Raw genomic sequence first — 72,089 nt, forward strand, 5'->3', positions numbered from 1 at the left:
AGCATATTTGCCATTGACAACTTGGACAAGGGTTTGAACTTCAAAATATATAAAGAATCACGTGACTCCACACCAGGAAGATAAGCAACCCAATTAAAAAATGGGCAAATGACCTAAACAAACTCTTCTCCAAGGAGGACATATAGAAGGCACAGAGACATACAAAAAGATGCTTAGTATCACTAGCCATCAGGAGATGTAAATTAAAACCATAATGCAATACCACTTCATACCAGTCACAATGGCCATCATAAACAAATCAACAAACAACAAGTGCTGGCGAGGTTGTAGAGAAAAGGGAATCTTAGTGTACTCCTGGAAGGAATGCAGACTGGGGCAGCCACTGTGAAAAACAATATGGAATGTCCTCAAAAAGCTAAAAATGGAAGTGCCTTTTGACCCAGTGATCCCACTGCTGGGAGTGTACCCTAAGAAGCCTGAATCACCAATTCAAAAGAACCTGTACATCCCAATGTTCATAGCAGCACAATTTACAATAGTCAAGTTCTGGAAACAGCCTACATCCCCATCAGAAAATGAGTGGATCAAAAAACTGTGGTGCATTTACACCATGGAATACTATGTAGCAGAAAGAAAGAAGGAACTCTTACCCTTTGTGACTGCATGGATGGAATGGGAGAGCATTATGTTAAGTGAAATAAGCTAGGCAGTGAAAGGCAAATACCATATAATCTCACCTATAAGTGGAACCTGATCAACAAAACAAACAAATGAACAAAATAGAACCAGATATTTGGAAATAAAGAACAACTTGACAGTGACCAGAGGAGAGGGGGAAGGAGGATAATGAGGGGAAAAAGAGAAAGGGGTAAGCAAAGGAACATGAATAGAGGACTCATAGGCACAGACAATGAGGGGAGGATTGACTGTGGGAGTGGGGGGTGGGATAGGGGTAAGCAATGGGGAAAAAGGCAGGACAGCTGTAACTGAAAAACAGTAATTTTTAGATATCCAACTTAATATAATTTTTTATCAATTATAATTCCCTCAATGTCAGAGTACACTTGGCCATGACCCATTAAACTAAAACTTTATTTATCTGGATCAATTTTAAATGCTATCATATGGACCTAACCAAAATTTTACAAAGAGACTACAAAATAACTTTATATCTATTGAACACTCAGTACCCAATTCATTCATAATTTCTCTCATTTAAGCACAAAAAGAATGATTTGAGGAAAAGTTTCTTATGCACCCATTCAATTAAAAAATCAAAGTTTTGAAGAAATCAACAGAGACAAGAGGGAAGGGGGGGCAGGGAAAGGGAAGGGAAGGGGAAAGTCAAGGAACATATAGCAAGGACTCATGGACAAAACCAAAGGGGAAGAGCTGAGGGAGGGAAGGTGGGAGGGGGCAAGGGAAAGAGGTGGGGGGGAGGCAGAGACAAATGTATTTAAAAAGTAAATAAAAAAAAAGGAATAGAGATCAATAAACCATAAAAAAAAAATCAAAGTTTTCACTATAGAACAGAAAATATAAATAAAAAATGGCAAGAAGTTGGAAAGAAAACGTAGATGTAAATAAGAAGTAATACATGTGGTATGCAGCATAATGGCTCTCTAAATATGTCTGTGTTCTAAACTCTGGGACCAGTGGATATGTTACCCTATATAGCAATAGGGACTTTGTAGTATGATTAAATTAAAGAATTTGTGTTGGGAAGATTATCATCAATTGGCTGGATTTTTTTTTCTCTAAACCAGGTGGTGTTAAATAGGGTGACTAGCACTGAAGAGTCCACTTCGCAGTGTGCTTTTTGATCTATATGTTTGGCACTAGTGTCGCGATGGAAGGAATCAATGCTGAGAGTTCAAACGTAGGCTGTTGAAAAGAGTGCATGCATGAGGTTTTTCTATGTCTGGAGTTTCTCAAAGCATTTGTGACTGATTCCTAAAGGTAAGGAAGCCATAGACAAGCATTTCTAAAACAAATGCAGAAGAGGCTAGTCTCTTATGGACTTAGGCTATACACAAGTCCAATATCATTCTGTTATACTCACTTTTTCCAGTAAGATGCAGAACCTGCCCAGAATCAAAGGAATGAGACATATAGACCCAAACTCTAAATGGAAGCCATGTCAAAAATCCGTGGCTATCTTCCACCTTTAATCTGTCACTGGTAAAATTTACTAAAGCTGAACATATATACATATTTTTACTCAACAAGCTTTTGCTCCCAGTATATTCTGTTTAATATACACTTAACACACAGCACGTGTATGTGTTCCCAAAATACATGTACTGGAAGATTCATAATAACACTGCTTTAATTTTTAAAAAAGGAGGAAATTATTAAAATGCCCATTAATAGTAGAGTTGATAAAGAAAGTTTAGTATATTACCAAAGATATAATATATAGAATGAACACTTTCTAATCTACAACTACACGTATAAATATGGACAAATATTACAAGAATTGATTAAAAGACCAAAAGAAAAAATATATATATACTGTTTCATTCCATTAGTATAAAAAAATAAAGAAGCTAACTAAATCTATTCGGTTAACATTGATTTAATGTGAGTGAGGGGTTGAAGTTCTGGGTTGTTGACATGTTCACTTTCTTGGTCCTCTTTCTGGTTGAGAGTTATGTTCAGTTTGATAATATGTATGTATTTCTTTTTGTGTATTCTACTATAGTAATAAGTTAACAAAAATAATGAAAACTTATTATTTGAAGCTGTCAGTTTCTTATCACTGTTTTAACAAATTACCAAAAATTTAGGAGATTGGAACAACACACATTTATTATCTTAGAATTATGAAGGCCAGAAGTGTGAAATAAGTCTCTCTAGGCTAAAATCAGAGTGTTGGCAAGGCTTCATTCCTTCTGGAAGCTTGAGGGGAAAATTCATGGTTTTACCTTATTTAGCTTCTAAGGGAACCTGCATTCCTTGGTTGGTGGCCTCTTCCTCCATCTTCAAAGAGAGAAGGATAATATCTTCAAATTTCCCTCTAAGATCTGCCTTGTGATTACCTGGGTTGGGTTCACCCAGATGATGTAGAACAATCTTCCCACTAAAAATTCTTTAATTTAATTTAATTTAATTATATTTACAAAGTCCCTATTGCTATATAGGGTAACACATTCACCAGTTCAAGAGATTAAAACACAGACACATTTGCAGAGCCATCATTCTGCCTTGGATAGATACTGTTATCTCTAATTTACATCTACAGTTTTTGCCTTACATTTTACCTCTCCCTATTTGTATTTTTTCTTCTATAGTGAAAACTTTGATTATGTTTATCACATGGCCCCATAAGAGAATTTTTTTCAAGTCATTCTTTGTGTGTTTAAATGAGAAAAATTATGAACAAATTGGGTACTCAGTGTTCAATAAATATATTGTTATTTTGTGGTTTTTCAAATATTATGCACTGTGACAAAATGGTCCCTCGATCACCTCATATTCAGTGCAGGGTATAAACCAAAAATAAATAAACAAATAAATAAATACAGTTTATAATTTCATGCATAAAAGGAGGTGCTTACATAAATATTTCAAGCAAAATATGGGCAGGTCCTTGGTAAAAATCTCATTAATTCATTTCCATAAAATAGACAATGAATCAACACAAGTTACTACTGTCTCTGGGTGGAATAGAGCTAAGTTGAACAGACAGTGAAATTTTATGCTGCCTCATCCTTCTCATAGCCTTTTTGCCAATAGCAACTGCCAAGAAACACAAGAAGAGAGTATATTTTTCACTTTTGCCTCCCACATTTACACAGGATCATGTAAATGGCAAAGTTCCTGAAAGTGAGTCTAGGAAATGTGCTTTTAGTTTCTCACTTTCCAATAATAAGGGGAGTAGAATGGATTTTGCCTGCAGAATATACTTCGGAGAACCATATTCCAAAAGAGTTTTAATAAAGGTGTTTCCTAGATTTTCTACCATCTAATATATCCTCTAAATTTCTGCTACCACCCTCAGGATACAGTTTCAATGTTCAGCATTCTGAGTCACCTTTGCTGGATTGCACTTTTATTATAAACAGCCCGCCATCTCAGTGATTTAATCACAGCTAAGTTTTTCTTCTTGCTCCAGTGCATGTCAGCAAGAGCCTGTCGTGCGGCTGCTCCATCCACTGTGACCCGTTATGACTCTGTTTTGTTCTGCTTGGCTCTGACCCATGAATCTCCTTCATTCTAGTTTCCAGACTAACACAGCAACAACCTTGGAACGTGATGTTCTCTTTAGCATGCTGTTCAAAACATGACTCAAATTCTCTGCTTAGAACGGGCTTGCATGACTTTTTTTGTTTATTTATTTCAGACAATGTAAATAATTTAAAGTTTAATAGGCCTTTTGTTCAATATTTTCTATCCTAAATTTGGAGAGCTGCTTAAATAAGACAAGCATTGGAAGAGATTCTTCTTATGGAACTTAGATATATTTATCTAAGGGCTGAAGTCTACATAGTTTTTGTTGAATATCTTTGTTTTCATGGTTACCTGATATTATTTAATTCAATTTATTAAAGTGGTATTGGTTAATAAAATTATACAGGTTTCAAGTGTGCAACTCTATAATACATCATTTGTATATTGCATCATGCATTCAACCCGCAAAGTCAAGTCTCCTTTGTCACTATTTATCCCCCCTTTGCCCTTTTTTACTTCTTCTCACCCCGCTTTCCCTCTAGTAATCACTATAATGTTGTCTGTGTTGGTTTATTTATTTATTTAATTTCATTGTTTGCTTAATCCCTTCATTTTTTTACCCCGATCCCTCAAAATCTCTTCCCCTCTGACAGCTGTCAAAGGTGAAATAAGCCAGTCAGAAAAGAGAAATACCATATGATCTTTTGTGTGGAATCGAGAGAACAAAGTAAATTAACAAACAAAATAAAAACAGACTCATAGATGCTTAGTTTACTCTTGCTCATATCCCATTGGTTAAGTAAGTCATATGGACCAGCCACAGGTCTATCGGGTAAGAAATTACACTTCTGCAGAATTGTGGCTTCTACAACTAACACTGGCCACAGTGAAGTCCAAAGTTTTTTAAATTCTGCTTTTGATTTCTGTTGAAATTCTGCTTATTCTCCCTTATAATAAGTTCCCTCAACTTAAGTTAGCTTAAATAAGCATTTGTTTTTTACAAAGAAATGTAAATTAAATATAAATTTAAAAATATTTGAGTTCATAAATATATGATTCATTATTTATACCCATTAAGTAGTGTTTGGTACCTAGTAAGTGCTCAATAAAATTTATATATCACTAGTTGCCAAAGGAAAATAATAACATTTTTATAACAAAAATATATTGAGGGGGTACTTTTATTATGCTAATTTCAAATAAGTGGAAATTGAGGTTTAAGTTTTAAATAAATGAGCCCAAGATCTCACAGCCAAAAGCAGAGCTAGGATTTGAATCGAGGCAATCTGACTCAGAAATGATGTATGTAACTATGATGCATCTAACAAAGAAACATTGTGTTCAGTACAATGTGCTGAACTTCAATATATATATTAGTTCCATCTATAGGTTATACTTTTAATAAATACAGTTATGGTTATTTAAAGTTAAATGTTCAAGAAATTGTTAGTCTATTTACATATGTTAGTTTTTAACTGAATACTTTCTTGCAGTTGCTCTTAATGTAAGATCATAGGAGTATAAAATTTTTGCAATTATGGAGACAATGAAGACTCCTGTACCAATGTTCACACCTCTTTGTAATTAATTTTGATTCTCTTCCTATCAAGAGTAGGTGCCTGTTTTTACCTTGAACTTGGGCTTACAATTTCAATTGGGAAATAGGTTAATAAATAGAAGCGCTATATCAACATCTCTAAATGTGATGTCATTAGCTCTGCATAAAAGGAAAAGCTTGTAAAAGAAAGAAAGTCACATTTACACATTGCTATTTTTAAGGTTCAGATAATTAAAGGTGCTACGCAGCAAACTGAGAATATTTTCAAAGAAAGCAGTGGTTAAATGGCAATAAAAGGTGTTAAAATATGTAACATTCTAAACTTAAATATTATTGCAAAAATTTTTAATCTAGTCAAAGTGTTTACATATCTTTATTCATGTAATAAATTCTGTTTATAGATTTAGTTTAAGTTTCCTTATAGATGACAGTTCAGCTTTGTTTAATATTTCCCCAACTTAAAGGGATAATAATAAATAATAATAATAAAATTAAAAATCAGGAATAAGTTAATAGATCTTTTTCCCAGTCAACTTAAATAATGGATAATTTAAAAAACTTAATAAAAGTCTTAAAACTTAATAAAAATAGAAGTAACCTCACAATGGATCTGTTAAAAATGACATGACTAGATATATTTCTGTGATGACAAATACTACCGAACAATAAAACCTAGTAGTACAAAGGAAATAAATTAAGTTTTATGTGGTAGATATCTTTAAAATTATACTCTTTTACTAAATACTCTTTTATTATAAGGCATATTTCTGTGATGTATGCAAAGAGTTAATACTACTGGTATAAATATTTGACTTTTATATTTAAAATGTATTTAACAAATAAGTAATACAAACTACTTTCTCAAATATCCAAGTGTACATGAATTTACATTTTTATCTAATAATTCTGTTTAAAGAACTTATGCCAAATATACACTGTCAAAAACATAAAAAGAGGTGAACATGGGCTATTTATTGTGGCTCTAATTATAATAGAAAAAGCTGGAAAAAATCTCAAATATTCACAGGTAGGCAACTGATTTAAATAGGAAAGTCTGTACAATAAAAGTACTATGTAACATCAAAAAAAGAATGAAAAACTTATCTATATTTTATAAAAAATGGGTAACTGGGTTTTATTGCTAATTTAAAAATGGAAAAGAGAAAGTGAGGTACATATAGTATATATGCTTTTTTTGAGGTCCGGAAAAATTGGAAGTGCTAACTAAAGAAGCTCACATATACATAAATATCTGTTTTATAATTTAAAAAACATGGAAAGATAACCATATTTGAAAATATTTGCTTACAGGTAAGGAGAGAATAGATTAGGGAGGGTAAAATGGAAAATTACCCTCTTATGAATGTTCATTATACTTTTAATATGACTTAGGAAACAATTATTTTGCATAATTATAAAACAAAATTAAATCCCAGAGAAGCAATTCCTAAAAATTGAAACTGAAACAAAAGCAACTATGAATAGTTATACACATCTGTGATATAACCACACATAGTGGACCTGTTTCAAGTGACATTAAAGCATAGTAATTTGATTATGCATCTTGGTGGAAATGCCCTAAGGATTAAAAATTTAAAAAATTAAAATAATCTTTAAATTAATATAATTCTTGTTTTTTCACAATTAATTGAATGTGATCAGTCACAGCACCTTCTCCATATTCTGCACAAACCTTATTATTTTTTTGCATTTCAGTTGTTTTTTGGCTTTTCTTGAAACAATAAAGTATGATATGTTGCATATATTCTTCCATCTACCATATTAAAAAGGCTATACAAAAATTCACCAATTTTGATATTTTTAAAAAATTTATGCTGATATGAGAGCTGTCACAATACAATCTAACAAAATTGTCTCAAATGAAGTTAAAGAAAACTACATGCTATTATAGACACCTTATTAAAAAAAAACAAACTTTTTAGCCAACCCAATATTAATGTGATTATATAACATTCAATAATAATTTGGTTTAGTTATAATAAAATTGATATATTTATGCTAGTTGCTATAGGAAGGCCTAGAAAAGGCAGCCAGTATTCATAGTGAGCTACAAATTATTTCTCTAAAAAAGTGAATTTAAGTCATGACCTGTAAGTGAAAAGTAGTAGGTATACCATTAGTTTCAATGTTAGCTTAAGAAAGAATTCACATAGGGGAAGACATTTACTTATCAATGTTTCAGAATTATTTTTAAGGCTACACTATGGAGAATAAAACAAAAGGATCTAAGAATATAAACATTATTTCCAGTTGGCAGACCATTTACAGTGTTATAGGAGATTGATGGTGTCTTGAATTAGTTAGCATAGTTTATAAAGAGAAATAAAAAAAATAGATAAATTATAGAAACATGTAAGTGGTGGTACAGTTTGTGAGACTGGTGATTGAAGGACTATGGGGAGTTGGGAAAAAATAGAGTCACAGACTAAGGTTTTCAGAAGTTCCAAAAATAAAGGAAATTATGGGAAGGATGGAAGGACAGGGACAAGAGAATAAAAGTAATTGGTTTTAAAGTGATAGAGAATCCAAATATGGATGTCCAGAGTTTAATGCTTTGAAAGTACTGAACATTTATTTGATAGTTGAGTATTGAGGATTAGAGCAAACGGGTAATTAAAAGACAGAGATACATCAGAAAAGTTCAGAGCTTATGTATCATAAAAGTCAAGAGACAAGACTTTTGTAAGAGAGACATACATTAATTTTGTTCTGTAATACAAATAACACCTGTGTATAATCATATCTGTACATATGAGCTCTGTCCAGAAAAAGTCCAGCAATTTTGAATATAATGAGAATTGTTTGTGTTACATTGCTGTAACCTGGCAGCCAAGGAGAGTGGACTGAAATGCACAGCATGAACAATGACAACTTCACTGTACTAGTCAGTGGGGACAGTAGATGCCCTTGAGTGAGTGACTGTACTGTGTGACCATTACTTTCAAAATGACTGAGTGAATAGAGCAACAATCCTGCATCAAACTTTGCGTTAAGCTTGAACATTACTTGGCAGAAACTATCAGGATGATTCAGAGGGCCGCTGCTCTGAGCAACTGGTGATTGGCAGCTTCATCACGATAACACACCTGCTTATACACCACGTCTCATGCAGAGTCATCAAATCATCCAGGTGACACAATCCCCCTTACAGCCCAATTTCTGGCTTTGAATCGCCTTTGAAAGGGAAGAGATTTCAGACTGTCAATGAGATCAGGAAAATACGATGGGGCAGCTGATGGCAATTGGGGGAACTGTGTGAGGTCCAACTTTGAAGGGGACTGAGGCATCATTTTCCTAGGTACAATATTTCTTGGATCGTCTATCTTCTTCAACAAAAGTCTCTTATTTTTCATATTAGGTGGCAGGATACTTTCTAGACAGGCCTCATACATCTGAACGAACTTGTGTGCAAACAGGTTGATATAACTTTTTAAAAACACACACACACAATTTTTACAATTAAAATTCACATTTTAACATGAAAAAAATTCCAGTTTATAAAAACTTATTTTCTGTCTTCACCATAGTAATAATGTCTAAATTTTGTTTCAGCTGGAGGGTCTGTAAACACAGGCTTAGCCAGCCCAGTTCACAGGAAGATAAATACTGATTCTTGAAATGGTCCCACCATAGATCCTCTCTGGTGATCGAATCTAAGATGGCTCTTTACCTGGCTTTATCTTTACTATATTGTGCAGCCACTTCAACAAAGAGGCCTTGAAGTTTTTAAGATCAACAAAGGCCTATTACGATGACATAAAAGGGAGAGATGAGATATGTGTAGTTAATACATATAAACTATAATGCGACTATATCATTTTCAACATTTTCGAACCTTGAGAATGTTTAAATACTGATTAGCCTGAGTTTGGTTAATGTGAATTTATCATTATATCAACAAGCCTAGCTTTGTGATCTTTGTGATTTTTTCCAGCAGCTTTCAGGGGTCTGCATGAAGGCCAAAGGAAAAAAAAAAACCTTAATAAAAACTGCATGTGTGTGTGTGTGTGTGTGTGTGTGTGTGTGTGTGTGTGTCTCCAGAAGTTGTGACAGAAAGAGAGGGCAAGACAACTGGGAAAATTGTCAAAAGAGTCATGGAAATTTTTTGTTATGAAATAAAGTCAGCTCCATTATACAGCTATTTTGGTTACATCAGAATTAAATCAGAGAATAAATTAATTAAATGTGATTTCATACATCATAACCTTCCTTCCATCCCAACCAGAAAAGCACGTAGAACAATATGGGGATTGCTCTAGGAAAGAAATCACTGCTGCTACCATTCTGCAATGGATAGCTCATCAAATACATCATAGCTTTTACAACAAATCAAATGAATGGGTAGCAAATATCCTGACTCTGGGTTCCTCCCAATGCTTCTGCAAGAAAAGATGAGGGGGGGAGGGGGCAGGGGGAAATGGTGGGGGAAAGGCAGAGACAAATGTATTGGGAAAAATAAATTAATTAATTAAAATTTAAATAAATAAATAAAGAAAGAAAGAAAAGAAAAGATGAAATCTGTGCACCTCTGTTTTCTTAATTTTGAAGTGCAGACCCGTGTATCTCTGCTCTTATGACTGGAAAGACAGGTCTTAACTTGTACATTGATAGATGTGAATCATAGCATGAGAAATTTTCAAGCAAAAGAAAGTAGTTCAGAAGATGTTTCATGATCACCACTGAAAATTTTCTATTCTACATGTCTATACCTATGTAATTCTCTGAATTTACCCTTATTTCTTCCCACAGATTAATAGAAAGCATTGCTTTCCAAATGATGTATTCATACATTTTATTCTTCCCAGGATTTGCCACACTGGTCTTTGCAAACACCAATGTCTGAAAGACATACTTTGGGTCTCTTCTTAGTAGAAAGATGCACAGATGCCTCTATGTTGACTCAGCTGTTTAAATACACATTTTCAAACAAAATATTTGAAGCACTAATGCCAAATTCCTCCTGACATTCACAATAATATTGAATTTGACTCAACCAAACAAGTGCAATGATATCTGGAACAAAAGTTTCATCTGAGCTGTATCTGGCTGGAGTGTTTAATACTCTTTTTTTTAGTTTTCTATTTGGAAAAGAATATGAGGAAAGTATTTGTGATTAAGCTTGTGCACCCATTATATTCAAAAGGCATGCCACTACTATTTAAAGCATCTTCTAGCTTAATGTTAAATTGTCCTTAAAATAGTTCTGGCTGAAGCTTGCAAAAAACTTTACAATATGCTCAGTCTCTATAGAATATTTTTTTCCTCAAAGATTGAAATTAAATTATGATGACAATATCTTCAATATTATTTAAATAAAAACTTTGAAATTTCAGAAGATGCATGGCAAGTAAATCTTGAATCTTTTTTTAAAAATCACATTTAAAAATAGAAGTGGAGTTTTTTTGTTTGTTTGTTTTGTTTTTTTTAAGGCAGACTCAGTTCAAAGTAATTGAGGTAAGCACACACAAAAATATATAGTTAGAAAAAATAATGAAATGCTAATAAAACTTAGATTTCCCTATTTTGTATACTCATATACTTCCATCACAGCATTTAAAGAATGTAGCACAGTCTGATTTTTATACTTTTTATAAGTGTAAAAGGAAGAGAAGTTCAGTGGAAGAATGCAAGCCAGTGATCTGGGAACAAAGACATGTAGTAATTAATATTTTCTCCTAACCATCATACAGAGAATTAAGATGCTAGTCAGGCCATAGTAAACAGCAATATCACTCTTTTAACATTACTGGAATAAAAAAAAAAGTGTTGCTTCAAAAGAAATAAGCTTGTGACACATATTACCATATTTATACATCCAAACTGAAGCTGAGACTTGATAAGTATGTAAATGCACACTGATTTTAGGGGACAGGCTATAATCATTGGCTGAATTTATAGCCTAAAGAATGTGATTAGAGTGATGGGAAAGTAAAAAATATATGAAAAAATGGCATTTAAGAATAGTGATAAGGAATAAAAAGTAGAACATGATAATGGTTCTCCGTGTGAAGTGGAGGGAATGTAGTTGAAAATACTTTCTCTCAAAGGGTAGTTGTGCTACTTTCTGGTTTTGTGACCTTAAGTATGTTCCTTAATCTTTTTGAAAGTTTTATTTCTCCTATATAAAAGTAGTCATTAAAGCAACTTCCAGATGATTCTGAAAACTACTTTGAAAATCAACCAACCAGCTGCTAGATAACATTTGTTGCATTAATTTATAATTTTAAGGTATTTTGCTTTATAATTTATGTCATTCAAGCCATTAGACCTAATGATCCTTCTGGCCTTAGGGTGTGACGCTACAGGGAAAAAAAAAGATGTTTACACTTCAAACAGATATGTCTTTGTGAAAATTAGGGCAAAAGTAATGGAATTCTTCCATGTATTCTTTAGTTTAATAAATACTTATCTATCACCTACTATGCTCAGTTTTATTTTTTTTGTTAACTAGGATATATCAGTTAAAAAGCAGCAAAGACATCTGCCCTATTGAGCTTTTAATACAGAGATAAAAGAAAAACATTAGCAGTAAATATACTAAAATAAATTATATTTTTAAAATTGAGAAAGAAGCAGGATAAAGGAGATTTAAAGTGGTCTGGTGTAAGAAAAACGTGTATTACCACTAAGTAGGGTAGGCAGAAGTAGACCTAACTGGGAAGAGAAAATTTGAGCCATATTTCAACGAAGTCATGGGATTAGCCAAGTGAACACCTGGGTATTGAGTGAGCGACTCAGAGGAAATAACCAGAAAAACTGGGGAAGGGTAGTAAGAAGCGAGGAGGCATCCTGGGAAAGTGGAATGAGGAAATTGAGACAAGGAAATTAAACAAGACCAAACAGTGTGAGAAACACAGCCAGCTGGTGAATTGAAGAATTTATTTCCCCTACCCAAGGACACTTGAGAGTGAATGGCTTATATCTCTCCTCCCTAACCAGAGAATACATAGCTTAAATATTCTTGTTCTGGGAAATAGAAAATAGAGACCCAATTAATGTCATTTGTACCAGCAAAACCCAAGGATAGATGAAGTCAAGGGAGCAACTAATGAAAACACTATTAAAAGCCAGGCAGACCTGAGATAAAAGTTAAACCAAAGATTTTTCCCAATCCCCCATGCACTCATTTTGACATATTAGTATTTAAAAAATGTACCTAGAAGGTTGATAAATACTGTGTTGAAACCCTGCTGGAAATCTTCAGGAAACCTGTCTTTTGTTCTAAGGGCTTCATCTCATTAGATGAGGTCCACTCCCATCGTGAAAGATAATCTGCACTGCTCAAAGTCTACTTACTTAAATGTTAATCACAGATAAAAAAATTATTTCATAGCAACATCTAGATGATATTTGACTAAACAACTGGACATCATAGTCTAGCTAAGCTGACATGTAAAATCCATGATCACAGTTAGGATATTGAACTAGATGACATTCAAAGTTATATCCGATTTATTATTCAACATATTACTTATTATAAAATATCATGCATAGGGTGATGTTGTAAAGACTAATTATTGCACCCTAAAATGTAGAATTACAAAATGCCATCACCCTAATTGAATGCACTAAAGTCCAAAGTTAACTAAAAAAACAGAAGTCAGGAAGTCAGAAATTAATAACTCATATTTACCATATTTTGCCATGTATAATGAAAACTTTATTGCCCAAATTGTTGAGGGAAAAATAAAGATGTGCATTATACATGGGTAGTACCTGAAGTACCTTGTATCTGTTCTTCTGTTTTGTAATTATTTGTTACATAAAATTTCTTATGCCATAATATGTTCAAAAATAAATGCTTAAGTTCCTTTATAATGCAAAAAAACACGTGTCAGAATATAAATAAATAATTAAATAATTAAAAAAGTTAAAAGATTTTTTTTCTGAAAGTTTGGGCCAAAAACCTGGGTGCTCATTATACATGGAAGGTCCAGTAAGGCTGCCTTCTAATTCAAATATCTAATCAATGACTGTTGTGCCTTTCTTATTTATTTATTTATTTTTAATTTAACCTTTTTGTATTTTTTCCATTACCTTTAGGTCCCCTTATACCCTTTTCCCCCCAGAAATCACTGCATGGTAGTCCATATCCATGAGTAGTTTTCACCTTTTTGCTCAATCCCTCCACTCCCTAACTCACCCCAGTAGCTGTCATTTGTTCTCCATCTAAGAGTTTGCCTCTGTTTTGCTTGTTAGTTCAGTTTGTTCATTAGAATCCACATACGGCTTATTTCACCTAGCATAATATTCTCCAGGTCCTTCCATACTGCAGCAAAGGGTAAAATTTTCTTCTTTTTTACCACCAAATAGTATTCCATTGAGCAAATGCCCTGTAGTTGTTTTATCCACTCATCTACTGATGGATGCTTGGGCTGCTTCCTTGCCTTGGTGATTATAAATAACTCTGCAGTAAACAAAGGGGTGTTTATATTCTTTCGAATTACGGTTTTCTGTTCCTTCAGGTATATTCCCAGAAGTGAAATTGCTGGGTTAAAAAGCAGATCAATTTTTAACTTTCTGAGGTACCTCTGTACAGTTTTCCATAATGGCTGCCCCGTCTGCATTTCCACCAACATTGCAAAAGTGTTCCCCTTTCTCCACAGCCTCACCAGCACTTTGTTGTTTGTTGATTTATTGATGATGACCATTCTGTCAGGTGTGAGGTGATATCTCATTGTGATTTTAATTTGCATTTCTCTGGTGATTAGTGATGTTGAGAATCTTGATATGTCTATTGACCATCTGTATGTTTTGGAGAAGTGTCCACTCAGGCCCTTTGCCCATTTTTGAATTGGGTTTTATTGTTTGTTTGTTTGTTTTTTGGTGTTGAGTTTTGTACGTGCTTTGTAAATTTTGGATATTAACCCCTTATCAGATGCATTAGCTAATATGCTCTCCCATTCTGTAAGTTGTCTTCTATTTTGTTGATGATTTCCTCTGCTGTGCAAAATCCTTCTGGTTTAATGTAGTATCATTTGTTTACTTTTCCTCTTGTTTCCCTTGCCTGGGGAGATATATCTGATAAAAAAATTTCTATGAGCAATATCCAAGATTTTACTGCCTATATTTTCTCTTAGGATTTTTATGGTTTTGGGTCTAACATTTAAGTCTTTGGTCCATTTTGAATTTATTCTTGTGTGTGGTGTAACAAGGTGGTCTAGTTTCATTTTTCTGCATGTATCTGTCCAATTTTCCCAACATCATTTATTAAATAAACTATCTTTAGCTTATTGTTTGTGCTTGCTTCCTCTGTCAATATTAATTGATTCTAAAGTTGTGGATTTATCTGGGCTCTCTATTCTGTTCCATTGATCTATGTGTCTGCTTATATGCCATACCAGGCTGTTTTGATTATTGTGGCCTTGTAGTATAGTTTGATATTAGGTAGCGTGATTCCTTTAACTTTGTTCTTTCTCAGGATCACTGTTGCTATGCAGAGTCTTTTGTGGTTCCATATAAATTTTTGAAATATTTATTCTAATTTTGTGAAATATATCATTGGAATCTTGGGAAGAATTACATTGAATCTATAGATTTCTTTGAGTTTTAAGGACATATTAATGATGATAATTCTTCTTATCCATAAACATGGTGTTTGTTTCCACTTATTTGTATCTTCTTTAATTTATTTCTTCAGTGTCTTATAATTGTCCATGTACAGGTCTTTTGAATTCTTTGTTAGGTTTATTCCTAGGTATTATATTCGTTTTGAAGCATTTGTTAATGGGATTGTTTTCTTAATTCTCCTTTCTGATAGTTCATTATTGGCATATAAAAATGCAACTCATTTCTGGATATTAATTTTTACCCTGCTTCTTTGCTGAATTCATTTATCAGTTCTATCAGTTTTTTGGTGGAATCTTTGGGGTTCTCTATGTACAGTATCATGTCATCTGCAAATAGAGACAGTTTTACTTCTTCCTTTCCTTTAATTCTTCCTCTTGTCTGATTGCTGTGGCTAGGACTTCCATTTCTATATGTAACAAGAGAGGTGAAAGTAGATATACACATCTTGTTCCCGATCTTAAGGGGAATGTTTATAGCTTTTGCCTGTTGATTATAATGCCAGCAGTGTGTTTGTCATATATAGCCATTATTATGTTTATGTGTGTGCCTTCTGTTCCCACTTTGTTGAGAGTTTTGATCATAAATAGCTGCTGGATTTTATCAAAAGTTTTTTCTGCATCTATTGAGATGATCATGTGCTTTTTAGCCTTTATTTTGTTTATGTGGTGAATCACATTTTTTAATTTGCAAATATTGTACCAACCTTGCATTCCAGGGATAAATACCACTAGATCACAGTGCATGATCATTTTGATTCATTTCTGTATTTAGTTTTCTAATATTTTGTTGATGATTTTAGCATCTATATTCATCAAGGATATTGGCCTATGTATATCTTTTTTCTTTGTAGTGTCTTTATCTGATTTTGGAATTAGGATAATGTTGGCTTTGTAAAATTAGTTTGGGAGCCTTTCATCCCCTTGAATTTTATGAAATAGAGAAGAAGAGGTATTAGTTCTTCTCAGAATGTTTGGTAAAATTCACCTGTAAAGCCATCTGGTCCACAGTATTTGTTTGTTGGGAGTTTTTTGATTACTGCTTCAATTTCATTAGGTGTAATCTGTCTATTCAGATTTTCTGATTTTTCCTGATTTATTTTTGGAAGATTGTATGTTTTTAGGGATTTGTCCACTTCATCCAGGTTTTCCAGTTTGTTGGCATTTAATAATTCATAATATTTTCTTACAATCCTTTGTATTTCTTTGGCATCAGTTTTTATTTCTCCTCTTTCATTTCTGATTTTATTTGTTTGGGTCCTTTCTCTTTTTTTTCTTGCTGAGTGTGGTTAAAGGTTTGTCAATCTTGTTTTTCTTTTCTGAGAATAAATTCTTGGATTAATTGATCTTTTGTGTCTTTTTTACACTCTATTTCATTGATTTCTTCTCTGATCTGTATTATGTCCTTCATTCTACTCACTTTAGGCATTGTTTGTTATTCTTTTTCAAGTTCCTTTAAGTGTAAAGTTAGATTGATTATTTTAGTTTTTCCTTGTTTTTTGTTTTTTTTTAAGATAGGCCTGTACTGCTATGAATTTCCCTCTTAGGACTGCTTTCCCAGTGTCCCACAGATTTTGGATTGTTGTGTCCTCATTTTCATTTGTTTCGAGGTATCTTTTGATTTCTTCTTTGATCTTGTTGACACTTTCATTGTTTAATAACATGTTATTTAGTTTCCATGTCTTTGCATGTTTGAGAAGCCTTCTTGATTTCTAGTTTCATAGCATTGTGGTCAGAGGAGATGCTTGATATGGTTTCAATCTTCATAAATTTATTGAGACTTGTTTTGTGTACTGACATGTGGTGTTATCTTAGAAAATATTCTATGTGTGCTTGAAAATATGTATATTCTGCTGCTTTGGGGTGAAATGCTCTGAAGATACCAATTAAACCCATTTGATCTACTGTGTCATTTAAAGCTGCTATCTCCTTGTTGATTTTATTTCTGGAAGATCTCTACCCATTAAAGTCAATGGGGTATTAAAATCCCCAATTATGACTGTATTTCTGTTGATCTCTCCTTTTATGTCCATCAAGATTTCCTCTACATATTTAGGTGCTCCAATGTTGGGTGTATAAATGTTTACTAAGGTTATATTCTCTTGTTGGATTGTTCCTTTTATCATTATGTATGTCCTCCTTTGTCTTAGCCTTGGTTTTAAAGTCTATTTTGTTGCACATAAGCACTGCTACCCCAGCTTTTTTTTCTTTTCCATTTGGATGAAATACCTTTTTCCAACCCTTTACTTTTAGTCTGTATCTATCTTTCCATCTGAGATGAGTCTCTTGGAAGCAGCATATGCATGGGTCTTGTTTTCTTATCCATTCAGCTATCCTATGTCATTTGGTAGGATCATTTAAGCCATTTAAATTTACATTTAAGGTGATTATTGATAAATACATACATAGTGTCATTTCATTGTTAGACTGTTTTCCTTTGTTTTTTTTTTTTTTTCTCTTTTCCTTTGTCTTCTTCCTAAAGCAAGCCCTTTAACATTTGTTGCAGTACTCATTTGGTGTTAACAAACTCTGTTACCTTTTCCTTGTCTAGGAAGCCCCTTATTTCTCCTTCAATTTTAAATGAGAGACTCACTGGGTAAAGTAGCCTTGTTGTAGGTCCTTGCTTTTCATCACCTTAAATATTTCACATCACTCCCTTCTGGCCTGAAGTGCTTTTGTTGAGCAATCAAATAGCAGTCTAATTGCTGCTCCCTTGTAGGTAATTACCTGCTTTTCTCTAGTGACTTAGAATTCTCTCCACATCTTTAAGATTTGTCATTTTAATTTTGATGTGTCTTGGTATAGTCCTCTTTGGATCTAACTTGTTTGGGGCTCTCTGAGCTTCCTGGACTTGTCTGACTTTTTCCTTCACCAGAATAAGGAAGTTTTCAGTCATTACTTCTTTAAATAGGTTCTCGATCACTTGCTTACTCTCTTCTCCTTCTTGTGTTCCCATGATGTGTTTGTTGTTATGTTTCATGTTGTCCAAGATGTTTCTTAAGCTCTCCTCACTTTTTAAAATTCTTTTTCCTCTTTGCTGCTCTACCTACCTGATTGATTTTTCTACCTTGCTTTCTAAAACACTGATTCGATCCTCTGCTTCATCTAATCTATTGTTTATTCCTTCCATTGTATTATTTGTCTCCGATATTGTATTCTTTATTTCTGACTAGTCTGTTTTATGGTTTCTATGTCTTTTTTCATGCTGTTGAGTATCTTTATAATCATTGATATAAACTCTCTATCAAATAAAAGGCTTACCTCCATTTCATCTTGTTCTTCTGTAGAATTCTCTCATTCTTTCATTTGGAGTCTGTTTCTTTTTATTCCCATTTTGGCTGCTGCTTTGCATTTTTCACCTTAGATGTTAAACTAATCGGCCATCAAAAAGATCAGTCATTAATCTAATCAAGCTGCAATCAGCAGTGCAGCTTAAGCACCACAGGATGGGGCTGAGTAATTCCTGCATGCAGAGCTATTGGTTCCCCTCAGGCTGATGCCACTTGGATAGGAGTGCTTTGCCTGAGAAAGATGGCTCCTGAAGTATGGAAAATACTCAGCATATGGATCTTGGTAGCTTTCCCTTCAGTTCTTGCTCCAGAGCCCTCAGGTATCTCTAGTTCACTCTGCTCTCCCTCTACTGGAGCCCAGGATAAGTAGCTGCAAATGAAATTTTTGTGCATTGGTCTTTTAGGTGGCTCTCTGCCTTTCTAGCCATCTCTCCCCTGTAGACAGAAACCCTGATGCTTTTCACAGCTGGATGTTATCTTAGTTTCCTTCTGACTCTGGTGTTGTAGGCTGAGGAGCCCAGCTTGGGGTTTAGAGCCTACATGTCTCTGGGAGAATCCCCAGTTGCTGAAATATAACTTTGGAACTTCAGCTGCAACCTATGGTAGCCCAGCCAGCCCCCTAACGCCTCCTCTGCACTTTGTACCAGTCACGATATGGTGAAATGGTTTCTCTTCAGAGAGAAACCACTTCAGTGGTTCTGTCTATGGTTCTAAGGGTTCTTTCCAGCTAGTGTTCAGTTGGTTATTCTGGATGATTTCTCTACAATTTAGTTGTAACTCCAGATTGGTCCTTGGGGGAAGTTAGTGTAGCTTCCACTTACTCTTCTGCCATCTTGGATCAACCTCAGCTTTCTTCTTTATGGTTATTAAATCATCTTTATTCTCTCAAACCCACTGACCTCTTAAGTAACTTGGGAATTACTATCATTTTCAGGAATAATGGAGAAAACATTTGACTTCCTCTATCTCCCTTAGATCTAATGCAATGTCCTTATCAATATTTTCTTAACACTAAGGCAAGAATGTTATAAAATAAAAATGTGATCATGTCTTACCCGTTCAAAAAGTTAATGAAATCCCATCACTCTTATGAAAAGATGCCAAATCCCAGTGCTTATTGACGCTCTGGATGTAGATTTTGTCACATTTCCATTAGCACTCAATATATTTCCCTATGTGGAATCATTGGCAGTTCCTAATATGTTATGCTTTTTCTTAACTCTAGGTGCTTGTGAAGAATATTTCTACTGGACTACTTATGTGTTTCTTTCCCCAGGCCACTTTGTCTTTGCCTGAAAAACTCTGATGGGGTAAACTCAAGAAGATGCTGAAAGCTGAGATGCATCATAATTTAGTAGTTGATATGGTTTCCGCTACTGTCCTCTACCAGTCTGATTTATTATTTGGTCAGTAACAGAAAAATAGCATTTGATTTGCCAAAAGATGTGCTGAGTTCAGGGGAAAAATATCCACCAATATCAAGTCATTAATCAGAAGTATATATCTGTGATGAGGTTCAGTTGAAGACATTTTCTCCTCTGTTTTTAAACAGATGTATCCTCTTTGAAAGAAAAATGAACTGAAACCCAAATCTTGATTAGGAAATTATTGGTTGAATATACTAAAGTTGTTTTGACTTATTCTATGTCACTTTATATAAAAATTATTAGAGAAAAACATTGAAAATAAAGCTTTCCTTTGGATGTAGAAACAGGATTTCAATGACAATGTTTTTGGTGAATTTGAATTTAATGTAAACATATTCATTAATTCTGATCGCCATTACTTAAATTGTCTAACATCATTTTCCTGTAGCAGAATCAAATGGGTAATTTCAAACTGAAAATGGCATACAACACTGAGCTGAGGCTAGAAATATGGCTCAATCAATTTCTTCCTATGCTTTCAAAAGTCAGTGAGCACTACCATCTTAATACAATTCTTTAAATCAGATAAGAAGAATGCATTTTTTCTTCTAATGCATGGATCAAATGAGGAAATAAAGATTGTGTCATAGATTTTTCTGTACTGATACCAATTTATGAATTAATGGACAACACTTTCAAATGAGTCTAAGCATTTGCAGTTTCAGCAAGTTGCTCCATAGTAATAAAAAATTATAAATGTTTTGTCATCATCTTTTATTCTGTAGTAAGATATATTTGAGAGATTTATCTTTGAATACTCCTTATGTAAGAATGTACACCAGTAATTGGTCTATTTCCCCTTAGATGTTTTCCTAACACTTTCTATCCTTGCTTCACATAGTATTGTAGAAACACAGCTGTCCAAGTGCCCTTGTCCTCTGGCCAATGGTAGGAATCAGAAGGTAATGGGTTAAGTGCAGGAAAGCAGAAAGACTGTTACCATGCTCTCTTTGTCTGCTTCCAGTGGCATCACTAGCATCACTTTTCCTTCCCATTATTCTCTCTCCTACAAATTAGCTCTTCACTCTGTGCCTCAATTCCTGCTGATGTTTAGCTCTTTCTATAGAGTAACAGCCTCAGGGCTCTCATAACATCGCTCTTTCATGTGTCCCTCTTGTTTTAGGACTGGTAGTGCTTCCTGTTGTTTCTAATCTCTGCTTACTTTCTCCTACATTGTGTTCCTTTGGTCTTCAATCACCCATGTAACCAATTCCCTATATTAATTTTTCTCTGATTGAAATGCTTAGGTTGTTTTAAATGTCCCTGCATACAAATAGATTGTTGTTTCTTTTTCATGTATAAAGGGAGAAAGACTAGGAAAACTCAAGGTGATTCTTTTTTTCTTATTAAGAAATCTACAAAGAAAATCTCATTATGAATCTCTGAATGACACTTGACTATTTTTTCCCTTTAGGTGTTTGAAGTAAATTAATGCCATCAACTTGTAAATTTCTAGCATCTTTCATGTATTTCATAAGCACCATTCTATATACTCAGAATCCAAAGATATATAATATGCAATCTATTTTCTCAAAGGTGTAATGGGATAGAAAGTCACATGGACAGAAAATTGGAAACACAGAACAGTGAAAGAATGGAGATATGCATATATATGGTAATATAAAAACATATAAGACAAGAATAAAACTGAGCCATAAGAGGCTTGTGGAAGGCTTCATAAAAGAGCTGAGTATAATTTTAAATATTAGGTATTCAATATCTATAACATAAATGTTTATTTGTTAATTCCCTGGATACATTCCTTATATATTGCATATATTTCCATGGGACACTATAATGATTCATAGATCTGTTTACCTTAGTAACAACAATATACACAACTGAGACCTTCATTAGCACACTATGCTGTATAGCCAATCATCTGATAGAAATTCCTACACTTTCCTCTTCCAAAATGCCTTTCTTATCAACAAATTTTTCCATATATTCAATTTTTTATATGTTCCTGCTATCTTTTCCTCTTACTGAACTTCACTGCTGGCTTTCTCCTAATGACTGATTTCCTTAAAGTCCTTTCATGCTGGAGCTGTATTTTCTTTTCTCTTGCACTTCTATATCTCAGGGCTTTGGTTTTAGGTTGATTGTGTGCATACGTGTGTGTGTGTGTGTGTGTGTGAGAGAGAGAGAGAGAGAGAAAGAGAGAGAGAGAAAGAGAGCGAGAGAGAGACACTGGTGTTTCTAAATAATTTTTTCTATTGCCTCAATGGCAATTTTCTGCTATTTCTCCCTGAAATTTCACTTAGACTTTTTCTTTTTAATCTTGTCCTTTATTTCTAGCTTTCTAAAACCAATTATTAGTTATCTTTACATATTTTTTTAATTTTTTTAATTTTTTTTAATTTATTTACTTTTTAAATACATTTGTCACTGCCTCCCCCCACCTCTTTCCCTTGCCCCCTCCCTCCTTCCCTCCCTCAGCTCTTCCCCTTTGGTTTTGTCCATGAGTCCTTGCTATATGTTCCTTGACTTTCCCCTTTCCTTCCCTTTCTCTGCCCACCCTTCCCTCTTGTCTCTGTTGATTTCTTTTCCTTTCAGTGTTGCTGGTCATATTTTCCTTGCTTCTTTGCATTGTTGGTTAGGTTCCGCTTATAGGTGAGGTCATATGGTATTTGTCTTTCGCCCCCTGGCTTATTTCGCTTAGCATGATGCCCTCCAGTTCCATCCATGCTGTCGCGAAGTTTAGTAGTTCTTTTTTTCTTTCTGCTGCGTAGTATTCCATTGTGTATATGTACCATAATTTTTTGATCCAGTCATCTACTGATGGGCATTTAGGTTGCTTCCAACACTTTGCTATTGTAAATTGTGCTGCTATGAACATTGGGGTGCATAGGTTCTTTTGTATTGGCGTTTTGGTGTTCTCAGGGTATAGTCCCAGCAGGGGAATCGCTGGATCAAAAGGCAGTTCCATTTTTACATATTTTTTAAGCATAGACAGAGTTGAGAAAAGTGATAGCTAACTTTCTCATTTTGGGGCCTTCTTTTGTCTATATTCCCAGTGTTTTTTACTTTATTGACAGCTGCTTTCCTTTTCCTTATGTTAGAATCTCTGTCTCTTCTGACTTACAACTTTGGCTGCACCATGGTTTCCCTCTCTTTGTTGTGTTTACATGCTTTGTAGCAAGCACACAAGAAGGCTATGATTTAAAAATAACTATAATCTTTAAGTCTATTATAAATCTTCAACACTAGTTGAATTTTCTACAAAACTCTAGATATACATACTCAAATGCCCACTTTGATGTTTAGCATACATCTCAAACTTCACATGGGCTCCAAGGCTTGTTGATATTTCACAAAGTCTTCTTCTCTCAGTCTGAGAATCTCTCCCGATTAGAAAACTCTACCATGAGCCTACAATTTCTCAAGCCATAAAGGTATGTTTGCTTTTGGATAATTATTTCTTCTAATCTCCTATAAATCTTTTAGTGATCAATTTTATCTGTAATTACAAACATATCTGGAATTTATAGATTCCTATACTCTAGTACCATTGCCAAGCAAACCAAAATCCTGTCTCACCTAGCTTATATATGTCATGTTTCTGGTTTTGATCCTCTACAAAACACTCTTTGAAATAAGCTGAAGTGATCTTTTACAAACAACTATGATCATGGGACTTAATAATTAAACCACATATGTGACTAAATGGATAAAAAGCAAGGCCCAAATATATGCTTCCTACAAGAGACTCACTTCAGGTTCAAGGTCACAAAGAGGTACAAACTTAACTGTAAATTTTAAACTTAAATTTTTACGTGTTAGTTATATTTCAGTAAAGCTGTAAAATATTTAGCACTAAAGGTGGAATATCCATTCCATTGTGTTGCTCTGCTCAAATATCCTCAGCAAGGTTGACACAGCTATTCCCTGGACAAAGAGAACATCAGCTGCATTAGGAGTTGCAGTCATCCTCCCAGAGCCTAACAAAGTTATTTTCCTCCCAGAGACAACACATGATCAATATCTAGATAGGGAATGCACAGATTCAGCCCCGAGGACATTGAAGAAATATCACAGCTCTGGAACTTCCAGTTGTGGTTTGCTGAGGCTTCAGTTGGATATTAATGGATAACCACTGCCCAATATTTCCTTCCTCAGTTTCTTACAGATAACATCTCTTGTTTCTCTTCTCAGCAAACCATTTGTGTGAAAGTCTTCATTTCAAAGTCTGTTTCCAGGAAACCCAATCAAATAGACAGCTACAACAACAGTGCCCACTAGACCCCCTATTCTCTTCAAGTTGAAAGTTTACAATAGAAACATGTGAAAGTTTTCAGTATATTTACAAAAAGCATATCAACATGACCTAGAATTTAGATCCAGAGGTAATAAGTTTCAGATAAGACAGCATATGATGTTCCCTCTCCATATTTGTGGGCTCAGTGTCTTCATTTCTTCCTTTCTTCCTTCTTTCCATTTTATTCCTTTCTTTTTCCCTTCATTCCCCTCTTTTTTCCTTCAATTAATTTATTCTTCCCTGCCTTCTTTTCTATCTTCCTATTGTCAAAAATCATTTATTGAATATGTATCACTATATGTTTTGTTGAGGAGAGAACAGTGATGCAAAGGAAAAAATATATCTGCTTTAAATGAGTTTATAGTCTATTATGAGGAAACATGAAGTCACCAAACAAAGAAGTAACATAGAAAATATTTTTATTTTTGTTAAGTTCTCTGAAGAAAAGTCGAAGCATATAAAAGCATCAGTATTGCTAGTTTAGGTCACCAGAGTCATCAAGGAAAGCCACATTGATAAAGACATTTGAGCTGAAGCCTGAAGGACGTGAAGGTAAGTACATTTTTCCCATGCAGCTGTCTGGGAAAAGAGAATTCTAAGCATAGAAACCTGAAATGCAAAGGTCCTCTGCAGATGAGTGCTTTGGTATATTTGAGGAATATCAGGACCATTAGTATGGTCAGAGCAGACCTGGTAACAGTAGAGTGATTTTAGATACACTCAGAGAAAAGAGTGGGGATACAGTGCATATTTTTAAGAGGGTTAGTTCATTGTACGGGACTTAACTTTTACTCTGAGTGAAAATAACACTGCAGTATTTTGAGCAAAGGAATGATATGATTTTACCAGTATTTAAAACGGATCATCATTCTGTCTTCTATAATGCCAATATAATGTTTTGTATTCTTTTTCTTAAATATGATGGTGAATTCAAACAACAGCTGCCAATATTTCCTAAGTATCAAGTACACTTTCAAAATTTACTTCTGGAAAGTGAATTTTTAATTTTAGATTTCACTACTTTAATTGAAATTACCTTTCACTTAGCATTTGTGTGAAAGGTCTCAAATTCATGACCTCAGCTTCCACCTTAAGAAATTAAATAATACAGTCAAACTATTAGTAAGGTAAGCAGAAAAACAATAATAAAGTTCAGAGGAAAAAAATCAACAAATAAAAACTTCTAGTCCAGATAGATAACATAAATACCTTTCTTCTTGTTCCTTTCTATTAAGTGGAATTATAAACCCTGGAAATAATGAAAAAGACAACAAAAGCAGAACCCTGAAGGGTAAAAAGATGAAGGCAAACTAGTTTGGGACCCCATGTCCAGAAGGATGCACAAAGCAAGGGAACTTTAAGTCTCTACCCAACAGCAGAGGATCCTGATCCAATGTTTTCCAATTACCAACTATAAAGAGAAGGCCACCCAAGTAGGCTCATCTCTTCCCTACCCACAAACAGTGCTGTAGCTGTGGGCACCTCATAGAGTGTCCCATGCCTATAAGTGCCCAACATGCCTGTTAAGTGTTTCATAGCCCAGAGGAAGGGAGTATTCTGCAACATACAACCTGGTCCCGGAAGCCTTTTGTTTCCATAAGCCTGATATACCCCTCCTACTGCAAGAGGACAGAGGGTTCCTGAGGATGATCCTACCATAATGAATACCTAGTGGAGAAATATTCTTTATGCTCCATTTGTAGATAGAAAATCTACTGTTATCACTATGGGGGAAATGAAAAAACTGTACATGAAAGCTTTATCATATTTACTAGAATGGAATATGAATCTATGATTAAATCAATACAAATTTTAATTAAACATCAGTGACATAGAAAACAAAACCAATAGAAAAAAAATAAAAACTAACTCTTTGTGGAGATCTATATATTTGATAAGCCTATAGCCAGACTGATCATGAAAAAAAAGATATACTAATTATCAATAATAACAATTAGAAGTGATATATTATAATTTCTAAAAATATTAACAGGATATTAAGAGAATAGGAAGATAGTAAGAGCAGTTGTATCTAATTATAGGGGAATCTGTAAGAATTCATCATTTTTTTGAAACTGGAAAAGTTGGCAGAAGAAATGCCTGACAATAGATCTATATTAAGGATCATTAATGTTTCATTTTTGTGTTAACAATAATAATTGCCATATATGAACTCAAAGTTTAGTTAGGAAAACTCATGTGTAAATATGGGGGTAAAAAAATAATGTCCCCCCTACCTTGTTTTTTCCAGTTAAGACAGGGAATACTTTATTCAAACCCATTAGAGAAATAGATAGGTTGTGTCTGTAACAAAACATCATGTTTTAAGCATAAGCTAGTAATTTTAAATGAGAGTATACACTGCTGCATATAAACTAAGAGATCAGATCACAACTTTTCAATGTTTGAAATAGAATAAGCTTCTCCGTAAAAGCAGTACCTTAGTGACATTTTAGCTTTCATATTTCTCTCCTTCCTCTTCAATGTCCCCGCACGACTCAGAAAACTCACCTTCTTCCACATTCTCACCCACCGAACAAAGGCACGCTGGCATACAACAGGTCAAAGTTGTGGTCTAGGCAAACGCAGGCCACAGCGATCGCTGTGGTGTTGCTCAGCACTCACACAGCTCACTGGATTTTGGCTAGGTCTCCACCAGGTACCTGGTAGAAGCTGATAATCAATGCCGACTTTGAAGCCAATGGAACAGCAATCCACAAAGTGGGTGGGATACTTTGTTTTGATGGTGTCAATGGCAGCGTTGACATCTTTGGAAACCACATCACTATGGTACAACAGGCAACAAGCCATGTATGCATCATAGCAAGGGTCACATTTCACCATTTGGTTGGCTGCCTCAAAGCCTGCATTGTTTATTTCTGGTACAGAAAGCTGTTCTTGGTAGGCTTTCTCTGCAGAGGTGATAGGGGTATGTGTGGACAGAAGGAAGTGGATTTGGGGACAGGGCACTGGGGTGATTTGGAAATTCATCAGATCGACATTCAGAGCTCCATGAAATCTGAGGGAAGCAGTGATGGAGGATACCATTTAAACTATCAACCCATTCAGATGAGTATACGTTGGGAGTTCAATATCGAGGTTTCTATGACAGATGTTGTACATGGCTTCAGTGTCAACCATGAAGGCACAATCAGAGTGCCTCAGGATGGTGTGGGCGGTGAGGATGGACTTGGAGGGTCAACCAGTGCTGTGGAAACCTATTTTTTTCCATTTACCAAGCCCCGGTAAATGGAAAAAAATGAAAGAAAAATACAGCTTAGACTTCTTGCTGTTATTAATAGAGAGACTTTTCATCAGCAGGGAGGTGAATCCTGATGTAGTTCTACTACCAAACTGTGGAAAACCAAGAAGTCCTGAAGACCTGGGCACTGGTTGGTTAGTTTCTGAATTAGGTCTAAGACAAGGGCAGTGATCTCCTTGTCAATGGTGTGGTGCCCACAGGTATAGCTATTGGCAGCATCTTCCTTGCCTGTGATGAGCTGCTCAAGGTGGAAGAGCTCATGATAAGTGCCAATGAAAACCCCATCAATGACTGTGGGTTCCAGGTCTACAACACTGTCCTGGTTACATGCTTGTTTGCCAGCACCTGTCTCACTGAAGAAAGTGTTGAAGGAGTCATCTCCCCCACAATGGTCTTGTCACTTGGCATCTGGCCTTTGGGCTGGATGCCATGTTTCAAGCAGTAAAGCTCCCTGCAGGCATTGCCAAACTGGACACTGATCTGGCCAACATGGATAAAGACGCAGTCATGCATGGTTGCTGCCTCACGGCTGCCCTGCAAATAACAGAGAGGAAGAGGGGAGGTGATCCCTTTTTATAACACGACTCAGAGAGTTGATGTAAAAAACACCCTCCCACCTTCTACATTCTTCTAGCTGGGCTAATAATCAAATTAGCATAAGACATATTAATAGGAGAAAATGTTCAAAATTTACTATGGATGTACATACAAGGGTGCCATAAGAATATGAGACCCAAGGAGACATTGAGAAATTGTGGTTTATAGGCCTTTCTGGACTAAGGAGAAGGAGGTGGGAGTCTGGGATTTCAAAGAAAAGCAGGTAATGTGCAGATAAATGAGAAAGAGCAAATGTGTGGTAAACATATTCTTACTTGGTCACCCAGAAACCACAGAACACAGAGAAGTCTAACAAACAGGCTTTGTTAGATTTGTCCTTGTCTGCCACAGTTAGTTAATATTATGATGGTAAGATGATGCTCTCTCTCTCTAAACAGGTTTTTTAAAATCTAAATTATTTTAAGCAGATGAGGAAGGAACAGCCAAATTTCTTTCTGAGTCTTTTGACTCTTAATAACCAGCTCAAAATCAATATACCAGAAGGCATATTTTGGGTGACAAAACTTTGGTTTCCCTCATAAACATATATGCACACTTATTAGTGACATTAAAGCCAGAAATAAAATTATCTCTTAAGTGATCAGTAAATCCCTAATGAAAATAGTGAGAATTATTGTTACCTGTATTCATACATGAACCTCAATTATGTATTTTATTTAGGTTTTTTCCTTCATATTTTACAATGTATATCAGTTCAGATATGATTGATACCAACTGACATTTCAGAATCTTTGAAGTGTGTTAAGTTGTAGGATGATCGATTTGAATTCTTTTGGGGAAAAAATAACTTTGAGTTCAGTGTAAAGTGAGTAGAAAGGATAAGAAGAGGAGAACAAAACATGGACCATTATAGTAATTTAGCCAAAACATCATGCGTGCTTATGTGGCAAAGATATAGCTAACTATAAAGGGTAGGCTTACTTATAATATACTTCAAAGATAAATTCCAAGAGATATATTGATGGATTAGATAAGGGAGTCAGAGTTAGAAGAAAGTAGAAAGAATAATGCCTATTTTTCTTGTTTATGTGACCAGATGCATGGTAGTGCTATTCTTTCAAAAAGAGATGAAGAATATTTTCAGTTATGTTAAAGTAATATTATCAAGACAAAGTTTAAAGAAGTGCCAGATACATAATTTTATTTTACTTTAATTGATAATTATGTCAGAGCCTAAATAAAGTAGACCTTTGTTAAAATGTCAGTGGTCATTGATTTTTGCCAATGGTAACAATTGGTATCATTGAAAAAATAACAAAATATTCTTGATAAATTTGGGCTAGGAAAAATGGAACATAGTTATAGCCCAAAAGGAAACCTAGGAATGGCTGAGGGTTATAATTGGTAAATAATTAGACAATAATAATATTAAATAGTTTTTTCTGAGTGTGCAATTAAAGCCATTGTTCCCATGAAAAAGGGCAAACTGAAAACATTTCACACATAAAAAATTGATTAAGGGTTAAAATATGTTTAATAGCGTGCTTCAAAAATTATTTCTCGCAGAAAATTCATCCATGTTGATGTAATTCTTATTAAAATATAACATGTAGTCTCAACATTTATAAGAAAATAGAGTGAAAATGGTAGTATTCTTCATTTACCAATATATTTTGACTACCTTCTATGTATTAAAGATTAAACATATATTGGGCCTTCAAAAATTAACACCACAGTACCTGTCCTAATTCAGTTGGCTGTCAATTAACAGAAATAAGAAAATATATTGATATTCATGTATTATAATACCATGATAATAGTTTGCAAGGCTCCCAGGAGACATGTTAGAGAACAGAAAGGCAGAGACAACTCCACGATATGGCAATTCTTACTAGAATCCTATTGTCCTTTACTAGAATATCCCAAGAATGATCTTAAAGTAGTCTTTCCTGTTGCTACATAGGTTCTTGCTTCTAGAATATACTAGACAAATTTGAAGCTACAAAAACCTGCATGTACAGTATAATAATTGTTTTTCTCCATCAGTTCTAAGTGCTACTCCACATCAATTTTCTTTCATCCCCATGTGCTCAACTCTATCTTTATATATGTAAGTAAGTATGTGTAACCAAAGTTATAGTTTGCATCTTCCCATTGATCTAGTTCAATATAAGTGCATGGTAAGTTCTCAATAAACTGAAGAAATTAGCTAAGTGTTTTTACTCATTCAATTCAAGTCACTGAAATGCAGAAAACAGTACTTGTATAATCATTGAAAATTATAACAGAGGGAAATTGTAACCCACCCTTCCATTTTTTTTGACATTGTTCCTATAAATCCTGACTCTGACTCATATGTGGCTGGTAGACGAACAGCATATTTGTATAAATGTTAGGTAGCGGCTAGGAATGAGCAGCCAGAGGGGAAATAAAGGCAGGGCCCTTGCCATTACAGTCTAACAGAAATCTTAATACAAGAGGCTAGAAGCAAAGGGAAAACATGCTTCGCCAATTAACTCAGCAGTCCTGAGCTCAGTTTGATAAGATTGCTGGGTGTCCCAAGCATTGCAAGCAAAATAGCAAAAGAGCACAGGAGGAGGGGAGAGTCCTTGAGGCTGTGCTGAGGAAAGGGCTTCTGTGACAATCTTACAAAGGCTGCTGGGTGTTCTGAACGTTGCAAGTGGGAATTGCACAGGAGGGAAGGGGGGCCTGTGCTGGGAAATGCACTGTAACAATTCCATCAAGACAAAGTCTTTACTAACTGAGAAAGAAAGCCTTTGTAGCTGTACATTATTCCCAAGGGGAAGAAGGAGGGGGAACCTAGAAGCCAGCGGAGGTATGTAACCCCTGAACCCCAAGGGTTGGGGTACATAGATTAGCTGAGTGCCCACTTGTAGCCTTGGCTCAAGTGTGTAGAACCAACTTACAAACTTACTAACAACTTTATTGCTTCTGTACATGGGACATTCAGACTAGCTGGGTGCCTGCTTGCAGCTTTGTGTTTGTGTGTGTTTCATAAATAAACTTGCTATCCCATTTCCACTCTATGTGCTTGTCTCTCCTTTGAATTATTCTCTTGCAAGTGAGATAAGAATTGAGGCGGAGGAGGGAGCCTCTTGACTGGGGTCTCTCCCTCCCCACTGTAACATAAGAATCCTAGGAACGAACTTCAAAAGATACAGACTCCAATGTTCAGGCATCCCAGCTCCAAGAGATTTGCTGACTTTCAACCGTGAAGCCGCAATGACATGAAGCCACAATGATGTGAAGCCGGGATGACTAAACCAGGATGACTCCCACCAGACCATCACTTGTCTTATTGGAATGGACTGTACTCGTCTGCACATAGAGAACCTTTCAAACCCCTGCCTTGATCTCCTTGTTCTGTTGCCCTCTCCCTCTTTATAAAAACCTCTGCCTCCACTGAGGTGTGGAGATGGGTTCTGAGACATGAGTCCCCATCCTCCAGGTGGTGGCACCTGGAAATGAACCACTTCATCACCTACCTCTTGAGTATTGGCTTTCATAGCGGCAAGCAACAGATCTCTTTTCAGTTACACTTGCTTCATATTTCTGCCAGCTAGTAAAAACCTCCAGTTTTCTTTGCAATTCCAAAGCTATCATCCATGCTAGCAACCATTATAGGGAGGGTCCATCTTTTCCCATTCGGACGCCATGAGAATGAGGGGAGAATTTTGTTATGGACTCTCACATGCAGGCTTCATGGCTAGAAATCCCAGCCTGCAGCAGAGCCAGAAAAACAATAGGCAAATCAATAGTCATTGAGCCTTTAATAGTTAGTATAAGACAGAATAGACAGTGGAGAAAATACTGATATTATTCTCACAGCATGGCTATCTAGCTATGCAAATATGGACCTCATTTTTAAAATGATATCTGAAGTAATTTTGGGAGGTTAAGAGATTCTGCTTCTACAATATAAAAGAGCATTTATATAAACGTATATAAGGATTCCTCTAATATCCAGGGGAAAATACAAAACATTCTATTTCCCCACCGATCTCGTAGTCTTGTCATAACAATCACTCTGCCTGAGAAGGGCTGCTAAATATAGTCCATCACAGAATTAGCCACAAGTAAGTAGGAAGCAGTTTGACTTTCTCATGTCACTCACTGCAGCTTTATCTTTTCTTATTGTCTCTAGATTCTGTTTTGCTTTGTTTTTTTTTTTTTAAATCAACAGGTTCGTGTTTGTCTCACCTCTATTTTTCAAAGCTTGTGATGCTAGTGATCTATACCTAAAAGGATGAGTGCACTTCTGCTATTGTCGTTATGAGTCTAATATGTCTACTTCAACACAAAAGAACTCATAGGCTACTTTACTACAATGAAACTATAACAAGAAAAGAAGTTTAAAGACGCATCCTTTTCCCCTACTTTCTTTTGTACTATCAGCAATTAATTTTAAAGTATCCAAGCACATTCATCCTAAACCAAACCTTCAAAAATACTAACATCAATTTTCTATCATCAAAGAGCTTCCTTAAGAATGGAGAGATAAGTATTCTGACCTGGATTGCACAAGAATCTAAGAGAAAGGATAAAATAAAAATCTCATGGGCCTTGCATTGTTAGTTTATTTTTTTAGCTATAAACCATGTATATTTTCCCAAATTTCTGATAGCTCTTCTAGCATCAAAGCAGCTAAAGAGTAGGAGTACTAGTGTGAGCTCAGAAACAGGAGAAACTGGTTCATAATAGAGCTAACAATATCCAAGAGTACTGATACCATTTGCGTATTACAAAACTCTACCAGTTCATGTTGTTCAAACTTCATACATTTCTTAGAGAAAGAAGCATTGATGATATGTATTTAGAAGAGCCAGAGGGAAAAAAACATCTATTTGGATCTTTGGTGATAGAAGCATAACTCCAGGAGTCCAAGAAATATAATTAGGGTGCCATAGAAAAGTCATTATAATCAATACCATTAAGTTCTTTTTTTGATATAAATATATTGGAATATTCATCTCTGAATTCTGATTTTACATGAAAACCTTTTCAAATATAAAATTTAAGCAACTACATAGAAATTAAGCAAATTTCCTCATTGTTTAGGGGCTATATTGAGATTTGAATTGAGGTTTATTTGATTCTAGAATACGGGGAATGTCAATGTAATATAATCTGACTTTAAATAATGTCATGAATAAACAAGAGTAAAATGCACACAAGTAAGGTATCATAAGTATACCATATGGATAAGTCAATGTAACAAGAAAGAACTAATAAAAATGTAAAATCATGTAATGTCTAATCACTGGTGTGTACACCTGGGACTAATATAATAATGTACCTCAACTGTAATTGAAAATAAGAAATGATTGAAATAAGAAAGTAAAATATAACATAGATATAAAATTGAAGTACATATTATAATACATGCCAAATGATCATAAAGCTGAAGGAAGTTAGTTTGAGCTGAAGAGATACAAAGAATGAGTGGTTTGAGAAGTCTAAATGCAGGAACAAAGGGACTGGAAGGGACTGCCTTTGGAAGGGACTGGATGTATTTGGGAAGAGAAATAGATGACAATGATGAACAATATCCAAAGAAGCAATATGATTCCAAACAAACAATAAAATGATAAAGGAGTAAATTTAAATAAAATTTAGGATTTAAAGCAAACACTCCCTTCTACAGGTAGAAAAACTGAGGTCCATGAAAGTTAATGACTTCTCTATTTCCTGAAATCTGCAGACATACTGGACTCAGTTATGTGTCTCTAAAACAGAAAGAAAATACAAACCCTGTGTAGCTTTCATGCTAAGGCTTAACACTTTAAAAAAAATAGCTTATGGGTCTTGGACAGTAGGGTTATCATACTGTATAAGTAGCATTTATTCTGTAGAGGAGAACTTTCCTTTACAGATCAGCCTATTCCTTTACAGCTCAGCATATTCCTTCAGGAGAGAGCTTGCCTCTTATTTCCCTTCTCAGTGGTTGAATGTAGGAATGAATTAATGAGGTTTAGGTAAACAAGGTAAAATTAATTAAATAATAAAACCTTAATAAATATCAGATTTTTGAAAATTATGGTTTACAACATGAGATGCCACTCACTATCCTGCATCTAACTACAGCAAGAAAATTTAACTTTCAGATAATTAACACCAAATTATTTTTTCATTGCAAAAGCTTTTAGATAATTGAGATCAAAATTCATATGAAGCTGATTTTGCCTTTAAACCTACACCATATTCAAGATTTTTCAATATACCTAGTTGCATGCAACTTAATATAATTTATTATACTGCATACAGCTAGGTATAAATTGATAACTTATTAAACTTGAAACTTAATGAAGTTTTTTTGAAGAAACTGTATGGATTGTAGACAAAAGAATCTAGCTCCTAGGGACCTACACATACTCTAATACAAAGACAGATATAAACAGAAATACACACCATTGCTACAAAATATTTAATTTATCAAGTTTGTACCTGGTATTAATATATTAACTAATTATTTAAGGACTTCTTATTCTATCATTTTGTTCAATGCTTTTAAATGGCAGTCTATATAACATCATGTAGTATAACTATGCAAATAAATCACAGCCTCATTTACTGATTGACTTGTCTTTTCCTATTAATAAAAATTTACAGTTTTCTTTTAATCCATGAATTTAAAAGCACCATCTTGAACCCTACACTCTTAAAAGGAAAAAAGAAGTAAACAATACTAACAGTGATTGAATCAGACAGTTTGTACAAAATCATGGGAAGCAAGCATTCTAAAGAGGAAGATAATTGTACAAGCACATTGCATAGAATAAGTAAGTGGAGCCCTGGAGGTCAAAACATAGAAGCAAACCAATTAAGTTAAGTAGCCACTAAATTGTTTTTCATTGTCTAATTGAAAAGTGATCACAATGAATCAGAAAGGTTTAAATAAAAAGGGCTTTTAGTTTAAATCTGACCTTAAGCCAATGTTATTTAAATATGCTAAATAATGTATTCTGGAAGGAATTTTTCTAGAAATTCGAAGTCCCACTTGGGTATATATTTGGATCCTTTCTGGGTTCTCTCACTGTTATTCAAGCATATTTTCCAGTGTTTCAGTAATGGAAGAAGCAAACTTACATCAAATATGAACATAACTAATTTATTTGGAAATCTTATCTTTATTGCTGTTAAGTTTCCAGTGAAATAAATTTATCCATTCATTCACTGCTTTTGGTGAATAATTTAGATCATTTAAGGAAAACATGATGCATTGGCATAAATAAATTGATCTATTCATTCATTGCTTTAAGTGAATAATTTGGACCATTTAAAGAAAACTGAGTATATGCCTAAATTATACAGAATTAATTGTCCCCTCAGCTAAAAGACTGCACTAGCAATCAATGCTACTTATTACTTCATTTTCTTGATGAATTTGATTTCTGTGTTGGTCCTGTATAATAATTTTACAGTTAGATACTGCTAAAATAAAAAAAAAAGTGAAGAAAGGGGCGAAGAAAATTATTCTTTCAAGGACCTACTTAGGGGACCAAACCTGTCTTTGTCCTTCTGACCAACAAATTTTTCCCAGGTACCACAAAAGCCCTTAAAATGCAGACACAGAAGATCAAGGGCACCATGCGTGGCTTCATCAAAAGCAGCATGTGTGCAAACTCAGCTTCTCCGTAGGCCTAAATGCATTCCCTTTATGAGGCTACAACTTTCAATTTGGCTTTAAAACGACTATGCTGTCTCTGGATAAATGGAATAGGGCAGAAAAGAGTAGTGTCTGTTGCTCCAGTTCTTCCAGGCCCTAATCCTTTGCAAGCTAGAGACCAGGCTGGCAAACGCTGTCTTGTGAGGTGTCTGACTACAGACGGAAGATGAACCTCTTAGGCCCTGAGCAACGAACCTTCCATCACATTCACACACCCTCCACAGATTGTGCTCTCTCAGTGTTTCTGGGATAATTCCATGAGGCCCTATTAAGAGTTTGCTTAATCAGAGAAAATATAAAAGCGTTTAATTGTTTGCAGTTCTTCTGAAGTTGCAGAAACCAACAGCCAATTAGTACTCAAACTCCTCTTTTCAGAGAGGAAACTTTTTAAGAGAAAATTTTCCTACTCTTTTCCCCCCTCCTTGGAAACATACTTTGCAATCCAAATCACACTTAGAAAACGGAGAGACAGATTATGAAATGATATTTTTCTGCAAACTATCATCTTTTCTGGTTCATTTTCAAGAGCTTTGATATTTACATATGACCTTTCCATTTTTATTAACAGTTTATTGGATTTTTTGCATTCCAGCCTGCACAACAGAAAGGTAATTTACAGAAAGATTTGACAGTTATACACAGAGCTGTAAACTTCAGTCCATTAACTTATTCCTCATGTAACCTTTAGTCAGTTCTACCAAAACGTCCATATAAGTATATGCTTCTTTTTTCCTTTATGTTAAACAGCTCTCATTATGGAGCCCTATTTATAGAACGTCAAATTTATCATATCTCTTTATGGTTTAATGATGAACACTATCCTAAGAAGCAATATGATCTCAAACAAGTAATAAAATGATAAAAGAGTTCATTTAAGGTTTACAGATGTTTACAATTCTTACTTTTTAAGGCATAGAAGTAAAAGTTAAAAGATATTCATATTGCTTAGGTCCTACTAGATGTGCTTGGATACATATTTGACATGATTCTTAGTTGATTAATATATAATTATGGGTTTGATAATGACAATATTATTTTAATATATTTACTTAAATAGTGTCTTAGAATATTTTCATGTAATTTATTACATAATCTGAATCAATACATAATGTTGTTTTTATAAAAGTATAGAAAAATGATTTGTTAAAAATGATATTTGAGCCTTCAGTTTTGCTAATTGTTAAAAGTACATTTTGGTAGCCTCTTAAAAACCAGATGTTGATAGACGTTTACATAAATATCAGGACAACACTGAATTACAGAAAAATGGAAAGATATATTATTTAGTTTTTGCATGCAAAAATATGTGTCTAATTAATTATTCATATTTAAATGCAAAACATAGCACATTAAATGGATTTTTATGTCATTATGCCTAGAGATTTTTTTTTGAAAAATAGCATCAGAGAAGTTGCAAAATTTTTTAAAAAAGGAATTAGAACAGAAGAAAATGTCCCTTTGATATGAATTTTGTTTCATCATTCATAAAAAACCATCCTTGGAGTGCTTTCTCCAATACAACTGAAAACCAATTACTGTATATTCATTATCACTTTCAGTGTAAAAAAAATAGAAAAACAAATATAAACTTAGAAAATATAAAATGAATAAATGGAATTAAGTCATAATGTACAAAAAAGTCTCAACTTATCTGCTTATTCTTTGTAGGTAGGAAGAAAAGAATTAGTACAACTTGAAAATTAGTAAGTAATACAATTAGGTCCAACTGAGCTATGCAAACATAATACCAGGAATGTGAACATTGAAAAATGATTAGTGGTTATACCTTGTTCATGGATTTCAACAAGATCCATGAAATAGATATAAAAAGCATAAGATAATAAATTATTTCTCAGAAAGTCAGTTAAACTCAGGTTTTTCAGGAATTCTTAGGAAAGCTGATGAATATTTATATACTTATCTGTACTTATAGAGTTGTAGAGCAATTAGACTGGCACATGCCCTTATTTTATGTTGAACAACAATGCCAGATGACCTTAGGAAACAGAGGTGAGAGACAAATTTACTCAACAAGTTTTTCTCTATATTTCATCTCTTTTATTTTTGCCTGGCCTCTTAAGGAAATGAAAAAGTTCCATAGTGCCATCTGGTGTGAATTAAGGAAACAGCTTTCTTCAAGCAGTGTCTGCTAGAAACTTCCTCCACACAGCAAAATCAGGCTGCTACAAAAAGTAATTCTTTAACAATGAGAAGCACCAACTGATTATGACACATATGTTTATGTTCATGCTTACGTTATTATTTTTCTCTAGGGATATTAAGTTGGAATTATTAGGATGTGTATATTTATTAGTTTACATTTAAGTTATTTTTAACTATACAAAACAAAACACTTTATCAAATTTTTTATCGGTGCTTTATCAAGCTTTCTTCATACATTCATTGAAATTGTCATTACTGCTCTGCTAACTTGCAAATACAAAATTAACAGTAATGATCCCAAATTTTTACCTGAAAAGATTGGTGTTCTGTTTCTGTGTGGTGTGTATGTGTTTGTGAGCATGTGAATATTTGAACTGAAAAAAAATCAGATGTAGGCATTCATCAAATGCTAGAGTTATGAATATGGTACTTTCTCCATAGTACACCTCTTATTCATTTCTATTTTATCATATATATATATCTATCTCCTATAATTATCTATGTTCATGATTTCCATTGAAGCCTGGATTAATTCTTTTTTCTTTCCTACATAATTTTATTCTATGTTGAAATTTTCCTTAATTTCTAAACTTTCATTTTTTAAAGATTTTATTTATTTATTTTTAGAGAGGGATAGGGAGAGAGAGAAAGAGGGTGAGAAACATCAATGTGAAAGAGAATTACTGTTCGGTTGCCTTTCATACCCACCAGAACTGGAGTCTAAACCTGCCACCCAGGCATGCGCTCTGACCGGCAATCAAGCAGTAAACTTTCACTTTGCAGTATGACACCCAATCAACTGAGCCACACTAGTCAGGGCTAACCTTTTATTCATTATATATTTTGTGTGTTATTCAAGAATTTTTGTCCTTTACTTTTCACTTATTTTCTCATGGTCTCCTTAGTCACTTGAAAGTCAATTCTCTCTCTTGAATCTTTTGTTACTTTCTTATATGACTTGCTTGAATGTCCCAAATTATAAACTGAATAGAGTGTAGACAAATGCTACAGGTTCTTTTTAAGACTAGAATCTGGATTTCTGACTATAGTTTGATAGATACAACTACAAAGAAGGAGTTCCTTAAAGTCTTATAGAATGGAAATGGACAAAATCATATTTTAAATATTTACAAAAAACACTATTTTCACCCAGATATTATGCTGCTAAATATTTCTGTGTGTAAACTATCTGAATTTCTATTATTGTTGGAGAAACTGCGCAATAGTCATTATCTTTCCTAGAGATAATGTGTGTGTGTTACATAACTTTAAGAAAGCAATTTTCAAGGAAGTTGACAAAGGAATGGAAGTCATTTTTAAAAGGTCAATATATCCTCAAAATTAACAAATCTCTGTGGAAAGTCTTCTGTTCAGTTACTCTTTAAAGATAGACTGGACCCTGAAAGTAGCATTAATCATCATTTGTGCTTTTCTCTAACATAGAAGTAAACCACTCTGATCCACTTTAACATTGTGTAGGTAAATTCTGAGCCTAGAAGTTTAATTGAATGATTCGCAATACTTTAACCCACACAAGCCATGTGGTTCCCTTATTAGTTATTGTATAGAAGCATAATCAAATACTGAATACCTAAATGAACCAATATTAACTGATTGAAACAAGGTGATACATAAAATATATAAACTTGGTTTGTTTTCTTTCTTAAAACATCCATGGACTCATTATGCAAACCGATTAATAAACTCCAAACAAGTAAATGAATGACATATAATTGTTTGTCATTTATACTCAACAGACTTATAAATGTCAGTAAAACCAAATAATGTGAGTCAGAGAAGTTTAGGGAAATAATCCTAAAATACTAATTTCTAAATTGTATCTTAAATTACAAGTTGAATTGAGGGACGTTACAAAGAGGTCCTTCAAACTTGTTGGGAATTGTCTAAAGATAGCATAGAGTTAATTTCAGCAGAACAACGAATGTGCTCACATGACATTTCTCATTGGATTCATGAAGTGATTTGGAAAGAAAAGTGATCTGTTCTCTGCATTTAGAAGATCTTCTCTTTCGTGTATTTTCAGTAAAGCTGACAAATCCTGGTTGAAAACATTCTGTCACCAGGTATTACACTGAGCATTAGGAAGAGAAGAACTGAAGACAGCACTGCTCAGAGAGGTGTGGTAGGAGGAAGGTGAGTGTTGCCTTTTATAGCTCGAGGTATATTTATTGGTATTTGGAAGTGAGCTGTGGGAGAACCCCAGATAATGGCCGTGAGTGTTATAATAGACTCACATATTAAGGATGACTAATCTCTGTTAAGAAGAAGACTTCAAAACATCTTATTTTATCAGAGTCAAGTTAGAATCAGTCTTAGAAAACCAAACTGTGGAACAGTTATTTGAAGATGTTATATGAATCATCAGTTAATAATCATATTAATACTCACTTAAGATCATCAGGATGTGCAAGTTGTAAGTTCTTCACACAGATGCTACTTTAAAAATAATAAATGCATTCAAGTACCTGAGAATTGGTAATGACTTTTTTTCTGCTGAACTTAAATATAAAATAACTATTTCGTAGTCTATGCCAATGGTATTTTAGCACAAGGATTTTTTTTTCTTTTTATGAGTACAAGAAAATAACAAAGGCAGATAGAAGTGATTGGTTCAAGAAAAGGCTCTGAGGCATTTACATTTGGGTATGTGTGGCCTAAATTAAGACTATATGCTAATTCAGAGGAGGTACCATAACTCACTTTAAGCAGAGCATACTATAAAACTTTGTCTCCATATACAAAAAGAACTGAATGATGAGAAAACAAGACTAGTAATGGTACTGGCTGTGTATTTATCATTTTATTCATGAAATAAAAGTGTGCAACCTTGTTAGCAGCAAGGATCTGAGTTGATATAAAAGATACTCATGATGCAGTACAAATTACATGCATATGTATATTAAAAAACAAAATCTTGTTCTTTGTCTTATACAACTGATAAAATATTTGTCCTTCAGGGAAATGTAATTCAAATTTCCATGATGAAGTACTACGTTACCCTCTGACTGGGAATATAAAGGTGACAAGTGGCAACTTTGAATCCTAGAGAGGGCTGTGCTGTATGTTTAGAATGATGCGGAGGCTCAGGAAATATTCCATGTTAGCTTGGCACAGCAGTAGAAATCACGTTAAGTGTCCATTATACAAAGAAAATAAACTGAAATGACAGCTGCCTATATACAGATTGGAAAACTCTAAACTTTTCATCACTCTCCTCTGTTCTATTTTCTGAAATCATTCAGGGTAGAGTTAGCCCTCCAAGCAATCATTTATATTCTTGGACTCACTCAGTGAACGCTCATGTAAAATCAACCTAATTTTTAAGAACATTTTAAAGGCAAAACGATACTGAATATTTTAAACTAGATCATAACACTGGACTGTGTCGCAATGTTATAGCACCTTTCATATTAGATTTACGGATCACTAAAATTCATTATTTAAAGATTAGAAGTTTCTGTCATAGATCAGCATTTTATAAATGAGGATATGCTATCAATCTAGTCAGAGAAACTTATTTAAAATTATAGAACCCTGCAAACCAAGAAGGAAGGGCTATTGGTGCTTTTAGAAATTACCTCTGTACCTCAGAATGTATTTATAATGGTTTATCTATTAACACCCCCCGTCCCCTAATAAAGATTGATTTCCAAACATTTGCAGCTGTCACCAGCAGTTACGCCTGTCGGCTTAGGTATGGTCAGCCAGACCTGGCCTCAGTACCTCTCATATCCCATCATGTGCTATGCACTCTGTATTTCTAACTCCACATTCCAGGATCATGCCATGCCTTTGCTTCTGTATCATATTTTCTTTTTGTATCAGTATCCTTAACGAATCTTCCTTTGACCCTCCCCAAACTAGGTTAGGCACCCCTCTGAAATGCACTATTACTCAGAACGGCTGCTTTGAAGATACAGGTAGTCAGCCTAGGTCCATGATAAGCCTTCGGGGATACAACTGAAGCAAAAATTAAGTTCTATCAACAGCAGACACAGAAAGATGTCATTGGTAAGAGAGCTATAACAAAGACAAAAAAAGTAACAGCTCTATCTCTTTCAGATGTCCTTTCTTTGCTGTTTCTGTTTTTGTTTCATGCTGGGGAGCTGAGGCAAAAAGGGATTTAGAATTGAGCAAACTGCTTCAAATTAAATGATGGTTGAGCCCAGAGTATGCACTGTTTCTTTGAAGCATAACCTACTGGGTCCTTCCCTGGTATATGAGACCCCGATGGACCCATTTAATTTAAGCTGCGGATATTCCACAAAGCTCACTCCACACTAGATATTGAATCAACAAAGGTAAAGACACTTGTTGAGGTTTGTGACTGTAACATTTCTTTTCCCTGATTGATATTGCAACAGCTGGGAGTTGTAGAATTTAGACTAATGAAGGTAAAAAACACTTCGTATTAATAAAGTTATTTGGCGAATGCAGCTTTAGCTCTGTTCAAGGGCACTTCTAACACATCACCCATGAATATGACCCATTTAGCTACCTAGACAAAGTCAAATGGTCCAATTTAAGGCTAGCCAGAAGAATGGAATTTATACTGCTAAGCTTAACAGGGTCAAAAACAATGGAAATGCATGCTTTCCCCAGAAGACTTATACCCAAAGGGACTTAGGAGTTTTGCTATTCTTCTCCCAAATTTTTCAGCCCAGGTTCCTTCCTAAGGGACAACTGAGCAAGGAAATAATAAAGTATAGGAAATAAGAAACTATTAGGTATCACTTCTTCATAGTAACGTCAAGGAAATGAGTTTCAAATATTATACAAGAGGACTATTCTTCATGGGTTGCTCAATAAACAAAATAAAGTCAAAATCACATCTTATGCCTCATCTTAGTTTCTTTTTCTGGTTCTATTAATTTATGACTGACTTGGTAGAGTTGAAACATTCTGGGTATTTATTTGAAAAAAAAATAACACTCTTACATTATTGTTTAAAATGTAACATGCTGACTTAGAACTCTTCATTTTTGCTTGAATTCCTTATTTTCCCTCACTATTATAATTATGTTTTGAAGTTAACTGTATATTGCCAGTACATTTCTTACTATCTTTTTCCCCATGAATTATTTGATCAAATTCAGACTCCAGGTTTAGTTCTTTTAGATTTCTTCCTTTAATTACAGTTTATTTTTCCAGCTTCGGACCCTATTACACTCTCTAAAGTAAATATTACATTTCTTTCTTGCTTTTTTGGCTTACATCTTCTCACACCTACATCAATCTTTAAGTTAAAAAAATCACCCTGCTTTATATAATAATTTTACCATAGCAATATTTTTAATTAAACACCAAATCAAGTCTCCTCACATTCCTCAAAATATAGCCTATTACCAAAAGCCATCAGCTTCAAAATAGCCTTATATATTATAAAATATGAGAGGTAAACATTATTTTGGAGATTGTTTAGTCTGACTCATCTTTATACAAATGTTGCAAGGAAATTGAGGCACAGAGTGATGACCTAGCTTGTTCAAAGTGACTTGGTTACTTAACTAGATTTTTGCTAGAATATGCAACAACAAGAACATGCTGGTATGACTTTTTCTTTTTTTGTAATTCTAAATGTATCTTAAACACTCAACATTACTCAAATATAAATTTTCCCATATCATCTTAAATGCGACTTCCTATAAGAAACTCTACAAACTGATCGAAATGATCTCTGAATTTCCCCACTGATCAAATATCAGCTCAGAACTCTTCCATGTCCCTTGAAATATAGGTTTTGACGCATATATTCAACTAATTTACACTGACCCCAAATCACACTGAATTAACATGAAGTTTATCTGGCCCTACTCTCCATCGTGACCGGGCTGCATTGCTGTGAGCACCCTGTCCTTTATGCCCGCCACGTCAGATGCCATTCTCTTTTCATACAGAATAAGTGAGCTTCTGCAAAGAGTTGCCTCTGCAATACTGTATTTCTTTCCTAAACGCTGAGCCTTGAACCGAGCCACAGAGCCACTTGCCTGAAACTCTTAATCTCTGCAAAGCTCTGGCCATTTTTCTTCCCATATTAGTTGTTTTTCTGGAGAAGGACGATGGGTAGCTTCTCAAAGCACCACATGCCAGTGGTTATTTACTCACTTGAATGGTATTACCTACTTGGCTTTCTTTATGTATCATATTTATAATATGTCACATTGTAAACAGACTGATAAAAGCATAGCCAATATCATCGGCGTTCACACATTGTTATGTACAAATGCAGCTTTTTGTGATATATGGAATTATATGTCTAAATACAATTCTACTGGGAGAAAAACAGTTTTATAAGTGCATAAAGATAAAATTAAAACCATCAAAATATGGTCAACCAGTTGGGTGCCTTGCACTACCTGCTCCAGAACACTTTTCTGTCTTTATCTCGACAGGGAAGGCACAATACTTTCAGTCTCACTCTAGTTGCAATTTGGAATTAGTACCAGGTGATATGTACAAACTGTAAGGCATGACCTCAGCCTACAGGTGCCTGGAGTACTATCAGATGTCAAGCTGAGCACTTGCTAAATGAGAACACAATCTCAGCACCATTCTCTGCCAGCTACCACCCCGTTCCCTGCTTGCATTCATCACAAAACAACTCTGTCCTCGACTGTCTCTTATTTTTATTCTCTTGTTCCTTCCTGAGTTTCTCATTGGTACTTTCTCCCAGCCTTCACAGGATATGCTCTTGTGCGGTAATGTCTCATACGTTGCTTAGTCCAATAGTCAAATCTAAGATTTTTAAGTCCTTATCAGTAGTATATAACTCAATTCATTTCTCCTTTTCCCTAGAAACACTTTCTTCAACTGGTTTCAACAAGGAAACTATACTCTGCTTTCATTCCCCCACTCTCATTGGCCCTTCCAAATATTTCCTTGTCTCTTCTTAGCCTCCTGATTATTTATTATTGTAGTACCCCAGGACTTAGCCCTAGTATCTCTGCCACTTTCTTCCTGCAATCACTCAATCTCGTAGCTTTAAATACCATATAATGCTGATAGTTTCCAGATTTACATCTCCCACACATCTCTCTCTCTCTTCATTCTCTCTTCATCTCTACACTCAATTATTAAACAGTTGTTTAATGATTGATTTATTTAACAAAAACCTGTCTCTACTTGAATCACAAACAAGCTTTCCAAATTTAACATGTTCAATACCAAATAACTGACTCCACTCCTTTCCATTCCAAAACAAGCCTCTCCCCCAAAAACCTTCAAATTGCCCCTGCCTTATCTCTTTCTTTTATACTCCACATGCAAATAGGAAAATCTTTGGTCTCTATCTTCAAAATATATCAGGAAACAAAGCATTTCTCACCAGTACCCAGGTCCCAAATGCCATCAATTGTCACTGTTTCTGTGAGAATAAAGTTAAAAGTATTAATGACAACGAGGCCTTGCACACTCAGAAGCCTTTTTATGTTCTTAATTTTTTTTTTCCTTACTACTCTCTCCTTTACTCCCTCTGGCAGTCTCACATCATGATTTTTATACTCGATGCTTCCTCTGTCGGTTACAAAGTTGGCTTTATGGGATGCGTCTAGTGCAGTCCCATAGAACCTCACATTCAGAAGGAGGCTCCTGAATTGGGGGTTCATGCTTTACCCTCACCCTTCTGAAATTATCATTAGTTTTATCTTTGAGTCTGTGTTCTATAAAGTCTAAGGGGAACATGGTGCATACGTTGTGGACTTGGAATTATGGACTGTGAGGTTTATCCTCTTGCCCCGTCTGTCTTTTGGGAATAGATTTTCAAGCACCCACTCCTCTGCCATACCCAGCAGCAGCCACCACTGTTCATTCCTAATAGGGGCTTAGATGTAGATATGAAAGAGTCAGTGTACAAAGTCACGTGGTTGGGTGTCAGGGGCTTGTGAGGGTCTTCACTTGCACAGGAGGAATTTCATACCCAGAAGACTATGACATTGTGTAACAAATAAAAAATTTGTAAGTTAAGACACACGATGGGAGAAAACTTTCCTTGGTGCTTCTTAAACAAAGGTCTCTCATTTTTATTTTAAACTGCTCCCAACAAAGTATTAGCTAGCCCTGCTTATGACATTGTTTCCACAGAAATCCACATAACCCCCTTCTAGTTTTTTCACAAGAAAGAACTTCACAGTGAGGTTTTGAATGACCACCCTTTTGAGGATCAAATTCCCTTCCAAACACACACTTCCATTCCCAGGAACTCCAACCATCCCTTTAATTTTTCTTCAGGGTATTTATTTTTATGTTTTGCATACCGTATATTATATTTATCTATTTAGTTTACCTCCACCACACTATAATCCCTGTGAGCTAAGTGTTTCTTCAGTCCTATTGTCTTGAAAATAATCACATGTTCACAAAATCTGGCTATGTTTTTTTATAGCGCAGCTTGTATGAAAGTGTCTCTGTATCTAACTTGTGAAAACACTACCAGTTGTGAAGGGCAATATGCCCAAGGAACAACTTTATGTTTATCTACTCACCGGGTTCAGCCACAGAGCTCAGCAAAGTAAGCCTAGGCCAGGTTGATATTATAGCCATTCAGAGGCAGAGTGCACCTGCTTCCTCCATCTCAAGTTAAAAAGAAACTGAAAAACAATGTATTTCCTGGTGCATAGCAACAAATATTAAAAAAAAAAAAAGGCAAAGCTTTACTAAGAAGATATAAATACATCTTAACTATTTAATGTACAGAATATATTTTAAATGTATATAGTGTTTATATATAATATATAAATATATATTTACATATACACATGTATTTTTATATATATTTACATATTACTCAAGTTATAGAGAAAAAGTTGTTTTGTTTGGTTATTTTTAAACAAATGTGTGTGTTTGTTATTTCAATCTTTTTTTCTGACATTTTTAATTCTGTTGAGATAATCAGGTTTTTAAAGAGTCAAGAATGAATGAAAACAAAACATTTTTGAATTATAATGGTGTTGAGGAAGTAATAAGGAATAGAATTACAGAACAATGCTCCGTGTTAGAAATTCTAAAGTATATTTCATATGATATTACATAATAAAACTATTTTTGTTTTATTTTTACACTTAACTTTTCAATTCAAAATTAAAATCATAATTGAAGTTTTCTTTATTGATTTAATAACAAAGCTATAGTGTGTTTGGAAAACTACCAAAGGCAGTTGCAAAAATAGAGAAATTCAAAAGTTTTGACCAAAGTATGGTATATATCTTGGTAAGCCATTACAAACAAGACAACATAGAAAATAGAAATAGGAAATGGAGGCTCACTTTAATTCATTGCCTCAACATATATTTATTACGCACATAGTATATGTCGAGTATACTTCTATATATTTTGGAACATAACAATGAATAAAGAAAAAAAGATCTCAGCCTCAGCCATCAAGCAGTGAACTTAAAAAGGTGAAAGTGATTACCAGAAGAAAGCAATATTTGGAAGGAGAGTTGAAAGAAGCTAAATACACAGTACATGCATGGCAAGAAATCTGCTGAACAGAAAGAAACTACACAACACTTCCATAATAACTCACTGCCTTGGGGAAATACAAAATAGAACACAAAAAAGAGGGAAAAACCACCAAAAACGGCAATCATAACAACCATGAGAAAAATGGCCCTGAAAAAGAGAAACTCAGTAAAAATACTATAATAGAATCAATCCCGTGCAGTACACAAATTAGGTTTTCCAAGAAGCCAGGTAGGAAAAGCCAAAAGTAGGCAAAGGAAATACACCAATCATCCACTTTAAGCGGCAGGACTCCCTCAGAGTATTTATCAAAATAAATAACATATTGGTATATATGCGTATGTATACATATATACACATTTCTATATGTACACACATGTGTGTATACATATACAACATACACACATATACACATATACACGTATATATGCACTGTATAGCAGTCACTAAAAATATAGTCTTTTAACTGCATGGCAAATGCACTCTCCCGAGGACTTTTACAAAAAGTAACTCATCAACACTTTCTTTCAAGTTTCCTTTTTAACATATATATATATATATATATATATATATATATATATATATATAAAGCATACCTTTTTCACACAGAATGATATACATTGTGTCAAAATGCAGCTGTCTTTCAAAAAACAATTTCTTTGAAAATTCAATGTAGGTTTTTCTTTTGGAGAGTTTTCCTCTCCCCTCCTTGGTCCCACATAACTGTGGAGGTACAAATATTATGTGTTATGTACCCACATAACTCTGGAGGTACAAATATTAAGTTCAGATTCATTTTCAACATAATCTGCTTACAGTATATAACCATCACACACCCCCCAAAAAGAAAGTGTCAGGTAAGCTATTCGTCAGAACCTAAGCTAAGCTGGAGAGAGATCTGAACTGCCAAAGTAGCCATTAAAGCCATCATGAGCTAAAATTAAAGTAATATTGAAGTCTTTAATCACAAAGTTAGCAAGATGTGGCAACCAGTAGGAGCACCAACTCCTCCCTGTCTTTTTCTCCTGTGGAATGAATGGCACGCTGGTCAAGGTCCGATGGGTCGGAGCAGGTGTGTGGTCATCTCATAGGTGTGCCATTCTGTTGAGGAAGTTCCAAACAAAAAGCTCTGTTAGCTTTCGGGATCCTGGGGCCGGGGAAGGGCCAGGGCAAAAGGATGAGGAGCAGGAAAGTGCTGGCTCCTGAGCAGAGTACGGGAAAGGGAACAGTGCCATCCGCGGTTCCCCTTCCTCTCCTCCCGAGGAGGCCTTGTTAGAAGCCCCGAAGATGATCTCTGCCAAAGGCCCCGGATACAAGGACCTAGAAATAAGGCATCTAGACAAGGGACACCAAAATGCGCGGGGGCCTGACCCTCCGGAAGGGCCCGAGCCCCTGCCTGCAGCGCCTTCGGGGGCTGCGGTGCGCTGGCTGCGCCGGCTGTGCGGGAAGGGCGGCCCCCCCCGCGCGAGGCCCGGCGGATGAAGCCCGGGCGCTGTCTCCGGGCGGACTTGGGAAACCACGCGGAGGTTTTTAACAATGAGCCAGACTCCTCGCTGTTAAGCTCGACATGGCTTATGAAAACCAAAAATAAATGTTAACAAACATGCAATGTGTTTAAAATAAGTAAATACACATGATAGGGAAGTCAGTGTTTCTTAAGAAATCGAAGTAGCTGATATTTAGACTGATGGCTGCCAGAGAGGAGGGGCGTTGATGGGGGCTGGGAGAAGAGGCGAAGGGGTGATGCCGCCCAAATTGGTAGTGACGAAATAGCCATGGGAATATAAAACACAGGATGGAGAACAGAGGCACTGGTATGGTAATAACTATGTATAGTGCCATGTGGGTACTTGAAATATCAGTGGGGATACTTTGTAAAGTATATCATTGTCTAACCGCTCTACTGTCCACCTGACAGAAATACAAATTAATATTTCATATACACCATCGTTGAAAAAAAGGAGAAAGTGTCTCATATTTTATCCTGTGATTAAAATGATATGCCTTACAATTTTAGGCTCTAGATTATACATTTCGAAGTTCCAGAGAGACAGTACTTCTCTTCACAATTCATTCAGTCGCGTGTCATGGAAATCAAGGTATCTATCCTTCTTGATAGCTCTTAATTCCCAACTTTCCAAATTAATTTATGAAAAAGGACTGTAACTTCTCACTCCTTAATCTTTAATGCCTCTGCATGCTATTCACCGTTCAGCATTTTTTCAGCCACCAGTCTATGCCAAAGTAATGCCATCTTCCACTTAGACAGCTACCAGTGTCTATGGACTGAGGTTCTTGCACCCACCCCTAAACCAGTATCTCCAAACTGTAAACCCGATCATGTCATCCTCCGCCTCCCAACGTGCTTAATCCTTGTCAGCAGCTTTCCACGGTTCCGAAAGCTCAGCCCACAGGTCTCTACGGCTCTGCAGGACACACCCACTGTCTGAACCCGCAGACTCAGGAGTGGGATCAGCGCCTTTGTAAAAATGAAAGAGTCCTGACAGGGGTCCCTTCCTCCGCGAGAGGATATTTCAATTCTCAGCCTCTAGAACTGTAAGAAATAAATTTCTTTTGTTTATGGGCTTCTCAATTTACGATAGTTGGTTACAGCAGCCCAAACAGACTAAGACAGAAAGCCCTTTGGTATTCAGTTACAGCATAATATATTCAATACTATGTTTATAATTTTCATTACAGCTTAAGGATCAACCTATTATTAATTATTTATTTTATTAACTTAATAAATGCCCTTATAACCATATTTGCTTCATTTTAATTAGTGATGGGATATATTACCTTAACTCAGTCTTTACTTATTGTTTCCAACTCCTTTGTTTTTTACTCTTTCAAATTTCCCACCCTTCAGTAAACACGGGAATTAATTTCAGTGACTAGTGTACAATTTAATTTTGCCACTCTGGCCTTATAGACAGAGCTATAGTTATGAATCAGTATGGCAAGGTATTCTTGGAATGGAATGGCCTCTAAACCCATGTATCATTCCTCACATCTATATTTCACACTCACTGAAGGAAAAGGGTACTTCCTATTAATGTAATATTTCCTAATGGTAAACTAAAGTTGAAATGTGTATAGTTTAGATGGGAACATGAGATGAGAGATTATAGTAGGTGGTGCTGTGATCATTGGTTGAAAAACTCTGTAGTTGTGTAGGGAAGGTGGGCATGGTAGTGAGTTAAGAAAAGTTAATATTCTTCCATCAATATCTTTATTAAATCAGTAAGTGACACAAATATTAAAGAGACTACAGTTCCAAAGATTATGAGTGGAAAGACAAATCTATGATGTGGTCAATATTTATTACACGCAGGACATACTTTAAGACTGATGTATACAACACTGCCCTCAAGGCTTGCGCTGCCATTTTAACCCACTTTCTCATGCACAACATCAGGCTGTTCTATGGGTAATATTGGCCATTCTTCATTCCTACTATAGATGTCTGCCATTGAGAAATAGATGTCTCTCTAAAAGTAGGCTTCTGGTGCTGTCAACTAGAACGATGTCTTCTAGGTGACAAAAATTTTCAAATGATCGGCTATCAATGATTATAAATTCCAGAATCACATTATTAAAATCACATCCTTTGATAAACATGATATGAAACATAAATGTTATTAAGGTATGTGATCAAAATTGATTGTATTACTTTTTAGGACAAATGATTTATCTTTTTAACAATAGAGTTAAAACCATAACTATGAAACACTGACTTAACTTTGCTTTAAAAATTAAGTGTGCTTTATACTTATTTAAGCATGAAATATAATTACGAGTTGGTGATGACATACCAATAAAGGCAATTACATAAAACGTTTTTAAAAGTTTAAGGATGACTCTATGCTGCTGAAGGCCATATTTTCAAAGCAACTTTTCTCAACTATGATAATCAGGAGTATATATTTGGCACTTTAAAAGTAAAATGTGATGTGCTAGCTAATAACTTTGTCTAAAAATTATAAAATTTAAAACATTTCAAAATCGTACATAAAGCCAACTAAAGGTGAAATAAATATGTAATAATACTAAGAGTTCCTGCAATGCATAGGATGAAGGACTATTTCAACAATATGGTTTGCAAGCTGAAAAAGATAAAATTTTCTGTGGAAGAAAATGAAAAGTAATGCAATAATCTGTGAGTAGTTCTTTACTTTCCCAGCACTTAGTATTCATCTTCTTTGCATCTGCTAAATTGTGTGCTACTATCTATCTTTTCACCACCAAATTTTTTTGCTACTCCTCCTCTCTGCTTCACCCAATCCTTGTGCAAAAAGTGTACTATTGTCCTTGTGCAATAGTTCAAGTAAAATTTTGGAATAGATCAAAATTAAATCCATACTATAATTCTTTCTTTAGAACAGGGACATAACTTTACATTTGAAATATTATAGACAAATTTAGACTTAATGTAATTAAGACATTTTAATCTAAATTCAGAATGCACTTTTGCATTGAGGATTTATGTTCCTTAAATCTAGAAAAATATTGCCAATGATGTCTTTAAATAATTCTTTGTATTATTTTCCACATTTTATTCTTTTGTAACTTTTTTCAAATCATCAAAATGCCAGATATTAAAAATTGTGTGTATCTTACTTATTTTTCATAACTTACTTTTGCTTCTGTCTACTAAATACTAAGGTACCCAAATATTTTAAAATTTATTGAATTTATATCTCTCTACTCCAGTGTTTATCATCCGTGTTTTTTGGTCAATATATGCATTATTCAGTGAAAATTTAAAAATACATTAAAAAAGTCTTTTAATCTGTAGTAGATTAATCTCTACCTACATTTTTATCATTAGAAAATGTATTTTGCACTGGTTAATATAAAATATTGTTAGGATTTTTAATTTTCAAAGAGGATAACCAAATAGTAAGAATAACCACTTTATGGGTGAAAGGCAGACTAATACATGTCACTGTAGGAGAAAAGCTTATATGTTGATGAAATTACATGCACTTGAAAATTAGAATCAACAAAAATCTTGTATGTTAAAACAGTCTTTCCAGTATCAGGAATCATTTAAAAAATAGACAGTGCTTATCAATATTGGTGGATTTGTATAAAATAAGATAAAACATGAGTCTACCACCTGAACTATGTTGGTGGATGTTACACTAAAACTAATTAGAAAGAGAGCATAATAATATATTTAAATGATAAATTAGACAAATATCCTAAATGATGATAGTTAATATGCAGGCATAATTCCTCATCTCATAGGAAATTAAATCTTCTCTAATTATAATAGTCTTTACTAATTATTATAAAATACTAATGAGGAAAAATATACATTTTTAACAATGCTAATAAATCAGCTCTACCTATAATCATGACAAGACTATATATGTCAGGTATTACTGGCTATATAAAAGTTAAGTTATATGTAAATTATGGAAAGTCAAGGATTTTAAAATTTGAACTTTACATGTTAGATAATCTAAAGTTTCTATTATATAAGAAGAAAAGTTTTTGTATGGGGAAAATCAGAATTATAAGATTTGTCAATACCACTAGGTCCAAGTTTAAAAATTTAAAAAAAAAACAAAAAACAAAAACCTGATATCTTGCAAATTTATCAAGATGTTGTCTAAACATTACAGACTATAAAATTCGCAACTACAGTAATTACAGTAAGGTATATTATTAGAAAAATAAGCATTCGTGCTAATAGTTTTTACTCAATAGCATTAATAAAAATTTAATAATTGTGTTCACATATAAATTATATACATATATATATTTTAAAGAGAGAGAAAGGGAGGGGAAAAAGAGAGAGAGAGAAACACTGATGTGAGAAAGAAGCATCAATTGACTGCCTCTGGAATGCGCCGCAGCCAGGGGCAAACCCACGACCCATGCCTGTGCCCTGATCAGGATCCAACCAGCGACCCTCTGACCTGCGGAAAGATGTCCACCTCACTGAACCACACCGGTCGGGGCTAATCTATACCTTTTAGTGTCTGAAAAGTCCTTTTGGATTGCCATTTCTATTTTTCAAGTATAATGACTTTATTAATCAATTTATAATAAATAACTAAAGGTTCAGGCAAAGCCACTTACTCTTCTGAACTATCACTCAGGACCCAATGATCAGAAGGCCTTAAGACCAAAGACCGCCCCCTCTCCCCAACTTCCTGGCGCACTGTGTTCTTGGGCGGAATCAAGACAGGGCGCGCATGAAAGATGGACAAGGAGCAAATAACAGCAATATTCAGCATTGTCCCCCTGAGTGTGCCTGGGCGAGCACAGGCTACCCGCTGTCCTTCTAGGCCACCTTGTATTTAGGCTGTTGCCAAGACCGCTCGGGAAAGGTGGACTCGTTACTCTGAATGAGGCTTTTTCAGCAGGAAAGAGTATGTGGGCGCCAGTGCTTTTTATAGTTAAAAATACACTGATAATCTTTCCTTTAACCGAAAACAAAAACAAAAGCAAACAAACAAAACGTCATGCCTATGTTTAATTAACCTTCTTTAGTTAAGCAGGTTAATTAAACAGGTTTGGGGGCACTGAACAAATAATAGTAAAAGCTTTCTTTTAGTATATAAAAGTATATCTGACATCAAATGATTCAGCAACAGTATATGTAGCTGGGATGCTGAAATATGAGAATCCTGGGAAATTTTAATGGATTACGGAGGTATATATGTATAACAGTATATATGAAACTGGAACCTTCAAGGAAAATAATTGGATGCACTATATATTCCATCTATTTTTGGTTTATTTTATAAGTACTATTTTACTGATTTAAAATGATTTTTTTCATAGTCATGTGTCTGTGTGAATATTTCAGGGAAGTAGAATAAAGGTAATTACATAGATCTTAGCAATAGTATAGTTGTCTTTGGAATCAGCATGGCTTTGGGGTTTCTACTTTTTAAGTATAAACACAAACTTTATCAAATAAATACAGAATTATGGATATCTCATTTTAGCAACAAATGGCCCAATATAAACAAAATATAATTAAACTATATATACTACCATATTGAAGGTAATTATCTCAAGGGAAGGAAATTTCAGTTGATTAATTTTTACTATAAAAAATTTTACACATACAAAAATGGTGATATTATTGAAGCTAACAAGTGTTTTAAATTAATTTTCTCTATTTTTTCCTATCATTTTAGTCATGCTTTTTACATTTAGTTAATCTCAAAAGTAGAATTATCATCTTGAAAGTATGATTTTAAATTGTATTTTCCTAGCAGGTTTTTGAAATCACTACCTACTTAGAAAGAACTTTATGTTTAAAATATCTATTTAAATTAAAGTGAATTCTAAGAAACAACTAGAATTTATTACTTTATTGTAAATATAATTTATATTTAAAATATATATTCGCTTTATTAACAATATAATGTAAAAATGTGTTTTGATGTTTGAAAGCTTATTTATTCAAGTGAACTTTCTTTTATTACTTTATAATGAATGCCATCCAGAGTACTATTACAGGGAGCAAAATAAAATTTCATTATTGATTAGAATACATGCTTAAAGGTCAAATCTAGCAAAGCATTTCAAAACTTGATTAGATTATGCTTGTTAAAGTTTCTGCACACCTTTGAATTTCAGAGTAATTACATTTAAACAATATATTGGCAGAAAAAATTATGGTTATGTTGCAAACTGTGACATTATTAGGTCAAATAAGGTATTTCTAAACTTATGGCATTTATAGGTTCTGCTATTTTTAAAGAGAAGAAAAATGTAGGTTTATATTGGTTTTAAACTAATTAGATACTAATTAGATTGCAAACATATGTGGTTTAAAAAATTTTTGCCTTAAGATTAATCATTGTGTCAGTATAATTTATAAAAATATACAATTATTTTCTAAATTATTCATAAACAATTAACCCTAATTGTAATTTGTGACATAAATGATCCTGTTAATCAATAACTCTTTACAAAGCATTATAAAAAGGGTTATAAAATAAGGGTTACACTTTAAGAAATAATTTCAACATTTCCCAAGACTCAAAGTATTTTGAGAAAAAAAGAAATATAGAATGAATTGAATGAACTGGTTAAATTCAGTTTTACAAGTCTTAAATCATCTCTAATATCTGTGAAAAGATATAAAATTAATATAATCCCAGGAAATAGATGTCCATAATAAAATAATCAAATATGTCACATTCAGAAAGATTGGCTTTTCAGAACATGCTCAGATATGTATAACAAGGAAGACACCATTTACATCACTCAGTGATTCTTTTTTAACATGTTCAAATACCAGTCACTGCTGAGAATAAAAAATAAAACTAGGATGATTTTCACATTGTTTAAACCTCATATAATTATTGTTATTTGAGTAACTTTTTTATGGCTATGTTTTTGGAATACAGACCAAAAACAGAGCCTTTCCAAAGGAATGATCTCTAAACCCAGTGTACAATGTGCTCCTAGCTCAGGTGATAAATCCTCCAAAAATGTTAATGCAGTTTTCATTGAAGTGCGCTTCAAGTATTCCCTTTTAGATATTCTGTATTCATACATAGTACAATGACAAAATATTGTCAAGGTAGTAAATATTAGTTACAGAAAAAGAGAACCAATAGACTTATTAATAGAATATTATAATGACTTTGGTTTAAATATAAAGTTTACATGTTCATTTTTGTTGTTGTTGTCCAGAGTTGTCTAATCATGATTACACAAGGCAGTACTACAACAGGCAATATTCCTTTATATTAGAGACAAGCTTCCATGGCCTTTATAGACTGCAATGTCACTCATGACCCAATACCCGTTTTTGCAAACACAGAAACAAAATCACTATAATTTAACAAATTAGCTAATTTTTCAAATATCATTTAAATAGAAAATATTGTTTACCATTAAGCAATTAAGTACTGAATGTTTATGACTCATTAGAGACATTATGATTTCTTTCACTTTCAAGGTCAAGGTGTCAGGACCATATTTCCCATCTTCCTCACTTGCCTCACAACAGAGTTATCGAATTTGGAGTCCCTTATTGCTCAAAAAGCGGCCGGCACTGAGCACAGTAATGGGCTGAGGCGGCCCACCAGGTGTGTGACTTCGCTGGAAACACTCCTGCCATCAACTGTGCTTCCTGCAGCAGAAAATCTGTGAGACATGTCTCCATGGTCACGTATATGTGTGTGTGAGTTTGTGTGTGTGTGTGTGTGTGTGTGTGTGAGAGAGTGTGTGTGTGTGTGAGTGTGTGTGCGGGGGGAGAGAGAGAGAGAGAGAGAGCACTTAGTAAAAATAATGCCAAAGCAAAAATAATCATAAAAAGGAATATCACAGAATTGTATACTTTTGAAACCTATGTAATTTGTACTGTCACCGCAATAAATTTAACTTTTAAAAAATGTAGTTTTGATAACTCTAAGAACACATTTTTTAAAAGATCCATAAAAGACAAAAATTTTAGTAATTCAAATCAATGCAAGAAAAAATGTGAATATATGTAAAAAATGAGAATTATATGTAACAATGGGAAAATATGAATATTTTTCATATTCATCATATGTTTTCATAAACATCAATATGTTTATAGATTTATGCCAGGCATATAGTAAATCCTGTATAGGTGTTTTCTCTTATACAATAGACTATAAATTCTTAAAAGTCAGATATTTATGTCAGCTTTGTTCATGGCCATATCTCTCAGTACTCAGAAGGATACCTGAGTACCAGGTACATAGAGTTTGATCAGTTTACCCGTTAAAGGAACAACTGAAAAATGTCCTAAGTCACAGTGGATGCTGTGGTGTGTCTCTCAAATTTCTCCTTCAACACTGTAAAACTCATGGCCTCGCCTGCTGGGGTGCGTTGGTGGTTAAAAATTTTGGAATTGCTTCAAGCAAAAAAAAAAAGATACTTCCCCCATGGACCTTGCCCAGAGCATCCCAAGATGACTGGTCAATTACTAGATAGATAGGCCTGGCCGCCTTGCACCTAAAAGGGACAGTGATGAAAGCACATTCCAGCACACAACTTCCTGTGGAATCATAGGGTCAGCCAATGTCTTTGCTGGGATTGTGCCATGTCTCAGCTTCTTACTCTGCTCAGTCACTTCCTGCATGTCTCCCCACTGTTGTTGATCTTTACAGCACTCTCCAATCATTTTCCTGCATCCAAATCTCCAAGTTAGAGTCTCTTTCCTGGGAACCAATGGAAAACAGAAGTTTTTAAATGACTATCCTCACAAATGTGCCTTTTCAGCTATTTTATGAATATACAGAATTGGGATTAGGGCATTGAAAACATGAAATAAAAACAACTAAGGCAGAGGCTTGGAATCAGTTTCTTCTATTCATTTATACTAATTAGCAGTCAAATAAAATAAGCTAAAATTAGGATTTATTTCTTCTTCCTTATTACAATGAGAGCATTTTAAGGAGTATTTATCTTAATTGAAATCTAGCAATATATTAAAAACTTAAATACCAAATTAAATATGATTTATTGAATAAATAACTTTATATAGCTTAAGTGTCAGACTATACCATTTTACCATATCAACAGATCAAAAAATTACCATCACATTTCAGGCAAACATCTATTACTGATATAAAAAGCATATATGCAAAAAAAAAAAAACATTGATTATACATGGGAATTTACATTTAAACACACCAAAAAATGCTTATCTGAATTCAAACACTAACATCAAATCTATCAAGAAAAATGTAGAATTTCCTATTAGGTCACATATAAGATAAATATAATTGATATGAATGCCAGGTAACATTGTGGTCTGTGCTGGTTCAGCCTACTGATTGTGACACTCATCATATGTTTTCATATGATGACATGTACTTAAAATCATAGTTTCTGTGACACTAAACATATATGGCTATTTTAAACATAAATAAAGAAAAGGGGACTGTAATAACAACGTAAGTGTAATCTAAATGATGAGATGTTTTTACGTGCCTGAAGTGCCTGGGTTGCTCACCGAGGCTTGTACTAAGGTGGGAGTCCCCACAGGCATTTCCCTGACCAGATCCAACGCCAAGGTTGGAGCAGCCATTGGAGTTGTTATTTTTATAATGAGACACACCACCTCAGCAAGGGCCATCAGGGAGCTTCTCAAAGAAAAGGTCTTGATGTGTACATGGCACGCTTGGGGTCACACAGAGAGGTCCAAGGCAGAGAGAAGGAGAGAGAGCAGACCTGGGCTTCTGCTTTTATTGGGATGGAGGGTGGGCCTAGGGTTTCACAAGATCACTCTTTCTTGATAAATTTAAAACAGAAGAGTGAGAACTAAAGGGAGGGAAGAGAAAAGCAAGTAGTCAAATGGTCAGTTAGCTAAGTCAACAAGAATTGTCTAAAAAGGTGAAATTATAGGTGGGGCAGCCAGGCTCTTTGCCTAGTTGTGTTTATTTAAACTGCAAGGTTGTTTATTCAAGATGGATGTCTCTGAAGTGGAGGCCTAGGCCATCAAAGTCTTAACTTCAGGCGCTTTGCACTACAATCAGAAAAGCTAACTGTCAGATGTTTACACTACACATTGTTCCAGAAATGAGCTCAAATGTTTTTAAAAAGGACAAGGGATGAAAATTACCATTTGCAGCTGATATAATAGTTCTTTGAAATACCCAAGATAATCTACTAAAATCTAGGAAAACTATTAATTGACTTTATGTGCAGGGAAAGAATAGTTTACTATTTGTCATCACTGAATTGGACCAAAAGAAAAAAAAATTCTATATCTCATTTCGTATTACAAAATAAACTTAAAAATATTAGTTTTATAATTATAAAAATTAACGTAAAAACATCTCATCATTTAGATTACACTTATGTTGTTATTACATTCCCCTTTTCTTTATTTATGTTTAAAATAGCCATATATGTTTAGTGTCACAGAAACTATGATTTTAAGTACAAATCCACTAATGACTACAGCTATGAGGTTCTTGCCACTAGATGTTAATTATTTTTTTATTCCCAAGAAAATATAATAGGTGCTCTATGCATATGTATCATATGAATAAACACTGTAGAATAAACGCATAATATAATACTATTAAGTTTTAGTCTGATGCCATCAGAAATTAAAGTTTTTATTTTATAGTTTTCAAATGTTTAAGCATCAGTAGCTGAAAAAAAATATGTTCCTCTAAGCAGTTTTAGGCTCAAGCTAGTGCAGCTTTCACACTTTGAGAATTTACCCGACTTCCAATGTAGATATAAGTTCAAACAAATGTTTTGCACCTGCACTGGAAGAAAAGGCCCCAAATGAAACCTAAATATCACGGCAAAAAGGGACAAGGGCTATGTAGGGCAAACCTGACTCCCGGGCTCTCCGTGCGCTCCAGAATAGATTAAATGCTTGAATATGTTTTGGCAGCACTGCTAGATCTATATCCCCAGGGCAAAATTGAAGACATAGTTGCATTCAATACAGACATAGATCTCCAGAAAGATATTTTCATAAGCAAGCATTGCAGGCACTCAGCTGTGTGTGCCAAGAATATCTCATGAAACAGAGTGCAGGCCTGGAATGAACGTGCTGGACTGCAGAGGAGACTGTTGAAACAGTAACTGCTTCAGTGACACCCATAGCAGCAGGAGATGACAACAACGGTCGTATCAGCAGCAAAAAAGGGCTATTTTTCCATTTATAAATGCAATTGAACATATGGCTAGCTTAATTAGGACTTTTCTCATTAACTCAGAATAGGCAGCATCTATTGAAGCACCCTCGATAGAGAATCTGCATGAATAACGATCTATAGGTTTGCAAAAAGACCATTTAATAAGTTGGAAAGCAAGAAGTCAGCTATGAGCATCTGTGCAACATTTGCTTATTTTTGCCATATTTAGTTACTCTCTGCTGTGTACCAAGAGCCCTCGAGCCACATTCACAACTCCCATTGATAAGAATCGTTCCTTTAATGCCACCTCCATAGAATCTTCCTGTAGTTAGAAGTTGAAGCACCATTAAAACACAAGAAAATATCAGCAGAGCTGTACACAAAACGCAAAGAAAGTGTACACCTGTACGCCGCAATTATGTTAATGCTACAGGTGAAACAGAAAAATAAATTCGGAATTTTTAATTAAGAACTTCATATTGCCAACATAGGTTCTCTTTTCCCTCCACGAATAAATAAAATTAAAGTTAAAATGCTATTAGCTTGTGAACCTCTTGCATACAATGCACATTACAATGACAGCATGCTTTTTAGAAATAGGACCTTTTTGGTATTTCTTTGTGTAGCTAACATTTAGAATTTGGAGTCAGGTAGGAATAGAAAAGTGATTAAGGAGCACATCTTTAGAATTACAGTGCCTGGATGAACTTAGACTAAGAAGCAAAGGTGGATGATATCTATATTTTAAATTTAAAGAATTAAGTAAGCAATAAAGACAGAAGAGCCCAGACTCCAGTTTTAGGAGAACTGGTTTCAAACATCTATTACTTCACTTTCACCTTAGAGGAGTTACTTATTTTCACTAAGCTCACTTCACAATCTGTAAGATTGCTCTGATAACATAGCCCTGTCTGAAAGAGCTATAAGGTGTAACCATGATAAGATATTTGCAGTATTTAGCAATGCATCTACCAGAGAGGCAGAGCTTAGTAAAGGGTAAAGAGCACCTGGATTTTAGTATTTGAGACCCAATCCTTTTTATTTCATTTATGTAGATGAAGTGACAAAGATAGTTGCTTTGAGCCAGAGTTTCCCAGTTCATTCTAATGATCACAAAATCTGCTATGTACTTGTTAAAAATCCACGTTTCCAAGACCTTCTCTTGGAAATCTTAATTTAGTAGAAATAAGGCAGGGCATGGAAATCTGCCAAGTTTTAGAAACACAAGTCAGGTGGCTAGAAATTAAACAATACAAGTAAACTTTTCTTAGTGCCTTATAACAAAATATGTACTACCTGGGAATGAAAGATACAGTCATTTTGTTTCTATTATTTCTTAAATATTATGTAAAAATGAAACGTTCTCTCTATAACTGAGACCAAACAGTTGTATAGTTCTCTGAAATGATAAATTTTTAAAGAAAAAACAAATACTTAAAATACACCTGGGTATAGTAAATTTAATTAATTCACTACCACAACAAAAATCACCTTAAGAGAGTGCTCATTGTATTTCCTCATGATGTTCTGAATGGCCTAGAAAATCAAGTTAGTATCATTGATTTTATTTTGTTATTGAAACTTAGGTAAATTTAGGTAAATGTCTACTTATGTAGACATTGTAGGCATGTGCTTTAGAATAACTTTGTTTTGTTGTTATTTATGCATCATTATTGTTCACTTCCTATAAGAAAATGGTTCCATTATTAATAAAACAAAGACTTGAGTATCTGAATTTGATATCAGAATGTGAAGTTCCTAGTATTGACATATGGAATTTTCAACGCCTCTGGTATTCTCTTTTCCTTAGTAAATTTTATTCTAATCAGTGCCAACATCATCTTGACATGTGTCTTTTGTTGATCTGACCTCAGTAAAAATTCCTTGTCTTCACCCGTCTTCAAGTAAATTAAACATCATGGAACATTCCAAAATATATTTCCTAGAATTTTACACATAAAAAAAAATTGTCTTATCAATATAAGGTTCTCAGTACATCCTAAGCAAGACTCTTTCCAGGGTTTTCTTGTTTTTCTTACAATCTCTGGCCTGTCAGCCATTATCTTGAAAGAGATGTTTATTTGCACTCTGTGGGCCTATTTCCTTAAAGCACAGCCTAGCACTCCATCCTAAGGGGTGATCATTGTGATTGAGACGTCTTCAAAAATAAAATCTATAATAATGAAATTTCTCTCCAGTCTACCTAACATCTTACTTCACCTATTCAGGCCCTAGTCAACTTATCAACTCTTCAGCAGAAAATTTATACAAGATATCTGTTAACTGTATTGTTAGGTGACATAATTCTTACCACAGAACTAATTTTGAATTCTCTCTTTCTAATTCTGTTTTTGTGTATATACATTTTCTGGCATTGCCATTTTAAAAATGATTAAGATATTGAAGACTCTTAAGTACATTACTACCAAATTACTCGGGCAATGTTAACATCAAAAAAGTTTCCTTTTGTATCATCAAAATAAACTATAAGTGTATTACTTTTCTTCCATATATACCCTCACCTTTGAGACAGAAGACAACTCTCTATGTGCTTTTCATGTTGCTGCATATCTTGGAGAAGAAGCACTAATTTAACTTTGCTCCAGACTGTATTTTCAAGGAGATTTGCTTAATGAAGAGACTTGGTCTAGAGATTCTGTATCCTTCAGAACAAAGGGCAGACAAGCTTACTACCATTATAAAGAATTAAGTTTCCTAATCTCAGCGTTTCTCTCCTGCAGTGAAGATCACTGTGCAAGTATCCTCTGGAACAATTTGCATGGTTTTATAGAAACTGATGCTTAGAGGGCTAGTGAAAAATGATACTGCAATGACTAGTGTCATTGCTGTGATTAATCAATTGTCTCTGTCTTTGGCACAGGAGACTCATGTCTTATCTCAGCATCCATGAAAGTGTGGCATACTAACTTGTTGGCTCACAAATGGGGAAAAATCTAAAATGCTTCACAGTTCTTAACAGATGCAGGCACATTGTGTAAGTTGCCTTTTAATTATCCTAAATATATATGCCCTGCAACATGTCTTTAAGATCTAAAGTTACTGAGAATCCTGATATTAATGGCATTATTAAAAGAAAGAAACTAAAATGGCTTAATTTTTTGTTGTAAAATATGTACTTTGATTTGCAATATCAAAGATTTTAAAAGAATGAAAGGGCATTCAACATGCCAATTAGCTCTGATAATATAAGGATATACCTGCAGATGAATTTGCATCTGTTTGGATCTGGTCTGCTTCGCATCCTCTTATATCTTCTTTTGGTTCTGATAAGTATATAAGCTTTCAGGGGTAAAGCTTTGTTGTCTTTATACTGAGTCTTTTTTTTTTTTTATGAACCCTACATAAGGAACAATTTCTAAGTCACACATCAGGCAACCAAACTGATAAACAGTTAAAAATTACATTTATTAGAAAGTTTCAAAAACAGAGATTCTTAGTTTAGATAACAGGGTAAAAAGAAAGAGAGAAACAAAATTAGTCTAAGATTTCCAAAGCCAGCCAGGCAATCAGATTAAAGATAAAAAGCAATGGCATGAAGTTTATAGCTAAAAACAAACAAACAAACAAAAAAAGCATGAGAAAGCAGATGACTTAGGGAGGAGGAGAACACTGCTAGAGTATCACTGGAACTCTCTTTCCTTCATTTGGTTGATCTTTCAACAGCCTAAAAAACTCCTATGACTATTTTCTTTTTGATTTTTTAAATATAACCTGTTTTTTTCTGTCTTTGAGAAATCTTTCCCTCTAACCATCTCCTGATGCCTGCCGACTTTAACCTCTGAGCAAAGCAATTGTTCCATGAACCATGAGATTTTCTTACTTAAATATAGTATCACTTAATGAGTAAGAATCATTCACAACTCACCTTTTCCATCTCTCAAGTAGCATTTTTACTTCCCATTTATGTTCTCTTATTTTCCTTTGCATGTAGATTCTGCTTAATGTACCATTCCTTTGGGTTTATAAAGATGAATTTTAAATGATCATTTCTCTCTGATTTGTTATGAGCCTCCAAAGGACAATGGCAGTGATTATGAATTCCTTTGAGTCCTCTCCCAGCATGCACTGCTAAATGAGGATGAGACCATACTGTCTTCAGTAGACTACTTCCTTGCTGCCTTACTTCAAATATCCTTAATCTCAGAATTAAGATGTCATGTGAAAAATATATTATGGTATTGGTGATATTTCTTTTTATTCTATTTGATTCTCTTGACTATTTTGTAATTATCATGAGAAACAATTTCCACCCAACAAAGAGAGCACAAGATACATAGAGTAGTGACATTTTAACTTAACATTACCAGACAGGACTGCCAAAGCTGAAATCAACAGAACTGATGCCAAGAGGAATTAACATGTAGCTCAATATTATCCTCCATGGGAAGAAAGCCAAAAGAATGGTCTGGCTTGCCAAAACTGTGTAACCTTTAGATGTGAGCACTGTTTTGCAGTGTTATTTGTTATTTGTGCCAAGAAAAAAAAATCACAAACTCAATTTTTATGAAAACAGTTTATATCTGCAAATGAGGTGGGGAATTAAAAAAAGAGCCTGATGAGGTCCCGCACTGCATATTGCCTTTCCACGTTATTGAAACAGCGTTTCCCAATATTATAACTTCTATCGTATATTTAGAAATAAACTAATTTACTAGGTTGAGATGTATCATAAAGGCAAAAGCAGTGTTGTTCTGGACCCAGCTTATACTGCCTTGAAAGTGCCAATTGTCCATATTTTTCTCAACTTCAAGTTTCAGTGACAATTTTTGATAGATTAAAATTGGCCACAGAAATTGGCAAATGCTATTTTGGGGCTTTTTTTTTTTTATTTTTTTAATTATTTTTTTTATTAATTTATTTACTTTTTAAATACATTTGCTCGGGGCTTTTTAAAATTTAATTATTATTTTTTGCAGAACTGGTTTACAGTAACACAGCTGTTTACAACTGGAGATAAACACGCTTCCGTCCATTCGCCGACCCTTCCATCCATCCAGATGCTCTTTCCCATTATCCCCCTGCCTCCCCATAGGTAAATGAACTTGATTTCCTGCCCTCTGGTGATACCTGCAGAGCTCCAAACTTTTCTCTGAGGGTGGAAAAGAGGGCCTGGCCGGACTCCACAGAATCATGATCATCGAGTGGTAGTAGGGTCCATGTGTGTCTGTGGGTCCGAGGGGTGTGCTCCTTTGTGCCCCAGATGCCTTCTGCACCTTTTAGAGCTCCTTGTTGTATATATGCTTTGCCCTTCCTGGAGAATGAACTTCAACTGAGTCTGGGGTGCGGTGTAGGGTGCAGTGCCACTGCACCCTAAGACTTATCCATCATCTCAACAGGTCAGAATACCATACCAAACCCTCCCTTGACCTTCATCCATGTAGATACAAATTCCCTAACAGCCATTTTTGTTCCACATTTATAATTATGCACTTGTACAGCATTTTTTATACGTTACATAGTAAATAGTAGGACAATTTGTTTTGGGGTCTTATTTGGAAAAGAAAAAAAAAAGAAATACCATCTGTGTATATTTTGTAATACTTGGCTTTCAACAGGTCTCTGTGAACCACGCCCATGCCTCACTCTGTAAATATTAATACATGAGCTACACCTCGGTCAGACTGAGGCCCTCTTTACACCCCGAGAACTGGATCCTTAGACCTGTGTCGACTGTGTTTTTTACTGGTTGTGGGAAGGGTGAAATGAAAAAGATAATAAGTCCTCAAAATAAATAAAGATATAAACTTAGAATCATGGGCTATTATTAAACCTCAGACACTAGCTCTCCTGTTCAAAATGCTCACCTCTTACATAAGCTTAAGGAAATCAGCACGAAAGTATCATATTTTGAGTTCAATGCAGATACAATTAGTGCTTGACATTTCTTATTTTAGCAACTCTTATTCATATTATTTCTATGCAAAAAATGTAATAAAAGAAATATGAGAGTGGAATTGACTATGTTTCTTGGTAGATCTGTTTTCTATGCTAAGTGAAATAAGCCAGTCAAAGAAAGAGAAATACCATATGATTTCACTCATATGTGGAATCTAATGAACAAACTGAACTAACAGAAAATGGGACAGACCCACAGATGGAGAGCAGGATGACAGCTAGTTTTGGGGCAGGGGAGGTCAGGGGATGGAGGGATTGAGCAAAAAGGAAAAGGCCTCATTGACATGGACAACAGTGTGGCGATTGCTGGGGGGAGGGGTATAAGGGGACTAAATGGTAATGGAAAAAACACAATAAAGATTACAAAAAGAAATCTAACAAAAACAAGTGACTTGAAAGACAGTTTTAATACGATCTTTTCACATTTTTTATTTTTTAAATATATTATTTGATTTGAAAGATTACTTTCCAATGATAGTTTATCATAGTCCTCTTGAATACTGAGCAAAGCATTTTCCAAGAACTGTCAGGTGTATAAAATTGTTTAATCACAATTTATTAAAACACCACATAACTTGGTTAGCATTCTATATCTCAAAGATTTAATCCATGATTATAAAATATACTGGTCTTTTCAATCCATGTTATATAAAATATAGTTCCATATTCTTTCCTCTGTGGGAAATATGAATTTTTACCCATATGCTGTATAATTATTAATCAATACCTTACTCTCACAGGATAGGGCCTGATTGTGTTTTTCTCACTATTGTAGCTCAAGGACTGATACAATGCATGACATCAAATACAGTTTTCTTGAGAGAATGAATATGTGAGAAGAAAATATAAATACAACAACTTTAATGTAATCTAAATATTTTCTTCAAATAATCCTTTCTCTATAATAATTTTTCCCAAATATAGTAACTTGATGATTCCCAGGTTGATCTTCTACCTTACAGTCTAAACATCTTTAATCCTACCTACCCTTGTCTCTTCTTGGAATGTTCAACCTCTATGTTGTTCATTTTTATTTATTTATTTATTTATATATTTTTTTATTGTTCAAATACATTTGTCTCCATTTTCCTGCCACCACCTTCTCCTGTACCCCTCCCCGCTCCCTGCCTCGATCCTTCCCCACTTTGGCTTTGTCCATGGGTCCTTTAAACATGTTCCTTGACTTGACCCTTCCCTTTCCTTTCCCCACCACCCACTTCGCTCCTTCCCTCTTGATTCTGTTGGTTTCTTTTTTCTTTCAATGTTGTTGGTTATATTTTCCTTCCTTGTTTGTTTTGTTGATTAGGTTACACTTATCGGTGAGATCATATGATATTTGTCTTTTGCCCCTTGGCTGATTTCACTCGGCATAATGCTCTTCATTTTTACTTGTTAGTTGTTTGATGCCTGCCTTGATGAAGCCAACCAAAGCAATGCCCATCCTCTGCCATTTACTTAAATAGATCTTATAAAACATCAAGAATAATAAATAAAGGTTAAATTAAACAATGAGTATTTCACAGCACAAAAATGGATTTGTGTGCATTGATTGAAGGGTTTATCTCTTTTTGCATGTGTCTTTGCCTATTTTAATTAACAGCTTAAAAATTGGATTGAGTCACCATGTCCTTCTATTTACTAGCCTAATTTCCTAGTGTTTTAGCTACTTTAATTATTGCTGATCACTGACCTGAAGCAAAGAAGCAATTTTCTTGTAAAAGTACTAATTACCAACTAAGTGCTTGGTATTTAGGGCATAGAAAGCAAGAAAGAAAAGCAAGAGTTAAGATGCTAATAAAAAGTGCTTAAATTTATATGCATTTTCACTTTTGGAGACCAGATACCTTTTCTGTAAAGAAATTTCATGAAAAATCTCACTTTAAATATTTTACCAAGTTACAGTAGTATACAGTATTAATAACCCATGTCATATTTATTTAATGCTAGAATACTATATATAAAAAGAACATTTAATTTCCACTCTATTATTGGTTACTATGTAGTATTATTGTTAAAGTGAAGAAAAGAAAATGAAATTAAAGGTTGATAAACATATATAAGAGCTCTCAAGATAATTGTAGTCTAATATTGTGTCATTTTATTGGACTTTATTATATTATTCTAATATAAGCACACACTCTAAAAATATGAAAGTTTTTATTGAATGCCTACTAAATCAGAATATGTGAAAGGAGGTCAGGGCTTAGCATATGTATATAATTATAACATACAAAAAACAGCTTATTTAAAATTAAAAGACACTCTGTCTGATAGCCATCTAATTCTAATCAAAACAATTTTACACATAAATATAAATTGTGTTCTACTATTACTATTTACTATTATTTCTAAAATTGTTATTCTTATATGTTAAATTTTACTTGATTCTCTATAAATATATTTGTTTTCAATTAAAACTATGATATTTAGCTATTTTATTTTATAAAAAATGTTTTTAGTTCTGCAGGGTGAGTCCGTAGCTCAAGTAGGCTAGGAAGGAGTCATATAACATAATGTATTCAGGAGAGTGACATCCCATTTTTTTGGCCAAATAATGTAACCCAGTCATGATAGTGACGCAGCATTGCCTTTGCTAACAGAACAATAGTATGTGTTCTGTTAGTTAGAAGCAAGATTATAGTCCCACTTACACTCAAAGGGACAGGATCACAAAAGGTATAAACACCAGTAAATGAACATAACGAGAGATCAACATAGACTCTATCCTTCACATTTGCTAATGTCATACTTTATAGTCTGAAACAATCTCAACATGAGTAGCATTGGTACTACTCAATGGTCTCCATCTATTCTTGTTTATCTGCATTCTTTATTTATTTCATATGATTTTTTCCTATGGAAATAAATACCCCAAAGTATAGCTATTTTAATGCATTTAACTTTCTTTGAAATCTTTTAAAACTAGTGAATTTTTGCTTTGCTTCATATTTTTATTTAAAGGTTCATGGTGCTATAAGACAATACTTGGCAAGGCTTTAAAAACATGATTGTAATTTACACAATTTGTTACATTGGTATTTTCTTTGCCTGATACATCATTCATTACCTGCAGGTTTGTCTTATAATTTTATTATATGAATAAAATGCTAAGATTTACATATACCCATCATCCATTTCTCAGCTGAAATTCTGTGTTATTTCTGTGTATTTTCTAGTTTTGGAAGTATATTCAAAAGCTATATGAGATTATAAATTTTCAGTCTGCTTAGAGAAGTCCCTGAGGAAATGATAGTCATATTTACTACTTTCTAAATGGCTAAAATATGGCTAGCTTTGAGAAAACTATTTTTTTTAAAAAAATGAGTAATCATTGACCGATAATTACAACTTTTCAACTCTTAATTAAGAATGATGTCACAGGTAGAGGTGTCGTTTTCTTGCTGTAGCTACCTGAAGTATCTCTTTCATTACGGTGTGCTGTGTATAGCCAGCACTATAGAAAATAGTCTATAGTCTCAATAAACAACTGTTCAAAAAAATCCAGAGGGAATGTGTTTATGTGAACCCACGGTTGTGAGTAACTGCTTTTCTCTCAAAGAACGCTATTCTAAGAAGAAATAACAAAATATTAAGGGAGAGTTGTATTCTTTTGCATATTTAAAACTTATCAAGCTAAGCTCATCATAACTCCAAGAGAATTATTAGCTTTTCATATCTATCCCTAGTTATTTCAAAGGTCATCATTAGGTATTAGAAATTAAAGGCATTTTGTGAATCTCAGACTCATCTATAGCATCAGTGGAACCAAAGGACTTCCATATTTATCTTCTCTCTAGTAATCTATAAATTATTTATCTATATATCTATCCATCTATCTATCATCTATCTATCTACATATCTAATAGGATATTAGGCATAAAGTTGGAAAATTTATATAACCAACTCTGTGCTATAGACATGCAATGAGAGAGTAAGACTCAATAATTTTGAGGGCTTTCCCCCTCTGGATTCAACATTCTGAATTGTTTCCTTTTGTTTGATTTTTAGATTTGAAATTATGTTTTCTAGTCAACATTGCAATCTCTGGATTAAGAAAAACATGCTATTTGTATTCTGAAATTCTAGTGTCTATCAGTAGATGTGTAACTTTGTGAGACTGAGACACACTCCTTGAAAGGAAGTCATCACTCCTCCCTCACCAGCTTGATGCTGTGGGAGCCTTTCCTGGCTCCTCCAATCAGGACAACCTTTGAAGAAATAGTTTTCTCTTACATATATGTATTGTAGTTCAAAAAAGGGAAAGTGGAGCAGTTCCTCCCAGAGAACGGGGCACTGCAGACATCATTCAAAGGGATGCTAATTTCTTTAGAGTGATCCAGTGAAGTGCTAATGTGCAGGCTCATTGCCCTTGGCCTAAATGTTCTGAACTTTGCCTTCTCTTTCAGCTCTGCACCACCTCTACAGTGCAAAATGAAAGTCGCAGCTGTGGGCAATTTGCTAAGCATCAGACATTTTTGACAAGACATCTTCCCACAGCAAATTATAGCAAAAGAAGAAAAATACTTTCTACAATGCACAGTTTTTTTTTATTTTAATAACATATTTAAGTGATCACCTTCGGGGAAAGCCTTCTGAACAAGTGCATCTATAATTTCTGGGGAATAATTTTGTTCTGTAGACTGAAACTCCGAAGCCTGTAGGTGCAAGCTTTTTGTTATCCTCAAGGGTGGTTTCTAAATGTAGAAAAGTCTATTCAGAAATGTAATCAAGTAGTATTCAACGTATGACAATTGCAGTTTCAAATCTTGACCTCCATCCTAAGCTTTTTTTGTTTTGTTTTTCTCTTTCTAATTAAATGTATCGGGGTGACATTGGTTAATAAGTTTACATAGGTTTCAAGTGTACAGTTCTATGATACTGATCTGTATATTGCATTGTGTGCCCAGTGCCCAAAGTTAAATCTTCTTCTGTCACCATATACTCACCTCCCTCTGCCCTTCACTGCCCTCCAACCCCTTTGCCCTCTGGTGACCACCATACTGTTGTTTCTGTCTGAGCATTTTTGTTTGTTTGCCTTGTGTGTTCATTTGTTGCTTTTATCTTTCTTTGTCACATATAGGTGAAATTATATGGTTCTTGATTTTCTCTGACTTATTTTGCTTAGCATGATATTTCATCTTAGGTTTTTAAATTCAGCAAGCAAAACTTAGTGGACTCTGCATGAGTTTAGCAAACTTTAACAAACTTTGAATAAGTTTGTTTTAACCTACAAACCAAATTCAAATTTTAAACAAAATTTATATATTCAGTAAAATTATTCTGTAGAATTCAATTTTCTGCTTTAGCCTTCTTTTGAGAACCAAAATCATTCATATAAATATAAATAAATACAATTTGCAAATACAATGAACCTAAACTCTTTAATGCTCTAGTGTCATGCAAATATTTAATAAGATTTTCAGGTAAAGTATAATGCAAAATCAATTATTCACTTAACAATATTAAAATTAAAATACAATACAGTTATCCTAAAAGGCCAGGTACTCTTAAAATATACAAGAGTTTATAACTGCACATTTAATCTCTAGCTTTGGTTTCCTAATTTGTAGCTTCCTGTTAGTCATATGTCGGCCCTCTTTACTTATCCTCTATGTTTACCAGTTTCTCTAAAGTCATTTTGATCTTTGTTTTTAATTTATAATTCTCCTTACCTTTTAATTCTCTATCTTTATATGGCATTGTCAGTATTTCTTAATTGCTCTTATGTTCTTCATAATTTAATATGCATAGTAAAGTGATTTTTTTCCTTCTTTTTCTCAATTTTGACCTCTGTATCTCTTTTCATAGCTTATTTCTGTCCAATTATCTCGTGTTTGGGTTTTAATCATTTTAAAGTATACAATTTTAAAAATGCATTTAAAAATGTATTTAAAATTCTATTTTATCATTCTCATATGTTTTGCATGTATATTTTTTCTCTGGTTCCATTGTCTATAAAGCAATTATTCTGCTTATTCTTGTTTTATTTTTATAGTTACATAAAATTTGGCTTCAATTCTTTTCTCTAACTTGAATTTAGGTGAGATATATTTTCCTTAACTTTTAGGAGGTAGTTCTACTGTTACTGTAAGTAGTTACTAGTTATTAATAAGAAAAAAAGCAAAGGGAATTAGACATTGAGCTTAATAAATTGG

At 34.3% G+C, this 72,089-nt stretch overlaps 1 pseudogene; it reads right to left on the reverse strand.

Annotated features, from left to right (window-relative positions):
• Positions 1–22,005: 22,005 nt before the first annotated feature.
• Positions 22,006–28,029, reverse strand: LOC129077645 (tubulin alpha-1B chain-like; annotated as a pseudogene).
• Between the last annotated feature and the right edge of the window lie 44,060 nt (positions 28,030–72,089).

The sequence above is a fragment of the Pteronotus mesoamericanus genome, unplaced genomic scaffold (assembly GCF_021234165.1).
Source record: "Pteronotus mesoamericanus isolate MK-2021 breed Mesoamerican mustached bat unplaced genomic scaffold, CSHL_Meso_final contig_68, whole genome shotgun sequence".
Taxonomy (NCBI): Eukaryota; Metazoa; Chordata; class Mammalia; order Chiroptera; family Mormoopidae; genus Pteronotus; species Pteronotus mesoamericanus.